The 72,089-nt window shown below is 40.9% G+C and overlaps 1 protein-coding gene and 1 long non-coding RNA gene across 2 annotated transcripts; one reads left to right on the forward strand and one right to left on the reverse strand.

Annotated features, from left to right (window-relative positions):
• Positions 1–18,443: 18,443 nt before the first annotated feature.
• Positions 18,444–33,684, reverse strand: LOC109044371 (cathepsin B-like cysteine proteinase 4). The gene is made up of 7 exons (XM_019062078.2): positions 33,527–33,684; positions 28,163–28,283; positions 22,137–22,403; positions 20,781–20,972; positions 19,967–20,168; positions 19,380–19,496; positions 18,444–18,850 (listed from the first exon to the last, which is right to left on the reverse strand). The coding sequence occupies exons 2-7, from the start codon at positions 28,259–28,261 to the stop codon at positions 18,627–18,629; spliced, it is 1,101 nt and encodes a 366-aa protein (XP_018917623.2). The 5' UTR covers positions 28,262–28,283; positions 33,527–33,684; the 3' UTR covers positions 18,444–18,626.
• LOC140224195 (uncharacterized) lies at positions 28,855–33,000 on the forward strand. The gene is made up of 2 exons (XR_011899446.1): positions 28,855–31,510; positions 32,184–33,000. It is a non-coding gene; the product is annotated as an uncharacterized lncRNA (long non-coding RNA).
• Positions 33,685–72,089: the final 38,405 nt, after the last annotated feature.

Below are 72,089 nucleotides of genomic sequence, written 5' to 3' on the forward strand. Positions count from 1 at the left end.
TTCTTCGATTACCACTCTCCCATTACGGTGACTTTGAATTTAGTTCAAAATCCCTGACGTACATATTGTCCTGGGCCCGGCCCATCTCACGAAGTGACCTTATCAAAATCTATGCCATTGTTGCTTATCGACTTTCATCAATCAGGCGGCTAAATCGTGCTTGATGATTGATAAAAAAGAAACGGACAAATTATTCGAGGGACTGCCTAATGTCTCTGTATTTTGCTTTGTATCAAACTAAGTCCTCTTTTTAAAAAGATCATTCACTATCCCTCTCGCCAATCGTCAATCAGCGAGAGCATTGATGATCCCCAAAAGTGTCACTTACACTACAGGAGATTTACAGGAGGTTATTAGAGAGGTCTTTCAAATAATTATAAATTTTAGGCATTGTATGCACCGCGTAAAGGAGAAAGGAACCAAGTCACGTCAGCTATTGCCAAATTTAATCGGACGATTTAATTTTTTACATGAAAACGGAAGTATGAATTTAGTGCAAATTTCAGGAATTTTCTGCACAGTGCAAAGCGAATTCCTTGAAAAATTTCAAAGGAATTCACACAAACTTTCTTTTGTAAAAAATCAAATTTCCCCGTTGAAAAGGTAATACTCAATGTAATTTGGTTCCTTTCCGTCAAATGCGGTCCATTTCCATGGCCGGATTTACCTACTTGCCGCCCATTGGCTGCCTGTATTTTGCCGCCCTCTTCTCATTCATTTTGAAACATCAATAAAAACCATCAAGTGAACGTGCCGCAGGGAGAAGGGTGCATAAGACGCGTTCACTCGTGTTGGACACACTTTTTGCATAAGCTCTGTCAACACTACTAGCAAAAGTTCACGGAACTTCGCGCGAAATGTCAGTTCCTTAAACCTATCTCTGTGGGGACAAGGCCTTTCATTTGTAAGAAATGAACTGAAAAATTAAGAAAGAATAAACATAAATGTGGTGTAATAATTTTAACTTCCGCCACCGTGGCCGTGTTGACCACACTGTGTTTGGCGCAATGCGTGAAGTATTCTTGCAGTATTGTAGGCGCTATGCGTTTCACGCCGCGCCGACAGCTGTTGACCGTACTGTGTTCGACGCAATGCGTGAAGTATTCATGCAGTCTCGTAGGCGCTAATATGTGTTACCTGTTACATGCCGACCGCCGCGTCAAGGGCTTCTCCTTTTCATCTCAAGTCCTCGTCATCATTTCTCTTTCCGCCGCGCCGCTCCAGGCCAAATTACGTGTTTGGTTTCTCTCTTAACTCAACCAATTAAAGGTGCGCAGTCTTTTGTACCACCGAAATACGACAAAATTAGAAATGAATGAACTCTCAGGAAATGAGAGATTTTGTCACCTTTTCTTGTTTGTAATTTTTGAATCCGATTTTTTGTACCTGCATTTAAAAAAATTGCAAAATTTGCCGCCCCCTAATTTTGCCGCCATGGGCCGCGGCCCATGTGACCACCCCCTTAATCCTGCCCTGTAATGCTGTAATGCCCTGCTGAATTTCTGTACCGATTGATACACTAAGGTATTTAAAGCTTGTATGCAAGGTAAGGCTAATCCGATTTTATATATTTTCATAATTTACACACTGGAAAAAAACACATTGGATCTAGAGTCCAGACTCTTAAAAACATCGACAAGAAAAAATACTCTTGATTCAATCGGATTTAAGCTTAAATTAAGAGCCCAGCCTCTTAATTTGAGCGGATTTCCTTTTAATTTAAGCTTAAATCTGATTGAATCAAGAGTATTTTTTCTTGACAATGTTTTCAAGAGTCTGGACTCTAGATCCAATGTGTTTTTTTCTCAAGTGTAGTTATAGTCCATCATTTTCTCCCTTCGTCTAAAGGAGCCAACCAATTTAAACAAATAGGATCGCTCCATACTCCCTTTGTCTTCTTGTCTATAGCTTTGTCTATAAATGTCAACAATCAGCCCGGTTGATCCGTCTATGGAGTTTTTCCGCTGCGTTTTCCATTTATCATAATTTAGGCCAACTGGAGTCGATGAGCCTCTCACCGGGATTTGCGCGCGTTCATTCGAAGAGCGGGTAAATAACTTGCAGGTTCACTCCTCGTACCTGTTTTCTGAGCGGTTGATTGTAACCAAGCGGCTGGATTACTCTTGGTTGTTGTAGTCGTTGCTGCTAATTAGCGGTTGGAAGTGACATGATGCACTTCGTCCGCTATCAGGAAGAGCTCCTTCGGGTAAAGAGGGGCAACGCAGCAACGATGAAGACAAGTCTCCGACGTTGGTAAATGATTTTTCGAATTGAGAGGAAAAGGAGTACACTCGCTGAAAGAGTGAACAACAAATTGAACTACATCCCGCCTTAAGGCACTACTATTTCTTAAACATTGTTGCAAACAGCAAGGTGTAAATTATGAAAATATATAAAATCGGATTACTCTTACCTTGCATACAAACTTTATAACAAAGCATGTAATCTCAATCATAGTATACCTTAGTGTATCAATCGGTACAGCAATTGGACTTCATTTTGCAATTTGGAACTATAACTTCCGACCCATCTGTAAAAGCACTTATCTGGATAGAGAAACTAATGGTACATACGATGGTTTTAAACTGATGCACAATCTAAAGTTCCTAATTGCAAAATGAAGTCCAATTCAAAGTCAGAAGCTGCTTTACTAGCAATCAATAATGACAAAAGTATGCAAGACAAAGCTAAGCCAATTTTATTTATTTTCGCTACTATTTCTGGCTCAATCACAAAAACACCTATTTTCGCATGGGAACTAATAGCACATATTTTGTTTCTAAAATGATCAAGAAATAGGAGTTCCTAATTGCAAAAATTTATTCTAATTGCGAACAGACAATTAGCATTTTTTAGAAGTCCCGGATTGCTTGTGGAGTGCCTGAACGGGAAAGCACGGGTATTTATGGAAATGTTAGGGTCCAAAGTGGTCAGGCAGCCTTCACACTCGCACGAAATATGTGAAACATCAGAGTTGTTGTCAACCGGCACATTCATGATTATACGGCAAGCAGGCTTTTGCTATGCTGAATACTTATTCCTACGAAACAATTTTGATACTTTTTGAAAACGATTCCCTACAAATCTATGAAGTCTCTCCGTTGGAAAAATCGAAAACTCTTTCATTCTATTTAAAAATTGATAATATTCTTTCGAACCGGAATTTGTTCGCTAGAAATCTGCATTTGAAGCTCATTTTTACTCAAATAGAATTTGTTTTCCGTGTACCGATGAAGAAACAATCGGATTCGTCATTTTGGAGGACGATTCCATATTCGATCGATCAGTTGCTAATTTCTGGACTTTAGGAGATCTCTTTAAAATCTACGAGCATCACATTATGTAGACCTTCAAGTATTTCTACCCAGAATTTAACCAAGAAACACATAGAAACACCTAACTCTGGAAGCACGGCTCAAGTGAATATTGCGATTTGTTAATTGCCTTTCGATTCGCGACAGGTATTTACCCGGGCCAACCTTTGGAAGCTATATTAAATTGTTCTTTGGTCAACATTGGTGCTTAAATACTCGACACACTACAGCGTGCATCACGCTAGGAGATTTTGAAGAAATGTGTTGAATGGGGACTTTGCAGGTGTCTGAAATTTGATAAATTTCGTGTTTAAGTGGAAACTACTGAGTATGAGTGAAATGAACACGGGATCATAAATTGAACAATTACTAGAGGAGATATGACAAAATGATCTAATTTGTTAAAATAACCGTGTAAAGATGGGGAAGGCTGCCAGATGACGGACGTCATTAGGCGGTGAATTTTCTCACTTTCAATTCTATTTTTTTACTAGTTTATTCCATAATAGAGAAATATTATGCAGAAATACTGTGCAATCAGCTCTTTGAGCACTCTCAGATGAAGCAATAGAAAATGTCCGTACGAATTCTCCATTCGGGGGATCGTCGGTTGATCGATCGACAACCGAATTGTTTTCTAAAATGCTGAAGATTCGCCTTAAAGAAGAGAGTTTTGAGGTACTTTTTTGCTGCACTGGATATAAAACACATTTGATCTAGAGTCCAGACTCTTAAAACATCGACAAGAAAATACTCTTGATTCAATTAGAATCTAGCTTAAATCAAGAACCAAGCCTCTTAATTTGAGCGGATTTTGTTTTGATTCAAGCAAAAATCCGATTGAATCAAGAGTATTTTTTCTTGTCAATGTTTTCAAGAGTCTGGACTCTAGATCCAATGTGTTTTTTTTCCAGTGTGATTTCTAGTACCATTCGGCAACTTTGATTCACTTTCAATGAGCGCGAGAGGACCGAGCTGTAAGATGAGTGACCAAGAGTGATCTCTTGAAAGCGAAAGGTGGGAAATAAGCGTGTCAGTGAGATGCGAGCCAACTTCTGTGATATCACAACACATCACGGAATTGGATGTTTTAGCTCGACACTTAAAGTCATCAAAGTCTGTTCATTAGTCGTCGAAGAAGCGCAAGGCTCGCGCTGGCTCTAGTGCCTGCGGGAGTTTTTTCCTCACAAAAGGCGGGACGTGTTTTAATTGTCGATCGAGAGGTCGGCGATTTCTACGTCAAGATGTTGTCAATCTTGACGCTTGTCAGGGTCCGGCCGGATTTTCACCTCAGGTGAATTTCTAGTTTTCCCCTCTGATGCTATGTCACCGAATTAGTAGTCTTCACTACAGTACCTACACAGGATGATCTAGGATTAAACGGCCAGACCTCAAGACCATGTTCTATGGGTCAAAATGAGACTTTAATTTTGCATAAAGTTTCTTCCAGAAGTGCCCCCAGTCGGAGCTACACCCCCCCCCCTCCAAAAAAAAAACAAAATTCGGAAAGCAAATCGTTTTTTCTGAACTTTGACAACGGTTATGTGAACCAAATCTCATAAAAATTTGAAATATCTTGTACGTTCATGCCCTGAATAATCGAAAAATAGAGAGAAAAAAATCAATATAAAGAGGGGGTTGGGGGTGTTTCGGCTCCTGCAGTCTGGCCGTTTAACCATGGATCACCCTGTATAGGAAGAGTACGGACATGTCGCTAATTTTGAGGTTAGATGGTGCAATTCTTAGGGCCCGAAAGGGTAGCCAATCTATAGAGTCAAGTATTATCCCCAGCGATTCATTATAACAATAATTGTTACGACCAATCGTTGGTAAAACACGTATTTAACTTAAGCCCCATTATTCGATGGCGCGAGAATTCTAACGTGAGTTCGAATAATAGCGCAAAACACACAGCGGTTGCCTTGAAACACATATTAGCGCCTACAAGACTGGAGGAATACTTCACGCATTGCGCCAAACACAGCGCAGTCAGTTAGTGGGCGTGAGGGGCATATAAGCGCCTACAAGACTGGCGAAATACTTCACGCATTGCGCGTAACAGCACAGCGCTCGCCATAATCGTTGAATATTTCGTAATTTCTTGGTGACAAACCTACTGCCCGTGGTGCGCACAATATCCGACCAGTGTACACCTCGAGCCCGCAATCCTGGGATCAAAGGATCGTGGAAATTTTCCCAGAGAATTTTTTCCTCCTTCCTGTTAACTTCTTCATCATTTAATATCCCCTTATGCACCTTGTCTACTGGTCCATTTGACGAATCAAACATCATAAGTCCGGTTGATTCTCGGACTTTCACACATGTCCATGCTCTTCCAATAAAAGTACTCTCGTTAGCAACAATTCGAGACTCCGCCATGAAGGCACGTGTTTCTTTGAACGTGGTCACGTGTCTCGGACCTTTTGGTTGCCGAATGACCCATATCTGGAGGCGTCCTTGAATTGTTCAGATGTTTCTTTGAACGTGGTCACGTGTCTCGGACCTTTTGGTTGCCGAATGACCCATATCTGGAGGCGTCCTTGAATTGTTCAGAGAATAACAAGAACCACGTTGACGGCTGCCTCCAAAAAATATTACTCGTCTCGATTCTCGCCAATGGTTTCATATACCGGAACAATATGAGAGGAACTTTTTTTTCGTGCGATTGGAGCATCAGGACAGCGTTTCGGGAGGTGTGTGACGCATCCTCGGGCCGGTAGCGCACCGGGTGTTGAGATGATGATTATGATGATTTCGATTCTCGTTCGTGTTCTCCGTGGGCACGTCACTGCCGATGACAGCTTCATTGATTTGGGCATCATCGCTGCTTTGCGCCACAATATGTTCCCCAAGTATATCACATGCTCTCCGGCATTTTATGTGGCTTCTTGATCCGTCTTTGGGGGCCGTTCATAAAAAACGTAACGCTGGAAATCGGGTTTCTTTGCCTTATACATCCGTAACACAGCACGGAAAAAAATTGATCGTTGATTTAGCATTTGTACCGTTAAAAATTTGCAACAAGTATCAAATGTTGATTTTACGTTTAAAAAAATGCCAACTTAACATTTAATTTGCTCATTTAACCGTAGACGTAGTTAACAGCATTTTTTTTTTCTTGTAAAAGTAGCATTTATACTTGTCGCACATTTTTTTAGCATTATAAATGCTGAAGCAACATACAATTTTTTTCGGGAATTTTGCATCCCTTTCTAGAGTACGCGACGCTTTTCTCGACCCTAACAGAAGCGTTCTGTGACGATTTGGATGAGAAATTTCCCCCTTGCGTTGAATTTTCATTACAGATTTTTGACCAATGGTTTCCGAGGTTACATCCCTCCCATACAGTGTTACAATTATTATGAACTAGCCCTTACGAGCACCGTGAATATTGGACATTAAGTTGATCCTGGAATAATTTAAGAGTCTCGTACAGAGACCTGTTAGGGTATAATTTTGAAAAAAGAAAAAAAAAAAAAAAAAAAAAAAAAAAAAACCAAGGCTGCCTGAAGAACCCTTATGAAATAATTTATGAGGGAAAAGCAAAGTTATGAGGGCCTAATAATACGTGAATGGCTGTTTAAAACAATTCAGAAATATCAGGAGCCTCCTCCCGTAAAAAAATATACAATATTTTATCCTTGTTCACGATTATATCGAAATCCTAGAAGATACATTTCACATTCTGGCGCATGCATTGGATCCTTCAATTAAACCATATATCAATGATAAAATCAACACCAAGTACTTCGTGGCATTCGTGAATGAGATTTTGTTCGATCAGGATGGGTTGTAAACCATGGCCGTAAACATATCGTCTTGTTTATAATGTTTTAAAATAAACGTAACCAACGCAATCATGTGTTATTTAATTACTTTAAGAATTTACATCTCATGGCAAAACTAAGTGATCGATCGATCATTATGAAATTTCCTAGTAATTTGTCATCCAAAGACAAAAGTAGCGATAAAACTAGAGGTTGTACTAAAACAAAAAAAAAAAAAAAATGATCTAAACTTATGCAAATCCATGTAGAAAACGGCTAAAAGGAGCATCGTGCGTTGTGCATGTCGCAGAAAAGTTGATTTACTAATTTTTATGTGTAAGGGATAATGGTTGTAACCATCTACCTTCACCTGGTAAAATAATCATGTTTTAAATTTCTTAGCGGAATCAACCTCTGGGGCACCCTGTGAACATTGAACAGTCTCCTTCGCTTCTAAATTCTTGCACGCACTTCAACATGAATTTTTTGCGTTTTCCACTTCTATGCCACGTATCGACAACAAATTAATGGGCACTCAAGCATAATATTCCTGGTTTTTTAGGCCAAACCCATAATTCATCCAATAATTTATAATGTCAAAATCAAATTGCTGTATTTGAATATTTTGGTCTGAGTTACAATCACTTTTTTGCGGGGCAAGAAAGGGCTAATTAGGTACTATTTGTGGGCCCCAAACCAGGTTTAAACAGGAGATTAAGCATCTAAGCAAACATTTTGAGTAGGAAAATCGCACTTTCAAAGGAAAAAGCTTGGTCAAAGTCAACTTCGTGGCGGCACGTGCGTCGAAATGACTCCACTCTTATAATATAATCATCAAATTCGTAGTCAAACTTTCTGGAAGTCATGAAGACTTACATATCTTGTAATTCATAATGAATCATGCATTTTAAATAGATTTATTTAACCTGGATGATGTGCTGATGGTTCTTTACAATATAATTTTTCCACGTGCGATGCCGAAATTTTGCGTCCACGCCAAGCCCAATGGGCCTGTTGCAAACTTTTGCTAGAGCAAAAATGAGAGTTGTTTCCTATATATGGTGTCTCACCTTGCCACCTTGAATATCTGCCGAGCGCGTCGGACTTTCGAAAAACGGCAAAAGACGTGTTCGTTTGTATCAAGAAGACCACCTTTTGGCGTATTTGACATTTTCCCAAACCGCGGGAGGGGCGGGGGCGGGGGGTGCCCCACCCGTAAGTCGAACTTTTCAAGTGGCCCACCCCTACTTTTTTATTTAAAAAATCAATTTTTTGCAAATAACAAGCCACCCTGTCCAAACCGAATGTAAATCGGACAATTTTTCAGTGGTTGGCAGAGGTTGAAACATTTTTTTGATGCTCTTTTCAAAAATTTCCCACGCCCAATGGAATTGCCGTATCAAACCAAACTCTCCGCCAAAAAAATTCTTAAACATTGCACTTTCGATAAAGAAAAGAAAAAAGTTTTAAACTTTTTTTCAAACATTTTTTTTTTATTTTCTGAAAATTTCACTCTCGGATCTCCTCGGCAACGAAACTGTGCATTCAGTCAGTTTCCAGTCAGCGAATTCTATGCATAGAAGTTGGCAGCACTGGAGCTACTTGAAATTACCATAAGCACATAGCTCACGAGACGGCCTGGTTGGTAGACTTGGGACGCGGAGCTGGATTGCGTGTTAGAGAACAACTATATCCAATCCTCTACGCTCCTGGCGCCGCAATGGTCCCAAACACAGGATTCTCTCTCTTGCTGCCGTGAAAAAGAAAAACGCCGTATAAATGACCAGACGTTGTTAGATCTCTGACGATATAAAACCGATTTATCTCATGGTTTATGCTAATTTTTCTTTGAAATTTTCAATATTATTTCTTTTACAGCTCAATCGACTGCATTGCAAAATTATTATACATTTTTCTCAGGAATACATATTTCATTTGTGGAAATCTGATTGCATTTGAATATTTATACGACTGCTGATATCCTGATCTTAGCATGATAGCTGAGGCGCCTAGAGCAGGCAAGGAGTCGGGGGGTTTGAGCCCCCCACAAGCGAAAACATTGTTTTCCAAAAGTTTCAGGAGGAGGACCCCACGACACCCCGAATCCTGAGTGGAGTGTACCCTCCTCACCTGGCCAAGCCGCCCTGGCTACGTTCTTTGCATAGAGTACCTAAATATGAAGAACAAGCAGTGAACTCCAACACAATATGTTGATAAGGCGCGTCATTAACTCACACATATCAACCCCTACCCAATGGAAACCCAATGGAATCACTTTTAGAACCTCAAAGCTTGATAATAACAGAGTTAAAAGCACAAGAAAAAAAAAACACATTGGATTTAGAGTCCAGACTCTTGAAAAATGTTAACGCTAGTTCGAATAATAGCGCCAAACTCATAGCGGTTGCCTCGTAACGCATATTAGCGCCTACAAGACTGAAGGAATACTTCACGCATTGCGCCAAACACAGCGCAGTCAGTAAGTGGGTGTGAGGGGCATATTAGCGCCTACAAGACTGGCGGAATACTTCACGCATTGCGCAACAGCACAGCGCTCGTTTAAATCGTTGAATATTCGTAATTTCTTGGTGTGAAACCTACCGTCCTACCGCCCGCCCGTGGTGCGCACAATATACTGGGAAAAAAAACACATTCGATCTAGAGTCCAGACTGTTGAAAACATTGACAAGAAGAAATACTCTTGATTCAATCGGATTTTTGCTTGAATCAAAACGAAATCCGCTTCAATTAAGAGGCTTGGTTCTTGATTTAAGCTTAAATATGATTGAATCAAGAGTACTTTTTCTTGTCGATGTTTTTAAGAGTCTGGATTCTAGATCCAATGTGTTTTTTTTTCCAGTGAATGTTTCAAGTTTCCAAATGTTTTCCGACCATTCCCATTGACTCGATCCGCTGTCGCTGTGCGCCGGCCGGCGCGCCGTAGACCCTCATACCTTCAAGAGGTTGATTGAGTTTCGGCTGGAATTCGGCTTCTGGCCCGTGTCGCGAATTGGACTCGTACGTGATCAGTTACGACTCTGCTACAGAAGACAACAGTAAGTATCTGGATTTCTTTTCGAGCCTCGGAGCTTTTAAAACTACGTAGTAGCCGTGACTCACGCCGCGATGCACTTGCATGATTCGCCGGCCGTGCGTCCGTCGAGCAGACTTCGTTTGACGCGGCCCCGATCAACCGACGCTCCACTAATTGTAACACACACACACCCTTCACTTTCATTATTTACAGTGCTTTCCTTTATTTTTTGCACAGTCATCGATACATACGTCCGGACGCGCCATCCCGGATTCGGTCGGCTATTCAACCGATCGCCGCACGGTGGATCGAGTCAATAGGAGGGGTTGGACATGAATTTTGTCACTAAAACCGCAAATGTAAAGGTTCATTTCGTCACTTTTAAATTTTGAGTGATGATTCTTCAGGACTGTATTACGAGAAAACCAATGGAACCATTTTTAAGACTTCAAAATTTTGTAAAAACGGAGCTATGGGCTTTTAAAGTTTTCAAAGTTTGTCCGACCTCTCCTATCGACTCGATTCACCGTGCCCCGCCGAGATTTCGCGCCGACTGCCGGCTGATGCGCGAGGTCAGTTAAAGTAGGAAGCGCATTTTCCGATTTCATCGTCTGCCAAGAGCCTTAAATGTAAGTCAGTCGGCTTTTTGAAAAGCTAGTCAACTATCTCATTTTCAAAGTTAGTTTTTTCTAATTGGTACTCACTTGATGATGGGTCGAAAACTGTGAGTAATAAGAGTCACTCTCTCACAGAATATCTTTAAAGACTAGTTTTCATGAGAAAACGTTTCAGGAGTTTAAACCACTACACGAGTCGTTAAATTGGTAAAATTCAAAAAATTTACAAACATTTTAAAAAACTTTTAAAAACAAAACTTAAAAGCTTTCACTCGCATAAAATTTACGAATACAACCGGTTCTCATAAAATAACCATGTAAAACTGCGATAAGCTTCGGTCATTTCCACGATGGAAGAACAGAATTCACCAAATTTTATGCAAGTAAGTGCTTTCCAGTTTTTTTAAAAAGTTTTTTAAAATGTTTGCAATTTTTTTAAAATTTTATAAATTTCACCAACTAGTTTTAATAATTGAACTTATTAATATCTCAATTTGTTTTCAAAAACTTCACTCATGCGTTTTGTCCTTCAAGCCCCTCAATTACGTTTCGTAAGGTGAAACTTAAAGATCTACAACAAGGGGGGGGGGGGAGACAAACATCCATCCTAACGTTAAGTTTCCACGTTTACGTTTGTAGCCAGCGCCATTGGTGCAATTCGAATCTGCAAAGACCCCTAAAATTGTTCAGAATTCAATCGTGTGCAGGAGCGTTAAAAGCGGTGTGAATTCAAGCAGCGATCCATTTTTCCTTCATTTCGGAGGGTAAGCAATTTGAGCTACGAAGAGGTCAAAATAATTGTATCATACTTTTCACACGCAGCACGAGCGTCTCAAGAAGACAAAGGCACAAACGCGAACCGCACACAATTACATATTTAAACATGGAAACGTGTCCAATTTTCAACTCGAATACAACCGGTTCTCATAAAATAACCATGTATAACTGCGATAAGCGTCGGTCATTTCCGCGATGAGAGAACAGCATTCACCACGGCGATTAAGAGGTATCAAAGTCGACATTTTCAGGGCGATGATTGAGGAGTGCCCCGTCTGTAGCCTTGACCAGTGCTGCCATGCTAAGGAAAAACGACGTATGAATCCTCAAGCATTGCCAAATTTCCTCGGGTAAATCACGAATTTTAAGGGGAAATTAGTAAATATTTCCTTCCAATTTTTAGATAATTTTGTTCGCAATTTCACCCATAATTCCCGAAAATTTTAAGGAAAAATGTTCATAATTTTCCTCAAAAATAATCTATTTATCGAAGGAAATTTGGCAACTCTACAATGTTCATACGGCGTTCTTCCTTATCACAGCAGGGTGGCGAGGCGTGAATGATCAAGTATCGATATTTCCCCATTTGAAACTATGGTGAAAAACCGATTATTAAGGTGTTCGTTGCGAGCACCTTGTTTATCGATCCTTATCTGTAGGTTTAAATGATAGATCAATCGATATATCGAAAAGCACGCCTCACCACTGACCTAGACCGTTGAACGATCACCGAGTCAGACAGTGTGGGTCCGTGTGTCGTGAAAATGAGTGTTTGCACGGTCGAGTGACGCATCCGAACATAATAACATCACTTTGCCACGGTAAGGAAAAACAGCTCAAGAGAAATCTTACTTTGCCAAAGTTTTTCCGATAACACACACATTTTATAGAGACCATATGAATCTCTTTGTTTGTATTTTTCAGAGGATTTTATCCAGAACTTTGCTTTTTGTGTTGGAAAGTACTAAGAAGAAAAAATCTATAAATTTTCCCGTGAAAAAATATTTGATCCAGTTGAATGAGGAAACGTTTGATGACTCATACGACGTTCTTGCTTAGCACTGCTGTGCTCCTCTGCCGGCTGAGAAACAATATGCGTCATCAGATCAAGTGGATTAACGGTCATCTTAACTGCACTTGGGCTGCAGAACATGCAGGCGGACAACTTGTCGACTAACTGCAAAAGTTATGACGGCAAAGTGTCAACAATTGGCTTCGGCAAAAAATCGCAAAACTGCTTTTGAAGATTAAGGTAAGGGTTCGTTTTGCATAATGAAAAACTGTGCAAGTAAGTAGAGAAAAGCTCATTTTGTGTGAAAAAGGACAGTTTTCCTACTGCAAAGTCTTCCACGCGGTTTAATTTGAAACGCATGGAACTAAATTTTAATCTGTTTTCCATCATGCCACAATTTTAGGAGATGACCACGGGAAAAATACCTTAACAGCAAAGAATCACCGATATGATTCTGATGTTTCCTCTTCGCGACGACATTCTTGTAATCATACATCGCAGCCCAGTTCACGGGTAAAAAAAAAATAAAAAAAAACAACGTATTTTCTGACCAACAGCTCACGGTTCAATTGGACGTAGAAAGCGCCAGGATTGAATGCTTTGCCAAAAATCTCCACCCTCAAAAAAAGTCATAATGTGACCGTGAGCCTTAACCTACAACTGTAGAGAGAAACTCGGTGTAATATGAGACCAAACGAGTAGAAATTGAGACTGTCAAAAATCGACTGATTCGGCCTAACTCCATTCCCCGTTGCCCAATTTCTTCTCAAATTTTATTTTTTAACAGTGTACCAAACAACATGACGCCGGGGAATTTTTTTCGAGTTTTTCTTAAATTATAAAAAGTAAACGGGGCGAGTTTCAAGCAAAAAGTTCGATTCGTTTCCCGTTGAAAAATGAAACACGAGATGAAATGAGGCAACGTCGGATATAGTTAGGCGGATTCGGGTTAAATCTGTCCAAATATTGTCGTTCCACTGTCGTGGGTGCTTATTTTGATTTCTTTGTGAGTCCCAGGAAACATAAAGTTATATGGGTAATAGGGCTCAGCTCGAAAAAGAGTTACGCGCTTATGTCGGAGGAACGACAATATTCGGCTCGGTGCTTGCCTCGATCATGCTCGGCTTATAGAAGAAAGTGATATGAACACCACTCGGTCACCGTGGTCAACAGGTCACCGAAAAAAAGAGGCTTAAGCGGGAAACCGTTAAAATTCGACGGATAATCTGCTCTAATGATAGCTTAATCAAACAGTGTTCATGATATGGCTTAACCGCTCACAATGTCGCGTCGAATACGCACCATTGAAAAAACGGACCCACCCGAGCGAGAAAGTAAGTGGTGACAAAACTAATGGGGCTTTGCTTACTGACCAACGACGTTGTAGTTTTTGCTGCTCATTCTAGTTTTGTCTGTTGAAAGCAATTTTAAGTGGAGCAGATCAAGGGAAACTGGGTCTGTTCCACACAAAAGATACGATGAACGAACAAATTACCTAAATGTTAAACCAATCAAAAATTATGAAGTGCTCGTCAGAAAATCTAAGCGCGGTTAAAAATTTCCGTCTTCATGATTACCTATCGGGTTACTTTGAGTTATTTAACTCCGTTATAAACTCCGGCCGTGGAAGGCGTACTTACGTCGACGCCGACATGCCGTCCGCGTTCCGGACTCAGAGGCCGAAAGTTCCGGGCCCAGCACCCGGAACAATCGAAGCCATGGCCGCAGCACCCGAAACTCTCGGCCTCTGAGCCCGGAACGGACGGTATGTTTATATGTATAGCCCGTAACTTTTTTTTTCAGTGCGGGTCAAAAATACTCTCTTTTTACTCTAGTTTCGATCGGAGATATGATTTCTTCCGTCCCTTCCACACCACGTGGGGCGAAATGGTTACAAGACAGTGTAAACTGGAATGGAATTAAACTGGAATTAAACTGGATCCCTACGCAATGCAACTTGCTAGCGCCAAAAAGGAACAAGCTACACGGTCCAAGTCGAAAGCGGGGTCTCCTCCCGGAATGACAACAATGGGAGAGGGCGACGGTTCCCACTTCCCGGGGCGGGGGAGTGGTCAGGGAGCCCCGGCCCCGGTCCGGCCGTTGGGATGTTATGCACAATGAGCTACTTGAGATGAGCTTTACTCGACTTGCTTATCGCGGCTTATCACAGGCGGCGGCGGCGTTCAACCTACTTACGTCTGTGTTCTATGAGCTTTTTATGACGAGCCGTATCGGCCGCCGCATCTGAGACGCCCGCGCTGACGGCCCAACCGCACCCCCTCCCCCTCCCGCTCCAGACCCATTCCATGTCCACGTCTACTGCACTTAACCGTGTTTTCAACAGTTTCCAGCTGCAGCCATGCACCCGCCGCACAAGCGCCCGCAAAGGCTCTCCTTCGAAGTCAACCCGGTCTGCCGGATGCTGGGCTCCCAGACCCGTACAGTGTATATGTCGCAGGCAAATAGTGAAATGAGGCATTTTGTCAAATGCCTAGGCAGATAGTCAAATTTTGACGGTCTACAAAATTTTGTGAATTTATGGCGAAGAGCTCACGATTTTTCACTATTTTTGGACAAATGACTCATTAAACTTAAGAACTCTTTTTGTCGCTTCCTCTTCAATTGCTTCGCATATTTTTAAATGTTGAAATTCCGAAAATTCTGTATTTTATGACATGCTGGACATTTCAAGAACAGTGTCTCCTCAGGAGCTAAAAATTGTCTAAAATACTATTGTGTGTGAAAATTTTTACTGAGAGTTTTTTCTTGCTGGAGCAATGAATTATTTTGTCTGAAATTAGGAAAAGAAGCAGAATTTCAATCTAAGTTAGAATATTTGACTATTTGCCTAGCAATTTGACAAAATGCCTGATTTTACTATTTGCCTGCGACGTATACAATAAGAGAAATTAACCGAGACTCTGTGTAAGTATGGCATGTAGAATAAAACGGGAGGCGAATCATGCGGTTAATATTTTATGTTAAGTTTTTCTTTGGGTAGCATTTACATAATCATTCACGGAAAAAAACAACTTAGTGCTGAGCCCTGACTGTTAAGATCGAATGTAGTCAGCTAATAAGGTAGTAGTGCTGAGCCCTACAACTTTAGGGTCCAGCTCTAAAAACTTTAGGTCTCATCATTACGGCCTTACTAGCTGGCTCCATTTGATCTAAACAGTTAGGGCTCAGCACTAAGTTGTTTTCCCGGGGTTGTTTTACATTGACCATATCATTGGGTTGAGAATTTGCAACTGCGCCAGTATCAGGCGCAAACCGCCAGAATCTACCCTGGATCGCACTGATGGTAGTCTAATGCGCTAGACACCTGCGAGTCGCAACCTCTGCCGAGTGATAACGAGAGAAACAAGTGAACAGGAAGCGTGAAATTAGTTCCGCAGAACACTCTCTTCATCCCCATATGTCTCAGAATAACTTGCGGTTTCGGTTGATTTAACCATAAATTTGGTCGATCGATCAAGTCCTTTTGGTTGATCCAATCGAAGAATCATACGAGAGCACTATTAATTGTCTGCAGCGTGTTTTGCAAATATAAAATCCCTGTATATTGAACCTTGTGTTTGGTATCATAACCAATTTTTTACACCCATGAATCCCTTACTAAGTATGTCGAGCATGCATAATGTTCGATGTTCCAAATTGTCAGTTAGGTTTTTTTGGCTCTTAGAAGTATAAAAGTCGCTTCTACAGCGCACTTCGGCTCTCTACGACACTCAAACGTAACAGTTGTCCAAAGATCATCGGGAAACTTCGGGCCGACCTTGAAAGTTTCATCGAAATGCCACATCTATATTGCATGGTAAACGTAGGGATATGTCTTGTCTTGTTGTGTTGACAAAGTCTCTATAATCGACCCACTAACATCTTAGAATCTCTTTGTCGACGCCCTTTCCGCCACCTTTTCCATTCTCTTTTCATTAAAGTCATGGAAATATTCACTGAAAAAAAAAAAAAAAAAAAAAAACTCCGGCCGTGGAAGCCGAACATGCGGGGTATATTGACATACCGTCCGGGCTCAGAGGCCTAAAGTTCCGGTTTTAGCACCCGAATCAGCTGAAACTACGGTTCTAGCACCTGGAACTTTCAGCTTCTGAGCCCGGTGCGGGCGGTATGTCTATGAAGCCCGTAACTTTTTCCAGTGTTCCGGAAGGTTGCAATCGGAGTCCAGTGTGCGGCATGGCGCCACGATGAATCGCTTTATCGCCCATCTCCCGACCTGAGGTAACTTTATCCGTAGTTGCCGTTACAAGTCGCACGGTTGTACCCGCGGTCAACAGGCCGCAGCCGTGGTTTCGACCGGGAGGGACGGAGGAGGAGAGGGCAATACAGCATGAGTAAAGCAGACAGGAGAAATTAGGGGGAAATTAGAGCAAATCATTAGGGCAATCGACTTGAGTATTGCACGAGTTTTGTTCGGATGGCTGAGGCGTGTACTTTCCTGGTGATCCCGACGAACAATACGCCATGCTCTGCATTAATTAAAGGATCTTACCCACGAGATCTCATCGATTCTTTCCGAAATTCAGAGCAGCGGGCTGATCGTTGAAATTGATAGACAAAGCGATAGATAAAGAGGACATAGGAAGTATGGTGCGATCCTATTGGTTGAAATGGGTGATTCTTATAGACTAAAAGGGTAAATAATGGAGTAACTAAAGGGTGCTAACTAAACTTTGCTTGATTGGGTTCCTTCTGGGAGGAGACGAAGGGGACGCCCAGTGAAAGGGTGGCGACAGGGGGTTTTAGAAGAAATGAGGGTTTGTCAACTCCTGAAGGGCTTTGGGAGGATAGAGGACTTTGGCGGCTATGGGTCGCAGAGCGCCCAAGAGCGCTATACAAGCGACTTTATACATACATACACACATACACCCTTACATACATACATACATACATACATACATACATACAACTAAAGGGTCTATCGTGGGTTGCCGTTAGTTAGTCTATTACCTACCTTTTTTGTCCATTGATTGCAATCATCCGCTTCCACCAATGGGGTCCGTCTATATTCCTTTTGTCTTCTTTGCCTATGGCTTTGTCTATCAATTTCAAAAATCAGCCCGCAGGATAGCCTCGACGTTCTTCAAGAGCAATAAACTTATGGCAGGAGAAAGTTAAAATCGGATATGCTACTAAAATTCGTCGTTTTCCTTACGAATGAGCGTAACTACACTCAAATGTTTGCTAATTTTCCGGCCGGGAATCACATTTTTACCAGGAGAATCTTATACATTTTTGACTGAAAATTTCACCGATTTTTCCTACAATCTTGTCCAAAAATCAGCAAAATTTTGGACAAAAAATGCACAGGTACATTCTCATACGCAGTTGAATTTTCTAAGTCGATTTAGCAACCTTGGAATGGAGTTGCGTTTCTTTGTCCGGTAAACGATGAATTCTTTGTATTTTGAGCAAAGGATGATTCGAGAGGACCTTTTTTCAAAGATATTTTCATTGAGTTTTACCACAGCAGAAGCTGATTTGCAATGTCTGACACCGCCGATCAGCAAATTAAGGTGCTTCCAAAAGGTGCATTTTACAAAATACAGGGCGTTCCAGAGGTAAAAGCATATCTTAAGGACGGATTCTTCAGGTTCATCGAAGTATGATCCACGATTCCGTTATTCATAAGTTTATTTTGTGCCCTTGAGTGAGGGTGAAACTTTCAAGGTTTATTAAGTAAACTATTGCTTTATTTACGGAATGATACGAAATTGGGTTCACTTAGGGTGTTTTTATCCTTTATCTCAGTTTACGGCTGTGGAATAGCAAGAATATATAAGGGAATGTGACTCATCCTAGCCCCACCCCCCTCCAACAAAAGTAAAAATACCACCCCACAAAATTGTCTTTTTTAGATGTCGGTATACCCTTCGGAGAGAATCAAAATGAGAACAAAAAAAGTATTTTGAAATTGTGTAATCCTGAATGAATTTATTGTCAAGAACAGGAATATAAACATTCAATCACCTTTAATATTTGTTCTCATCGAGAATACTATACCGATGACAAGGTTACCTTGCCACATTTCTGAAGGAAACAGTTGATGTAAAATTCCTGCTACGTTTTGATCGTTTAAAAAGTAAATTAGAGAGGATCGTATGTTCCGGCTGTCACAACCCATTCCGACCATATGTAGTTGACACCACGTAGAATTTTGAAGATTTTTCCGTCGGCCCAGTTGTCCCACGAGTTGACCGCCAGCCAGTAGGGCAACGTTTGGTTCCCTACCTCTTCTTTACCCCAACCGATGATTTTGAAGTACTTATCCCATGCCACAACAGTTGTGTTGCCTCCCTTCCAGTACCACCCTGAAACAGCGGAATGTCAAGTTGTATCTGTCGCAGGCAATTAGTCAGATCAGTTTGCAGTTTGATTCATCAGTTGATAGGTACTTGAATCGAATTTCGGGTCCTATATGACTGAATACTTCAATGACCTGGCTCGAAAATTTTGGTGTGTAAATTGACCGAAGTTTTTTTTCTCTCCGTGTATTTTCCAAACGGAAAGTTTTTTTTAAATGTGATTTAAAGCAAAAATGGGTTGAATCCATAATATATATTTGTTAAAACTGTCATTTTCTCGAGAGAAAGTGCATACGTGTTACTTTAGTTAGACTCTAATCTCACTAGCAAACGCGCGTAGTATTTTCGAGGGCTGTGAGCATCATGATATTTTGTTTCTCTGAATGTTCAATTGATTTTTCTTAATAATGATCAGTTCTTTGACCACAAGATATATGTGTTAGAGAATATTTGAGTCTATGCACTTTCGATGCGGTGATTGAGGATTACCCTAAAACTGAAAATCTTGAAATAAAATATGAGTCCCATGTTTTACCTCTTTTGTGATCGAACAAGTCGCTGTACATAATTATACTTGAAACAACGGGTCCGTTAGCGAAAATTTCACTCCTAATCTGATACTCATTCGTAGATGTAAAGTAATAAGTCGTGACTGGAAAACAAATCGAGAAGAAATAATTAGAAAATAGTCATTCTTCAAGAACGAAATCGCTCGACAATCTGCTGATTGTAAGTGCAAAAATGCAGATGAATGAAACGGACGCAGAGGATAGGAAAGATTGCGACCGATACTCCTTGGGATAAGGATTTTCTGGTGCGATATTTTTCAGTTTTAAACAAGACGAGTTTTTGGTGACTTTGAAATTTAATTAAATAAAACATGAAAAAATACAGATTTTCTAATTTTTTACATACTTTAAAAAATTAACTTTAAAAACACGCAACAGCTCCATTCCTTCATATTCAAAGCAAAATAAAATTGCGAGCACGAGAAAGCGTGATTTCATGCTAAAGTGTTGAGTTGAGAAAAAATGAACAATAAATCTTCATGGTTGTTGAATGCATCTACTCCAATGAAAGAAGCTTACAATTAGTCAAGAATAAGACAAAAGCATAACTTACATTTTTTGAAATCTTTTTCAAGAGGCGTCTTGTATTTTTTATTCGTGCATTTAGTCGCACAATCATGATCGTATGGCATCTCTTGGTCGCATGGCTTCACTTTATCCTTTTTGCTTAGCTTCATTTCGTGCTTGTGTTTTGGTGAACTTATGTACTGAGTGATCGTATGCTTGCATGGGGCGTGTTCATATGGTAAACATCCCTGTTATGGACAAAACAAGTAAACTAGTTCAATATTCATTAGTCCACCTGGCACGGTCGATACGAAATATAAAGTTTGCGGCGCGATCTTAGGTCGACGGTAGGATGCAACTATTCAAGCTCCATGGACGTGCGTGTTGCATACTTAAAAACTGAAGGCGCTTTGGTCCTGTTTGCCCTTTAAGTGATGCACAAAGACACGGCTGCATATATGTTATTCTTAATATTCCTAAAATTTCTCTGATTCTTTTCGGGAGAGCGCGTGTTGGGTGAATGTCACGCGGCGACCCGAGATACGTTATTTTGGAATTAGATCCAAGGTACATGTTTTAAACTGTTTGGTCATTGATATTTATGATTTTTAACATCACCACCAAAATTTGTGATTAGAGTTCGCTCTTAAGATTGTAAGTTTTTGTAAAAAGCTAATAAGTATTTAATAAGAGAGAGGAATGTCTCAAAAGGGGGCAAAAAAAGAAAAAGAAAATAATCCATCGCAAAATAAATCCATTTAAGAACTTCGGTAAATACGCATTTCTCTCAAATTCTCTTCTCAAAAAGTGCTTTCGCTCTCATTTAACCAAGTCTTTAAACTATTGCAGAATTTACTCACTGAGTTAGATTGGTGTTTACCACCGGTCGGTGTGCCAACTCGGACAGCGTTTTTCCAGGCAGGCCAGATATTCGGGCTCTTGGTGCAGAAGACGGAACAGCCAGCATGGTACTCAGAGGAAAGTTTTTCCTTGTGGGTGCCGTTCGTGAAAATACAATATCTGTCCGTTGCGATCGCTGACACAACGACATGCTGTTTTCAAACCAAAAAAGGGAAAACAATTTAATCAAGAATATTGTGCTGCATTGAAAGCTCAAAAAAAGGAAAAAAGAAAAGGAAGAGACTATGGGGATTTGAAAAATGTTAATTTGTAATTGTTCTGGAGGATTTTAGTCAGGAGTCCCCTCGTTGTTTTTTGCTAGTAAAACTTACCTTTAGGATTTCGTTAATCAATCATTTACCTAAGTGGACTACATTTAATTGCAACCAGGAGCTACAATTTCCTTCGCAGTTTCGTAGTAACGTAAATGCCATTAGTTTCTTCACGCTTATAAGTGTTTTTACGGATGAGCCAGGAATTGTAGTTCATATTTGCAAATGTGGCCCAAAGCATACTCTGATTTACTGTTTACGCGTTTCAATGATGGGTCCAATGTCTTAGACCCTAAACCTGCCTACGGTTGCTTTCTCATTAGACTTTGCTGTAGGCGGATCCACCCACTTCGAACAGGAGCACAAAGTGGGGTCGGTGGGCTTCATCCACAAAATTTTCGAAATTTCAAAACGCATCGAATATTTGGTTTCAGTCAATTTTGTCATGAATCTGAGAATCCCTCCTTCTTCTTTTCTCCGTCCCTTCCTTCTTTCTTTCTTACCATTTTTTGCTTTTTTTTTCGGACAAATGGGGGTGACGCACGCCCCCTCCCTGGACCCACCCATGGACGCAACAAGTGTTGCACCGAACAGCTGAACTTCATGAGAGAACTTCATATCAGATATTTCCCGCACTAGCGAGGAAACTCTACGCAATGCATACGACAACTTCGCTCTGATCTTATGATCACCAACTCGCGTTTATACTCGAAACTATTCACCGCGGATTCATCTTCACAAACTTCATGCGTGGGACCCGAAGTTGAGGTCGCATGGATCTCTGAAGTTTTCGGATCGCGCATCCGAAAACTTGAGGTCCAGCTGCCGAAGTTCGGGTCGAACATCTGAAGCACTTCAGTACGTACCGAAGTACTTCCGACGTGTGAACCGAACCCTTCGGTAAGTACCGGAGTGCTTCAGATGCTCGACCCGAACTTCGTCAGCTAGACCTCAAGTTTTCGGATGCGCGATCCGAGAACTTCAGAGATCCGCACGACCTCAACTTCGGGTCTCAAGCACGAAGTTTTTTCTCCGTGTACATACCGCGTCCGTGAAGCAAGCTCCTTCGTCGTCGATGTCGCTGAACAAGTGTGCGCACTCCTTGTACTTATCCCTGATGTCGAACGTCTGCGGGACGACTGTTGGCCAGCGCGTGTCGCCCGTTTTGCGGATGATGTGCGTGGCGCCCGGCTCGATGTGATTCCTCAACTTCTCCCGCACCATCTCCTCCGTGACCTCCATCTCCGGGTGCATCTTCCGCAGGGATGCCGTTCCCTTCTTCACCATTGACTCCACGCTCTCCAGCTCGAACTGAAACCAGGCACGAAAAAGTAGAAACACACAAATCATTGGCGGATCTACACGGAGAACAAAACTTCGTGCGTGGGACCCGAAGTTGAGGTCATATGGATCTCTGAAGTTTTCTGATCACGCATCCGAAAACTTGAGGTCCAGCTGCCGAAGTTCGGGTCAGACATCGAGGCACTTCGGTTTGTACCGGAGTACTTCAGATGTGTGACCCGAACCCTTCGGTATATATCGAAGTACTTCAGATGTCTGACCGGAACTTCGGCAGCTGAACCTCAAGTTTTTAGATACGTGATCCGGAAACTTCAGAGATCCATATGACCTCAACTTCGGGTCCCACGCACGAAGTTTTTTTCTCCGTATAGTAAATTGGCAACATTTTCTTTTCTCCATTTATACCTATTTTTTTTTTTATTTTTTTTATTTTTTTTATTATTTGTACAAAAGTTATAATATGTACAGAATGTTTTTAGATGTAAGATACATCTTTAAAAAACTTGGGTTTAACTTATAAGATAAACTTATACTAGGTTACACACATTTTTATATGGAGAGAAATACAACCTCTGAAAAATGAGGAGGGAAAAATAAAACAATTTTGCTTCAAAGTAAAAATGTCTTTTTGCTTTGACATGGAATGCGGGTGACCGAACCCGGTCAAATGCCCAAGAGCCCCTGATTGCGTTCGAAGAGCACAAGGAGGCCCGTCAGTTTAAAAGAAGGATAATTTTGAGAACCCCTGAATTCCAAGCTCGTGGGGTTTGCGACGTTTTAATCTTCGGGTGCATTGGTCCTTTTCCAGAAGCGCAAGCGCTTCTGGGTTGGGATGCCTATGCAGCCTAGTTTCGTAAGAGTTGTACATTTTTGTTATGTAGTCCTCTACAGAATCAATGTTGAGGTCGGCGCGAATATCCGCGTTCCTCTCATACCATCTGGCTTTTGAAATGCTTCGTAATATTTTCATTTGTATGACTTCTATCTTTTTTAAATTTGACTTGGCTGCACAGCCCCACAACTGGCAGCCATAACTCCAAACCGGCCTCAACATTGACTTGTAGAGGAGCAGTTTGGTTTCTAGAGATAACTTGGATTTGCGGCCAATCAGCCACTGCATATCATGAAATTTAAGTCTTAATTGCTCGACTTTTTTCTTTATGTGTGCACCCCACTTGAGCCTGGAATCCAGGTGGAGGCCGAGATATCGGGCGACTGTGTCGCGAGGGATTTCAGAGTTTCCTAAGTGAAGAGGAATATGAGTAAATGGCCTGTTGGTAAATACAATTTCTACCGATTTAGACGCATTTAATTTGGTCTTATCTTTGTTTGTCCATTTATTAATCCTGTTTAGGTGGGATTGAGCGTTAAAACGTGCCTCCCTGTAGCTTTTCGACGCTGCTAGCACAAGCGTATCATCGGCATAAACTCCCAGTTTCCCCCCTCTCCCAGACTGCGGGATGTCTGTGGTGAAAAGGGAATAGAGAAGGGGGGAAAGACAGGAACCCTGCGGAACTCCTGCCCTTATTGGTCTGAAACTTGAGGTGGTATTTTCATATCGCACTCTAAATTGTCTACCTGATAAAAATGAAGACAGGAGTTCAACATGGTTACATGGGAGCATTTTGTAGAGTTTTCCGATGAGGCGCTCGTGCCAGACGCGATCAAATGCCTGCGCTACATCAAGAAAAACCGCCACACAGTATTCTCCCTTTTCCAGGGAGTCTTCTATAAATTTAGTTATTCTATGAAGTTGATCAATTGTAGAATGTTTCGCTCGGAAACCAAATTGGGCGTCGATTATTAGATTTTGCTTGCCAACTATCTCGTTCAATCTCTTAATGTACAGTTTTTCAAAGAGTTTGCCGATAACAGGCAACAACGAAATTGGCCTGTAAGATGCAGCCTCTGTAGGAGGTTTGTCTGGTTTTAAGAGGACGAAGATTTCCGCTATCTTCCATTGAGAGGGAATATATTTGCATCTAATGACAGCATTAAAGATTGAGACCAATTTCATTATTGCCCTGTTAGGCAAGTTCTTCAAAATCAGTCCTGAGATTTTATCAAATCCAGGTGCTTTGTTTGCCTTAATTTTACCTTTTATCTCTTTAATGATTTCTGAGGGAGATATGGTTTTTATTTTTATTGGTGGGATTTTTTTGATTTTTCGGGGTTTCAATGTGGACACTTCCCCTTCATTCTGCAAATCTGAGTCAGAACTGCCGGTGGAAACATCAGAGTCAGATAGTGTTTCCAGGTCTTCGTGCGGTTGAAAAGCGGCTTCAAAGTGATCAGCTAAAACCTCTGCTTTTTCAGCATCTGTATTTGCCCATGTATTGTCAGGTTTGCTGATTGGGAATTTTAACTGTTTTGGCCTTTTTAAATATTTTGTGGCTGCCCATAAAGAGTAGTTTTTATCTGCTGACGGAGACAAGGAGTTAATAAATTTTTTAAATTTGTAATTTAAAAATTCTTGTGTTCTTTTCTTTACTATTGCATTTAATCTGTTAAATTTTGAATTGTCTTCAGGAAAATGGGTGAAATTTGCTTTTCTTTTGGTTTTTCTTTTTAAACGAATAAGCTTTAGAAGTTCCTTTGGGATAGCGTAAGGTTTTATGTTATTTACAGCTACAGGTGTATTGGCTGCTGCACAGGATCTGATATTTTCCACCAGCAGCTCCGACTCCCTGTCAATATCTTCTGGAGTGAGGACTGGAACGCTGTTGTCAATTAAATTTTCTAGATCTAACCTGAAATTTTTCCAATCTGTTCTTTTAGAGCAAATTGAGGGGGGACGATTATCAAGGATTGGAGTAGTAAAAATCTCCAGAATGATTTTTGCATGACCTTTTTCCATAGACATTAAGGTATCACATGAGACGTGGTCAATAAGATTTATGTTTTTAAAAACAAAAAAGTCTATTAGATCAGGTTGGTGGCCTGGATTAGTGGGAAAATTTGTCGGTTTTCCGGGGGATATAAAATTCCCGCCAACCAAATTAACTGCTTCTAGGAGTGATACGCCTTTAGGGTTATCTCTCCTGGATCCCCATCGAGGATTTTTAGCGTTCCAATCCCCACCGATCAGATACTTTGGGCCTAATTCCTCCAAAAACTCAGTGTAATCCTCAGTTGAGAGGATGTTACGGGGTGGAGTGTATATTGAGGCTATGTTGAAAGAGTCTAATTCAGTTTGCACGTTTACGATTACAACTTGAAAAGCATTTGTCTCTATCATCTTGATAAGATTGTGAGTAATGTTTTCTTTAATTAAAATGGAAGACCCACCTCTGTGCTTATTTGCTGGATGAAATGAGTTAAACATTTTATATCCAGCAAAATACCTTAAATACCCGAAGTTGAGGTCATATGGATCTCTGAAGTTTTCTGATCACGCATCCGAAAACTTGAGGTCCAGCTGCCGAAGTTCGGGTCAGACATCGAGGCACTTCGGTTTGTACCGGAGTACTTCAGATGTGTGACCCGAACCCTTCGGTATATATCGAAGTACTTCAGATGTCTGACCGGAACTTCGGCAGCTGAACCTCAAGTTTTTAGATACGTGATCCGGAAACTTCAGAGATCCATATGACCTCAACTTCGGGTCCCACGCACGAAGTTTTTTTCTCCGTATAGTAAATTGGCAACATTTTCTTTTCTCCATTTATACCTATGGGAATGTATCGATTCTTGGAAAGGCCAGGTGCTCCAACAAGAATCGATTATTTAGCATAGGTTTAAATTGAGGAAATCCGGTGTTGCCAAACTGCTGAATCCGCCTCTGACGCATAGAAAATGAGGAGAGCACAACCAGAAACAAGGAGAGACACTCATTTAGTATCCTGTTGGCGACAGGTTGAAACTTTTACGTACAAGGACTCACCACTCCCTTATGGACAACTGAACGTATTTATGACAAAAGAAAGCAGAAATGGTTGGATAGATGGAGTGTGCTTGTTAGTTGACGGCCGTAAGAATGAATGGGAACTTATAAGGCGCCAGTGACGTCACTAGCGACGACGGGGACGAGGGGATTCGAGTTGACGTCATTTAACTCCTGAGCCCTGTCCAGTGGATGCTTTGGTTCAACTGTAGCAAGCTGTGCACACTTTGAACAACACAGGGCGAGAATGAAACAATGCTTGATAGAGCAGTCTGCTGAAGCCGTTCTAGTGCGCGACTTGACCCACGCAGGGTATTACCTTTCTTGTGGCCAAGCAGTTCAAACCCATTACTAATTTACAATAAAAACGTCAATTTCTTAGCTGGAAGTTGATTTCAATAGTTTTTTTTGCGCGAATCGTGTTTTACGTGAAATTCTGGTGAGGAATCGTGTACGAGAGTGCTTAAAGTACCTTGTTTAATAGTACATTCAGTCTAAAAAAGCGAACGTAGAGAACTTCCCTAACTTTTCTCGGAAAAAATATTTTATCGGGAGAAACGAGGCAACAACGTTGGAATGTCCATACGACGTAAAAAGGCAACATAGGTCTTTTAAGCCCCATTATTCGAAGCTGTGATTTATCCAACGCGAGTTCGAATAATCTCGCCAAACACAGTGTGGCCCACGTTAAACGCATATTAGCGCCTGCAAAACTGCATGAATACTTCTCGCATTGCGCCAAACGCACTGCGATGGGTCAGATGGCGTGGAACGCTGGAACGCATATTAGTGCCTAAAAGACTGCAGGAATACTTCACGCATTGCGCACACAGCACGGGGTGCTCGGTTTAATTGTTGTTATTTCTCGGTGCCAGACCCACCATCCGCGGTGCGGTGGATACAATATTAAACGGAGATATAACGCAAGCCTGGAATCCTTGAGAGATCGTGGAGACTTTCCTGCTTTCTGTTAATTTTCCCATAATTAAATATTCCTCATTGCACCCCATCCACAACGCTGTTAGCATATTTTGGTACTTAGTTCCTTTTGATTTAATTGAAAATCCCACATTTCCATTGTGTTAAAGGGAACCACCTTTTTTACATTGTGTCTTATGCAGCTTCCTAGAGCACACTCTATCTTTCTCACCCGTCTCTAGTTCCTTTTAGCATAAATACGTCCAAGTATCCAAGTATATTGAAATCATAATCATCTTACCCATTACATGAATGATGAGCTTCGGGTAACATAATAAGCCTTGCAAAATGAAATACTCAACTCGTTGTTAAGCATCCACCTAGAAGATAGGTCAAAAGTTGAATTTTGGAGTGTCAAAAGTAAAAGCTTTCACCACTGATAAGGTACCCATCATTTGTCTATATTTGTCTCTGAGTATAACGAAGCTAGATTCATCAATTTTTTTCAAATGTATCTTCCTGTAAGAATTTTTGACTCAAGATTAAATTATCGACATCAACAGAGACAAAGAGAGAACGTTATTTAACCTCTTGGCGAGAGGTGGACACTTCTAATTTCGCGTATTCAACACCTCCTCACGGACAATGATAAGGCGGCCTACAGTCATCTCTCTTTTTTCAGCTGCTGTCCCAGCCACTAGGTGGATGAAAAGCTTCGGGTAACGTGATGAGCGAATTCCCCCCTTCCTTCAGGCAAAAATTCTGGTTACGCCACTGTCACATGTCGTGAGTGCTGGTGGTTTAAAGTTTTTCGATAAACAAATGCGTTCCCAGCAAATTATGGTATATCTTTAGTGTAACTTTTTAAAATTCATCTCTCCATCTCTCCCCACCCCCTTGTTCCCTTATTCCCCGCAAAATAATAAAAATACATGCGGACCACGAGGTTTAGGATTGTTCTACTTACGGACCAAGTTGGATGCTTTTTCATTAATTCTGATATGCTTTCCATGCTAGTAACATCCTGAAGGACCATCAAAAGCAGAAACGGAACCGCCCTCAACATTTTTGAAACTTTTATACTTCCTCTGCAACAAACAATTGTAACTTTCAACCACAGTTAAATCATAGCGAAAGCCGCTTGGGTATAAAATTAAGTGACTTTGAGTAACAGAAAAAGCTTACAGTTCAAAAATTATAATTTATTCCCTCGTAAAAATTGTAAACACATTACGGTAAATATCGGAAATTTCCATGAGCTTATCCTTGATAAGAGGCCTGCGTTTTTGTTTACGTTTAAATCAAACTTTCCACCTGCAATGAAACCCAAAATTGAAGTAGGTCCAATCAGCCGCTTCACACAAACGCATCGGCAAGCATATACAACTTAACCTTCTTTGAAATTACGTGTTCGTAACAACGCATATTTTGGTTTTTAAATATGTAACTACTTTCCTGTGTCATAATGTTGCAAATTTTTATGAAAATTTTCGGTTTTTGAAAAATTTATAATCTTATTTTGAAATTTTGGGACTCTATGTATTTACGAAAACCACGGCATGGATCTGCGTCCCAAAAAATCCGACATCGGAAATGAATTCATGCAATAGAGAACTAAATTAAAAAGTTCAAAACGACGAGAAAATTATTTTATCCTTAAGCATAAAGAAAATCGTTTTGACAAACTTTTGCCTAAACAACATGACTCAAGCTGAGTTAAGCTGAATGTCGAGCGAAAGTTTGAACCAACGAACATAAATGAAAATCCTTAATTTTTCTTTGACGTGCAACGTTCCGACATTGTTAATGTGTTCCTGTACACAGAATTTTCCGAAAAGTTTTGACAAGAGGGTACGTAATTTTCGCTGATAAGTTTTTCCTGGTGGTTTATTACGTACATGTTATTTTTTTATTTTTGAAAACCTTCCAGGAATTTTTGACTTTACTACCTCTTTTCTAAATTTAAAAGTCCCGCCATCAGCGTTGATGTGCCATTCATTTTATTTCATTTGCTCTGAATCATTTTGAAATGTTTGCATGAAGCCCTCAAAAAAATAACCTCGGCTTTTGTTAAAATGATGACATAATTCTCTAGTTTTTGGCTATCACCATCGCGAATATTCAAGGAAAGTGAGTTTTTGACAAGAGGCTCATTCGAGGAAAAATCCTCAAGTTATCGATTTCCAACGCACTGCTATGGTGACGTCGATAGAGATTAAACTGGATTAATCTCTTCAGATATTTCAGCACGTTTCATAACCGGCTGTTCGGATTGTCAATTCATTCTTGACTTCTGTATGTGATTCAAGCGTTAGCTGAAACTGTTGATTATCTAAATTTCTTAAGCTATACAGCTTAAGCTTAGCTTAGCTTATGTGTTGTGGACTTCTTAATGAACTATCAGGTGTAATCTGTGTGCGCTTTTAAGCTAAAGCCAATCATACTCCAGAAAATCCACGAGAAAAGCGTCCAAGAGGAAAATTGCCAACAACTGAATCATTAAAAAACAGTATTAATCACGCTTTAGTTGATAATTCAATCCCAAAGCGCAAAGCAATTTTTCGTTTATAATCAGCAAATTACTCTCAACGATGCGCTCTCGTTGCAACGTAGTAAAAAATTCTTAAAGATATTGATACATTGAAAGGGAAAATCGGGGACTAATGGCTTCATTTGGACAATCTAAAACTATAAAGGAGAGGCCCCAATTTTGTACCCAATGTTTCAGCGACTTCCCGAAGGCGGATTTCCTTGAAACTTTGTACGCATGTGCGGTTCGTGCTGAAGGGGTGCAATTCGTCGTCCGATTTTCGAAATTTTGATTCTAAGGGTTGAAAACACGCTAAAAAAGGGTGACCCGTGTGTTAGAGTGGTGTTCCGCGATCGATCGTCGTCGTCTGGTCGTCGTGGTTTCCCTTCTTTTATTGCGTCTCGATCAGCTGTTTTTTCTGTCTAATTTTGGAGATTCCCAACCGGAGCAGTGTTGCCGAAATCACAAAATCTGTAATTTCACGTTATATTTTCATATGCGTTAAGAATGTTCTGCGTTCATTCTTGAAAGTTGATGTAATTAGAGGATTGTAAATTGTTCGTTCTCGGTCACCTGATGACTCGGCTGCCCGAGGCGTTCGTCGTCATGGATATTCGTCGTTTATGAAGAATTCCGATTTTTTCGTACAGTGCGCGTCGTCTTTTGAATTTTGTTAATATTTGTCGTGTATGAAGAATCCCGAATTTTTAGTAAAGTGCGCGTATTCGTAATATTGAGAATGGATCGGAGTCGAAAACGTGGGCGTCCGGCGAAGCGTGGCAATGTTTCTCGCAATTTATCCGCGCGACGCAAAGTGCGGCATGATGGCTATCTCAGTGAGATAGATAATGTACGACGTAGGGGTGAACAGGGAAATAACCTCAATTCATTTCGGCAGAGCACTGATAATATTATCGAAAATGATTATCCGGAAAATAATTTCGGACTTTTAAATGTGAAGTGCCAGTATTGTGATGGGAAAATTATTGAAATTTTATTTTTCCATCGAGAAGCTGGTCATCATAAAACTTAAATTCTCCATGATTTTCCGTATTCGATTGTAGAAGATTTGGTTCAAAATTTATAGTCGTAAATGTGGATTGTTTCTCATGGAAGAAATGAATTAAGAACGGGAAATTTTGAAACACCGCAATGGAGATACGTGGTTTCGCACTTCAGTCGTGCGATACGGACATCCATGAAGTTTAAAAAATGCATCAAGTCCCCGTCACCGCCGACCAACGCGTTTGTCGATCGAATCAACTACAGGTAGTAATGAACAGGGGGTCAAAACGCCTTCAATTTTTTGAACGCAATACGGACATCCGTCGAAGTTATATAGTTGTATCAAGGCGCCGTAGCAAACGCGTCCCATTGTTTATCGTTACATACGAATATAAGATGAGAGAGGCCAGTCATGATGCCATCAATTGTATACATACATATTTTTGGGCAAAATGAGAGACGACGTTTCTCCTTTTGCGACGTTGCAGACTTCCTTTGAAATTTTATTTTTCTTCCGAGAAGCTGGTTAACAAAAAACTTAAATTCTCCATGATTTTTCGTATGCGATTGCAAAAGATTTGGTTCAAAATTAATAGGCTTAAATGTGGATTGTTTCTCATGGAAGAGATGAATTAAGAACGGGAAATTTTGAAACACCGCAATGGAGATACGTGGTTTCGCACTACAGTCGGTGCGATACGGACATCCATCAAGTTTAAAAAAATGCATCAAGTCCCCGTCACCGCCGACCAACGCGTTTGTCGATCGAATCAACTACAGGTAGTATGAGCAGGGGGTCAAATTGCCTTCAATGGGCCTGTTGCAAACTTTTGCTAGAGAAAAAGCAGCAGAATGAGAATTTTTTTTAGAGCAGAATGAAGAGTTGTTTCCGATAGATAATGCCTCTAAAATCACGATGAGCGCATCGGCAAAGTCTGAAATGCACTCATAAATTCACAATCTGCGTAAGAAATTTGCGTTATTTTGAGCTTCCCGCTTCAAAAACGATACTACTGCACAGGTGAACATTTTGTTAGAGGAGTCGCTCCATCGTCGGCAATATTTATCATGGCCGACGCTTGCGCAGTTCCTCGCGTAATTCGAGGAGAGTTCAAGGTCAATTAAGGCGGGCGAGGAAAATATGAACGTAAACACGCCGATTGTTACATGGTTTAATCCTGTTCAGGTGTTATCTCGTCCCATCACACGTGTTTTGGCGGACTGGCGTCGGCCATGATGAGTATTGTCGCCAATGGAACGACTCCTCTAACAAAATGTTCACCTGTACCGTAGTATCATTTTCGAAACGGGAAGCTCAAAAACCGCAAAAATCTTACGCAGATTGTGAAGTTATGAGTGCATTTCAGACTTTGCCGATGCGCTCATCGTGATTTTTGAGGCATTATCTGCAGGAAACAACTCTTAGTTTTGCTCTAGCAAAAGTTTGCAACAGGCCCATTTTTTGAACGCAATACGGACATCCGTCGAGGTTATATAAGTTGCGAGAGGCCAGTCATAATGCCTTCAATTTTATACATACATAATTTTGGGCAAAATGAGAGACGACGTTTCTTCTTTTGCGACGTTGCAGACTTCCTAAGAAATTTTATTTTTCTTTCGAGAAGCTGGTCAACATAAAACTTAAATTCTCCATGATTTTTCGTATTCAATAACAGAAGATTTCGTTCAAAATTATATGAGCTTTGGAAGCAGACAGAGATGCAAAAGCCATACAACTGTTGTACCTCAAAATGTTGGTCATGAAAATAGGTTTGGAGAAGAGGTCGCGAAGTTGGTCTTCGATTCCAGGCTCGGCAAGTCTGAGAAGACCATTATGACAGCATCTGTTAAAATGGCCGTTCACCTCCTCTTTTTTGAAATGCAAGGCATCACAATACTGGTACTTCACATTTTAAAGTCCGAAATTATTTTCATGAATAATTTAATTTTTCCAGATTATAAATTTAAATTGTTATTAAATGATGATAAATTCAAAATTCCAATTCCAATTTCCAAAATTTCAGAGCATGTTATATCTTCTTTCAAAATTTATTGTCAATTCAAGTTGCTATTCAATTAAAATAAATAACTTAGGTAACTACTTTTTTAGGTCTAGCGCAAGATCTCAAAATGTCTGTCACACTCATGATTTTATATTTTTTAAGTTTATTCTTTGTATGATTTTTCATTTAATGTTTTTAGTGTAGAGTAACATCTCAAAATTTGCCTTTTTTATTTCTTGAAATTAATAAATACATCTTCTTACAACAGTTATTTATTTTTTAATTTCAAGACTGCTGGGTCTATAAATTACTACCATATTTACAAAATTGATACTCGCAAACATGTTTTTTGTTTTTGCTGATGGGTACAACAACAGCCCCCATATGTAAAAATATTTTGTAGCTTCTGAATAATTATATTAAAAAAATATAAATATGGGCATAATAGGTATAGTAAAATATATTAATACAAAAGTTGTTGTTATAACATAGTGTAATTTCATTAATGACGGTTTATCACCGTGCGAAGCACGGGTTGGTTGCTAGTTTTAATTATAAACTCATGTTTCCACTAAGTTTCCTATGAGGTTCACCATTGGGGCAACATGGTTAGACTTAATTTTATCGACTTTTCTTTTGACAGTTCAAATCTGAATATGTTAGAATTCACTGCCGAAAACCTCACGGAGACTAAGTATTTTTAACATGAGTCACATTCTTGACTTTTAAACAGTCAATGCAAAAAACAAACACAAAAAAGAATAAAAAAATATGAAAAATATTTAAAACTTACTTCTCTGCGTTTTTCAGAGGAAAACTTTGATCTAGAACGTCACCACCACTAATGATCTGGTATTTTCCGTAGGGCAAAAAAACAAGCGTGCCCTACGATTTGATACTACTGAATTTTCAGTATTTTTTATTGTGAATCATTTGGTTGTTATCTAAACCCGGATTTAGATAAAACTGAATCGTTCATACTGCCGTTTTACGTAAAAACATCAAGAGACACTTGAGAGTAGTTCTCTCTTCAACCTACTTTCCTCTTTTTATTTTAAGTGATGTATAAGTTGCACTAAAACATAGTTCTTTTCGTGAGGGTCCTACACTGCACCTTACCTAATTTGCGTAACTTTCATAAAGAAGAAAATATCTGTGAAACATCATAGACAAAGCGATAGAAAAAGAGAATAAAGACGGTGTAAGTCTGCAGCCACGTTTCTCGTTTGCGGTGTTTGAAAATCTCCGCCTCTATATAATTTTTTTAAAGGAGAACAAATTGGCAACATTGCTTGAAGTTTTTGCAGAATTTTTTTCCCACAGAGAAGAAAAATCACGGCAGTTTTAAAGAATTGCCGTTGAGTAGTTTTCCGTATAAAAAATAAAGTATGACAAGAAGTCTGCAACCTGAGATAAGTGGTTGCAGACTTACACCGTCGATTTGGAGCGATCCTATCGGTGAAAGCGATTAGTTGCTATGGACAAAAGAGGTAAGTAATAAACTAACAAACAGCAACGGGAGACCCTATAGGCCCACGAAGACCCTTTTGTCCTCTTTTTCTATTGCTTTGTCTATCGATTTCAATAATCAGCCCGCCGGGCGATCTGTGACGAGTGACGGACGCAGCGTGTGTGTTCTTAATCAAGTTATCAAAACCGATCATAATGATGGTTATTAGGGGAGCAATCAGGCCTGGCTCCCGGCTAACGGGATCTCCATCGCGGCTTCAGCGGCCGGGGCCCCATCGATCGGGTTAGAAATGTGACAAGTGGCCACCGCTGATCAATGACGGATTGTTGCGCCCCCCGGCAACGCTCGCCACTAACGCTTAACGCCAGGCGCCTCCGACTAGGCCACTCGCGCTCGTGCGCCCATCTACAGGCTCGTTCATTCATCCTCGTTCACTCGTGGAGTCAAGTTTAAAAAAATAGTTTATGCCGCAGGACGTACGCTCCTTGGCCGCTAAGTGGAGAGATCTTGCAGCTATGATTACGTGTTTTCCCAATGGAAAAAGTGTCCACCCATAAGGGAGATGTTGCATGTGTGAAGGATTTGCGATTTGACCATTGAATATCATGTAAAAGTTTGCGAAAAACACGATGGTGCCACTGGTTTTTCCTGAAATCAACTCCCAAGCTCAAAAAAAGCTCTCAAGTTGAGGCCAAAATGGAGGGGATATCCCACGCTATCCTGAGAGTCCACCTCTACATCAAGACAAACTCTCCATGCAAAGGTAGGGAGCAAGTACATTGACAGGGCTGCCACTTTATTTGGGGACTGAAAACTAAACTAAACTAAAACTGAAAACACGGCAACCCTGCTAATTTATTTGCTCCCTATTTTTGCATGGAGAGTTCGTCTTGATGTAGATGGACTCTCAGGATAGCGTGGGATATCCCCTCCATTTTGGCCTCAACTTGAGAGCTTTTTTTGAGCTTGGGTGTTGATTTCAGAGAAAACCAGTGGCACCATCGTGTTCCTCGCGAACTTTTACATAAGAATCAATAGTCAAATCGCAAATTCCTCACACATGCAACATCTCCATACTCACAGTCTGCGGAAATATTATCGTCGACGGTAAAGCGGGGAGTCAGGAAAGGGTCAATATCTCGCTTTGTAAGGGCGTGATTTAAGCACAAGTTGAGGGAAGAAGCTGCCATAAAGAGTAATTTATCGAGGGAAAAGATGTGAATTTCCAAAAAATCTAACAGGGTTATAAACTTTGCAACTATAATCAGTTGCGTGAAAATGAACCGAGTTCGAATGCGCCAAGTTTGAACCGAGAAAGGGAGTTTTGAATTATTGTTTCTCCACGAGACTCCATGTTAAGGGACATGTTCAATGACTATTTTTACGTTCAATATATTTTATTCTGACGTCGAATTTTGAACAGGAGAGAATGTGTGTTTAGATGGATTACATACCATTTCCGACTCATTTGTTTTTCTAAGATGGGACTTGGTGCGTTTCTGTTTAACCAGGCCAAATCTAGAGTTACTTAAATTAATACAAAAATTAAAGAATAATTCCAATCCAATTCTACCCCAAAAATCATTTTAAGTTTTGAAGATGTCCAAAAATTACTTTTCACGGAATCTCAATCAATTAGTTATCAAATTCGTCCTCCCCAGTTGTTTTTCTCAAAATTGTTCGGTAGTATGTGATTGTAATTGTTGCCCGCACTTCTCATTATAATACAAAAATAAACGAATATCCATCCGGCTGTTCTTTTTCATTTAATAAAAACCCAAACGTTGGTACCAGGGTCACGTGCAACGTATTAAAAGCTCCAAAACTAGGTGAACATGAATCTGAAGTTACTGAAAGTATTAATACAATTCTACACGACGAATCTACACAATTTCTTTCAGTTTTACGGGATGTACCCAGATGCTGCATCACCCTGTGTATCCTGCCAGGGGGAGCGAGTAGCGATCGGGAATGGGAAAGCGCCTTCAATTGACGCCTCCGAAACCCGTAATTCATGAAATTGATCCACTCATAAATGGATTACCACCTCCATTAAAAGCACGCATACGCCTTGTCTTCCGCTAATTGCGTCCATGATACGCACTTGCATCCTTCAACTATCAATCCAAGTTCTGTTTACCGTCAAATTGCTAATAACCTTAACTTGCGCACGGCATATTTGGTTGTGACTCTTACTACCTGTCTACAGATCTCTTGGAAATATTTGAATTTCAACGTCACCGAAAAGAGGGCATTTATCTACCCAAAAAGTTTTAAACGAAAAATAATAAGGTAAATTAGATGAAGCATTGTGATGGACATAAAGCGTGATTTTTCAATCGACTCAATTCCTCAATTACGTCAATTTTATCTCTACCGATTATATGCTACTAAGTTAAATAAATGTAGCTGCATAGAATTTTTTTTAAATTTTTTATTTATTTTATTAATTATTTTAATAATTTTTTTTTTTAAAAAAATGTAATGTGTAAAAATTTATAAGCTTATTTGTTGAGGAATAAAATCAAAATTAAGACTCTCCTTCCATTTTAAAATTCTATCATTAAGTCGGAAATCGTTTCGACTTCCTCTTTTTCTCAATCCTCTTTTTTTTTTGGAGGAAATGTTCTTCTCCTCCTACACATATATTCAAGGGTGTTGACCCTATGGAGGGTTCCAAGTGTTTAAACCTAGGGCTAAAACGGTTGAATTCTAGTGTGATCCAAACGCTTCCAGGACTTTATGTCCACCTACCTTTCGTCCATTAAATAAATGTCCACCGCTATTTATGTCCACTAAACGTTAAGTCCAGTCTTTATTAAGTCCACATGATTTAATGTCCAACCATGAATATGTCCAAAATTGTCCAAATTGTGGACATGTTATGTCCACATTTTTTTCTTCTCATTTAAATGACAGGAACCACCTCAAAAATAAATGCATACTACTACTAGTTAGTTAGTTAGTATATTTTAAGACGTTCAACGTCACAGGCTATTAACGTCTTTACAGAGAATTTTGAAAATGGGAGTATATACGAAAATTTAGATTTTTAAATTAAGAGAGGTGAAGAGTTCCTTCATTCTTAAAAACATTTCATTCATGAATCAAGTCATGAAAGAGAACAGACTCTAAGAGCAGATAAAAACATATGTTCATGTGTACACTGTACGGATATGATAAGATGAAAACCAAAGCGGGAGCCTAGGAAACGCTCCAATGCCAAATTAAACATTTTTCAGTAACAGATGCAGTCAAAATTGAAAGTCCTCTTTAACTAGTTATTTCGTGCGCCTTCAATCTTGTAGGATACTGTGCAACGCCTCTGACGCGAAATAGTTGCTTAAAGCGTTGCGGCGCGGCAGGCAACCAGCGTGACACGCGCATAGGCGCCTACAAACCTAACGGGATACTTCACGCGTTGCGCAATGCGTGAAGTATCCCGTTAGGTTTGTAGGCGCCAGTGCGCGTTCTGCGCTGCTATCACGCCGCTCCGCTCTGTGTTAGGCTCTAATATTTAAACTCGCGGAGTCAGCGTTTTTCAACTCATGATTTTGAAATGTTTGCACTCTCTGCATTGATTATTCCCTTTTAAACTGATGCAAAAGAAATATGTACTACTGGAAAATATAATGTGTTTTTGTTAAATATAATAGTCGTTCCGTGTCAAATTTAATGATTTCCAAAGCATTCAAATTTATTCTTTTATGTTTTGGGCTTTTACTGTGCTGCAGCGTGGTGTAAGCGCAACTAAACGCTCAAAATTGGACGTATTTGACTCAAGAAGGTCGATGTACAAATAAGTTAAAAACAAAAAATTGCGTGCTTCTTAGTTTTTTTCCTCTTTTATTAATTTTTGTATAGTTTCTTTCATCACAACTACGGCTCATTGAGATTCATATCGATGCCATTGCTTGGAAAAAGTTTTACAAATATTTACCACGTTTTAAAAATGTAAATGTTTTTAAAATGAAGTAATCAATTTCATTAAAAAAAAGAATGTGCATTTAAGGCATATTTTATATCGGAAATTTCAAGGATAGAAATGAAACCAAGTATTTACCAAAGACAATTTGAAAAGATGAATCAAAAGAAGAAATTAACATTTCATTTAAAATATGAGTTACGATAACAACACCTCATTCTCTCTTAATTTTCTCATTTCGATATTGTCAATATAATTTTACACACGGACTAAAATATGACGCTTGAATTTGATTTTAGTGGACTTATTACAATATATGTGTGGGCTTTAGAACTGTGGACGTAAAATTGTGGACGAAAGTCTGTGGACGTAAAAAAAGTGGACATAAAGTCGTGTACCATCCGAACATGTTATTATTTTATTTTCTTCGCCTGGTGCATTTAAAATAAGGTTCATTATCGTCCAAAGCTTATAAAGATTTTGACATTTAAAGAATTGTTTTATCAGCCGAGTGTTTGATGGTCATTGTTGATCGAAAGGATACATCACAATTATGTTGGAATACATGCTAGATTGCTCTTCATTTTATCGTTTTATTTGTTTTTTGTTTTTAGAAAGTGACACGCGGAGACTGAAACAAAATATTACATACCAATACACGATAAATCCAAATTAGCAGACAGTAGAAAGCTATTCTGAGGATGCACTCCACAAACCGCATCAATGCACCCCAATTTATGGTTTTCCATCCGTCAAATCCAGTTATTGAGCATGCACCAACACTCAAATTGTATTAATTTTCATTCACTCAGCGAAAATCTTAATTTTGGTCATTCATGCCACCACAGTAGAGCGAAAATCACAGTGTTTACAGTGGCGTCTCAACGTGACGGGGTAAATATTGTTGGAGTTGAGGGCTGTCAAAATCACAGCACTGTACGACACAATGTAAATGATTGCACTGAAAACATAAAAGAACCAAATCAATTCCAACATCATCCTCAAAATTTTAAGCACCCGATCAGCGATCGACCGCGACGCGAATCCACCCACAGCCGTTTTTTATGAAACGAATGCTTCTGTATTTTTCATAAGACACGTGAATGAAGTAAACAATCTAAACATTCATGTATCGCTTTCCTCGTAAATATGCGAATCAATTTTAATGAAATAGGAGTTATGTACACGCGCATTGAATATCGTAAGTTGGAAGTTTTCACGAGCAGGGGAAATAATGCACTTTCGGATCGCCCTATCGGAGAGCAGGAAGAAGCCTTAGCACGAATGTGAAACCCCACCGCCTTGAGCTATGGAAAAACAACGTGAAAGAATTTTGACGACACCAAATTTTTTTTGGCAAAGTATAACATTTCCAAAAAAATCTTGTGAGTTTTTTCTCGGAGTTTTCAGCTGATTTTACAAGCAATTCTAACTAGCGTGTATAAAAATTTCATGGTAGAATATACCCGACTTTTTCTCAAATTAGATATTTATGGGGGAATTTGGCAACGTTCACATTTTTCCTCAGCGCGGTAGCGATGTAAAAGAATTCAATGAAAGTGGAAGGGTTTTTCATGTGCGAAACGAATTTTCAGTTCCAAGAAAGTTTTCTTCCTATTTGCTCAGAATTCTCTGAATCTACGTTCCTGTCTCGTTGTCGTTCAATTTAAATCCCTGAATTGAAAAGGAAGTAGAGGGAGAAAAAGAGGAGGTATATTCGTAGTTCATCCGATCAAATAACAAGCTGCAGGGCAATGCAAAGCGTGTAGGAGGTGGTTTTCATAATCTTCCACCCCAGGGGTCGAATTTTTTTGGTCCGTTCAACTTAGGATGAGTCTCGACTGTACTCAAGTCCGGCTTAGCGCTTGTGAATGGCCGGTGCGGTGAGGTATGGACCCATCGATGGATGCTGCACGTCCGCGTGAAAGAGCAGACAAAATGGAGGTGTTGCATGTGTGAGGAATTTGCGATTTGACTAGGAATTCTTATGTGAATGTTCGCGAGAAACACGACGGTGTCACTGGTCTTCTCTGAAATCAACTCCCAAGCTCAAAAAAGCTCTCAAGTTGAGGCCAAAATGGAGGAGATATCCCACGCTATCCTGAGAGTCCACGTCTACGTCAAGGCAAACTCTCCATGCAAAGATAGGGTGCAAATATATTAGCAGGGTTGCTGTGTTTTCAGTTTTGGAGTCCCCAATTAAAGGGGCAGCCCTGTCGATATATTTGCTCTCTGTCTTTGCATGGAGAGATTGTCTTGACGCAGACGTGGACTCTCAGGATAGCGTAGGATATTCCCTCCATTTTGGTTTCAACTTGAGAGCTTTTTTTGAGCTTGGGAGTTGATTTCAGAGAAAACCAGTGGCACTTTCGTGTTTCTCGCGGACTTTTACATAAGAATCATTAGTCAAATCGCAAATTCCTCACACATGCAACATCTCCATTCCATAAACCAGAAGTTAAAAGACACTCTAGTTTTTTTCTAAGCATGGCAGTGTCTAGGATCGGGATACTATGCGCTCTCACGTTCTGATGTCGCCAGTGTGTGCAAATGTCCGTGGAGATGAAGGTCATCCTCTGGAAGTTGACCATTGCGCCGAGGGTGAGGCATGTCCGAGTGGGACGAAGAAAAACCCGGGTCGGCTCGGCGTGCTCCGGATTAGCGGTTTCGATGCCGATTGTCGATGTCGATTACCGATCGGCAATCGATGAGAGAATCGGTTTCGGGTCCGGACGATGCTCTGAGCCCCCGTTTCCGGTATGATTTATGCCCGTTCCACCGGTTTCGCCGCTCCGGCTCCAGTTCGACTCGCCTGGAAATTACTCGACTCCGCGAAAATACCGCACCGCCCTCTATTGTTGCCCTCACCCGATCCGCCATCCAGATCCAGATCCAACGGGAACGCTCCGCTTATTGTTACATCCCTTCTTCCTGTCGTCCCCGTTTGAAAAACGCAGCGTGTCTTCTGGTGGATTCTAGGTTAGGGTTATGGGCCTTTCTAGTATTATTATGTGCTCTTACCCAGCGACGATACCCCGTCGAGACCCACGATGGTCTAAGGAATGTAATTGGCTGAGGCAGAAGTTGAGTTCGGAGGTCAACGCTAATTCGTGCATAGTGATATTAATGAGCAGCTTGTTGTGTAAGCGCTTTTTCCACGGTCAAAATACGACATTGATGCAATTGCTGAAAATTATCCATCAAAATTCGTCGTCTCCCGGCCGGACGAAGTAACGTAACTCCATTCCGAAGTTGACAAATTAACTCAAACAATTAATTAATTCTACAAAAATAGGCCAGTGCAATTTGTATGCAAAATTTGTCGAATTTTTGCATGGATTCTGGGGAAAAATCAGTGAAATTACCAATGAGATATTTCCGAGATTCTACTGGTTCATATTCAATTTGCGAGGGGAAATTAGACAACATTGGAATGCGCTTACGTTCTTTCGTGCGAGAGACGACGAATTGTGAGGCCCCTGTACTTTTGGATCAACAGAAATCGCAAACTGAGTATTAAGAGATAGGTACCGGATACTCTGATACTACACTGATGGACCACTCAATTTGATACTCTTGTATAGCGATTATCTTAGTTACAAATGAAACACAAATCGTGATGAACAAATGGATTACATTTTATAAAAAGGAGCCAAGAGCATTCCAATGTCGCTAAAATTGCGCAACTTGTTTTACGTTGCAAATATAAGCTGATCATTTAGACAAGTTTCATCTTTACTCAAAATAAACGATGGATTCAAGACGAAAATGACCCTCGTAAATTTAATTTTTTTGCATCATTTCAGTAATTTTTTAAGTTGCACAATGCTCTTGGTTCCTTTTTGCACAATATAATCCGAATGGTCCCCTTCTATGATCATCAAGATAGTGTTGCTGGATTCCGATACGACCTGTCACACGACCCCTTGTTTCTAGGTAAAGGCACGAGAATCTCTGATGGTCTAGTGAACTAATGTCCTCTCTCCAGTAGGTTCAATTAAAATGGCCAATAAAAATATGCCAACATTTCCGAATAATCACTTCCTTTTTTTTTTACATTTTTTGAGTCTTGGCCTTTTCCGTTCAGTCAAAGTTTCTTCTTGACCCGGAATTCGCACCATGTCAAAGAGCAACGTAATTTGCCCAGTCTATTTTTGAACCAATAACGTATCCGTATTGAGGAAGGAGTCAGAGGCTTTTAATAATATGATTATTGTGGTCCATAGTTGTGCTTTGTTTAAAGAAACATCCAGCAAATTGGAACTTGAAGCCATTATACTCGTGCAACTTTAACTTTATGCGATTCCGAATAGACTGATAAAGGTTATCATGACTGCTGAACTGGAATGCGCAAGACCGGAGGGGCTAACGGCTTTTGAGCAATCACCAATGAAGAGGTTCAACCAAAGGCTGAAAAACGAAACCGAACCAAGTACCATAAGAAGATAGTTCCAGTGTTATGCGGGGATGCCAAGTATGTGGTCAACTCGAAAAAGTCATGCGGGAATGGTCCACCAGGCAGGGTGAATATGAATGCGCCATAAAATATATCGACGAAAACTCCCGGACCGCGTATCTCGGTTGAGGTGCTCAAAAATCTCCGCGCCTGTTTTATTTTTTAAAAGGAAAACAAATTAACACTAACCTGTAAATTTTCCACGGAAAGTTTTGAAAAAATGACGTTGAGTAGTTTTGTATTTTACAAATAAAGTATGTCAGGAAGTCTAAAACGTCGCAAACCGAGGTACGTGGTTCGGGAGTTTCATCGTCGATATTCCCTCTGACAAAACGAACGCATGGACAAATGAAATACCATACAATTCGAGTGCGTAAAATTACTGAAGTTAAGTTTTAATGCAGATTAGCGAGTATTATTTCATTAAAATAAATTTATTCGTAAATCGCGCTCGTAGAAAGAAAAACAAACCGCACAGTTAACTATCAACGGTATTCAGGTAAGTTTATTAAAACTTTATCCCAGGGACTTATGCCAGAAGGTCAATTACCTGTTGTCATACTTGCATTTTATACTTACTATGAGGGCACGTTTGGTCCATTTTCATTAATTTTAGGGTTTTTGAAGATTTGCTGCAGTTTTGATCTCCCGGCAAATTTAAACTTTTAACAACTTCTCTCCCCAATAAAAATACGCTGAAATGACGCGTGATGTCTCTGATTTACTGTTCCGCAGAAATTTCGGGTTGAATCCTAGAAAAAAAATTACCCCTTCTCCTCCGATAAAGCACTCCTATGAACATGTAAAGAGAAATTCAGCTCACTAATTTTTTTTTTTTGCTATGAAGCATGTTGGACACATTGGTCAATTGTTCAAATTCACCCAATCAAATGTTTTCTTGCGGTAAAGCGAACAGTCCGACGTTAAAAACTCGAAAACCCACCAGTATGTACGTATTAATGTAATTAGTAAGTTTTCCTTGCAATATAATAAAGAACATTTGTTGTGCCCGATTTATGACCCTTCGTAGTGGTTCAGCATCTTGATTTCCATAAAATTCTGTCGAAATGCTACACGCTATTTCTGGTCCCCATTCAAAAAACGAGAGCATAAATTTGGCCGACTGATCTAAGTGAAAGGTACCTCTCAAGAAAGACATGAACAAATTAAGTTTCCGAAAGAGATGGAGATAGACTTTCGGGACGCATTGAGACATAAAGGCTTGAGAATCTCAAAAAAATATCTTGATGGACTGCTCTTGCGAGAGTGCACTGTGAATGGAAAGATCCAACCCATTAAAACCTCGTTCAGAGGAAAAGAAACCTGTGGTGCTGTTGTTTAAAGACACTTAATGCAAAAAGTAACTACCCACGCACCGTCAAGGTAGGCCGAATAACCACACAGTAAATCACTTTGCGGACTCATGAAGATCACTCTTCCTCGCAACGTGCCTCACTTGAGCTAAAATGATAACAATTTTGACGGTTGCTCGAAAGGTCAGTGTTCAATAAAAACCGAAAAAGAACGTCTTAGTCCAAATTTCGCTTACATCGATGTCACTGGTCCTCTCAAATTGTCTCTAAGTGATTTAAAACCTTTTTTAATTTTAACTCTCCAAGAGAAAATATTTTCATTTTACACAAAAAGAATGTGCTTTCATTGATGTATTTTTTTTGTTGAAATATATCATAAATCTACTCGATATTTGCACCGTTGTAACAGTTTTGTTATCATTTTCCTCTTAGTTGAAATCATTTTCCTCTTCCTCACATCCAGTCGAGTGTTTTGATACATTCGAGTTTGGGTCCGCGTTTTCTGAATATTATTCTTATCCCGCCCCCTCAAGCACTTGATTACATTGATATTCTCCGTTTGACATTTTATCTTTCTCCTGGGGTAAAACATGTTTAAAACTCTGCCAGTTTCTTACTCTGGCATTCCTGAAGTTATTGTTTTTTATCCGAATGAAGAAAATATCGTCATTGAAGATTGTATCTCAAATGGCGGCAAAAATGTGAAAACGTGTTTTAAATCAAGAAAAGGAGATTTGAGGGAACACAATTTGTCGTTCCTCTGACGTATGAACGTATCTCAATGTCCACATGAGACTTGGAAAGCTTGGAACTATATGGAGTACAGGGTTCACGTGGAAATTGAGATACGCCCTTACGTCAGAGGAGCGACAAATTATTCTTTACTCATACCTACTGACACAATTTAATCTAAAATTAATCGTTACCTGAAAAAAAACGGTGGCAAGTCATTTTTCTAGAAACATTGTATCCTGCTACTTTCTAATACTTTTTCCCTTAACGTTTTTTGTACCTTTGTAGATAGTCCTGAAAGTGCATTTTAAAAGGTACAGACTTTTTTCAAACAAGAGTTTATCCTAATATCAATTAAAAAAATAACATTCCCCACAAGTTCATATGTAGGTTGAAATAATAGGATATTGTCTCCCAGAAACAAATATCAGCTACGAGGTTTGCTCGAAAAATTATCCCTCAACTCTGCTTATGCTTAAGTTTCAATAATTACAAATTAGGACAATTACCCTTAGGGTAAAAGCCAGTTGGACATCTCATTTGCAGGACTTATTATATTATAACGGTATAAAAAACTTTTAGGAAAAAAGAATTAGGAAAACGTGTGGTAGGAGGAAAAAATTTAGGAAAAATGACCTCGAACCGCAGAGAAATTGCTGCAGCATTTGAGCAACATCTGATGGCGTTTACCAGGTTTTGAATCTCGAACCCTCGAGCAAACGTAAGTTGTTTTGTACTACACAAGTGCGCATGTAAGAATAGACAACAAGGGCGTTAATACGAAAAGAATGTGTGTGTGCATAAAAAGGAGGAAGCCGTGTGCGCCTCGGCCGCGGCCAGCGAGCCACCCTCGGAAATAATAGGTAATTAAACGGTTAATTCTTGAAATAGCGCGTCCGCGGCGGGTCTATCAAATTTCCGGGCGCATTGCTCTTGTGCGATCGTAAAAAGTATGTAATATGTATTTCAATAATAGCCACCGTGCTCCGCGGACGCGAATGCTCGTATGCTCACTCAGGGTTGCCGTTCTCCATCGGCAAAATCACAATTTTTTTTTTATTATTCACTGAGAAAAAAAACACTTTGGATCTAGAGTCCAGACTCTTAGAAACATCGATAAGAAAAAGTACTCTTGATTCAATCAGAATCCAGCTTAAATCAAGAACCAAGTCTCTTAATTTAAGCGGATTTCGCTCTGATTCAAGCAAAAATCCGATTGAATCAAGGGTATTTTTTCTTGTCAATGTCTTCAAGCGTCTGGACTCTAGATCCAATGTGTTTTTTTTTTCCAGTGTTGATATTATTTTTTTTTACTTCAAATTTCCCTAAAGGGATAATCTTACGCTTACAGTCTCTAATGTCCCATCCATTTGCAGTCCCTAATCAAGTCAGCCTCAGGTAACCGTCGTTTGAGACCATCAAACTGGGGTCACCTGCAGGCCGGGAATCGAACCTAGGATCTACCGATCAGAGCGTAAGCGCTAAGACCACTACTCCACAGTAGGCCGACGCGTCTTAGATCTAAGATCAAAATCCTGAATTTCCAGCGAAATTCTCTCCAGCTCCTACCAAAGTTCATCATTCCTTCAAGCTTGCCCGAGTCCATTCTCAGTGCCTGCAGCGAAATCCATCATTACTTCAGGCTTGCCTATGCTTTAAGGCCTGCGGAAGTTTTTAATGGATATTTATTAGACTTTAAAGACGATTCCTATAGAAGGTGATCCAAGGTCAAATCGACGCATACTGCAGGAGCATGTTCAATGGGTCGAAATAAGACTTTCTTCTTGTATGAAATTTTTCTCCAAAACGGATTGTTTCGGGTGCTACAGGCCCTCTCCCCTCCACCCAAATTCTAGGAAATAAATCGTTTTTCTTGCGTTTTGGCGACGATATTGCACCGAATCTCATGCAAATTGGTGTGCACACATGAACTAATTCGTTTAATTCATTAGTCACGATGAAAAAATTCAAAATCTCAGGTAAAAGTGAGGTTTTGGGGGCTCGCAAAATACTACTTTTGCCTATACGCTAAAACACCAAGTTACTGGTCTTTTGTTAATTTACGGCCTCCCTCGAATCCTCCAAAACCCCACTTTTCATAATTTTTATTTAGACCACAAAAAATCAGTAACAGTTATCAGTAAAAAATCAGTTATCGCATTATCAGTAATTATTTTTGAAAAGCTCATCATGAACTCCTCTCGTTACCTAGCTTTTCAAAGCTGTTTCCTTGGAATTTAGAGTCGGAGTCCGTCCTGCCGCACGGATCATCACGAGAATGTCTTGAGGGTATGAAAAATAAATTCCAATAAACCTCAAAAATTTCAAATGTGTTTAAGATTGTAGTGCATACATATTAGACGCGAGATGAGGAGTAAGAGAGTGGGTAAAAACGATGTGCACAAAGATTCATCAGTCTACTGTATGAGTGGTTGACAGTGCGTTGCTGTAGCAATAATGAAGGACGTATTTTCGAGAGTAATTTCAGGACTTAGGACTCAATAAGTAAATTGTGTACGAGTGCAGATGAAGAGCCAATGAGCGCCTTCATATCAACGAGTCTGCAAAAATACGCGCACGTGTCGGTGTGTCGGATTGATTGGTCATTAAATTAGAACTCTGAGAATTCAGTCTCGTCCGTACTTTACAAAGGAAGCAACCTACAAAATTACAAAATTACTTGTTATTTTCAATCAGAAATTTTCTCTTCACAAAATAAATAAAAATAACGCATGCATTCATTAAATGTTAAATGTTGACGCAAACAGATTTCTGTCTACGAATGGATAAAACCGTTCACTGAAAAGGAGCTGCAGTACATAACAAAACACTTTTTCAGAGGACATTATTGTCCGATTGGTTATGAAAATCGGAATTGGACTGCATTTTGCAATTTAGAACTATAAATTCTGGCTCATCTTGAAAAACACATTATGTGCATAGGGAAACTAATGGCACACACGTTGTTTTCAAACCGGGCCAGAATTTATAGTTTCAAATTAGAAAATGCAGTCCAATTGAGGGTTCTCGATGGGAAATATCCTTCACACCCCAAAATTCATATTACGAGCACCGAGCGTTTTATTACTTTTTCCGTCAGCGGAGGATTTAATTAAAGTTACAATGATATCCGTCAATTTTGATCTTTTAGTGTTGCAGACAAAAACTTTAAATATCTTTATTCTCAAAAGTACGCCTATCCCTGCAATTTTCGCACTGGTAAAGCTGTGCTTTGGTTTGGCATTTTCAAGCTCCATTTTACATCCCATTCCGTGAAAATTATCTATTTTTCTATTAGTGTTCACATATCAAAATGGCAACAGGGCCGTTCGACCAGCCCTCGAATGTAGATCGACCGCGGTACAGCGCGTATTACAGGACAAAAGAATGCGTAAGGGTAATTCAATTGCAGAAGCCTTGGGCTTAAATCGCGGGCTCGAAGCGAAGATCCTATGCGTTGATCCATTAACGCTGTAAGTAAACTCGATAAACAGATCTAATTAGCGGGTCTTTAACTTTGTCCAGCTACGAAGCACCTGTCACACTCTTAATAGGTCCGCTTCTCTCATCGTTTTGCGACCGTCGCATCTCCCAGGGCAGGCGATAACCCCGTGTCATAGACCTTGAACTCGCCTTATGGCAATATTATCATACGAAGTTCATGAGCTTGCAATGAGATCATGAATGAACGGTTGAGTCAAGCGAAAGGAACTTACAGTGAAAGTTCAATTCTTTAGAATACCAACGAAAGTAAGGCCCATCTATATTCTTCTTAATGTATTTCCTGAGTGCAAATACACTACGTTACACCTCAGATCAGTTCGGCCCGAAAGAATAAGCTGACCAAGGGCCGTGATAATAGTTGTTTCTTGAGCAGCTTCTTTCCTCGGGAAGTTCCATAAGGATTATACACTAAAAGGCTCAGATAAACCTGCGAGTTACAAGCGCTCGTTGAAAGTGAAACACCAATAGGCAAGGAAAATTTCGATAGCTCGACGACGAGCGATCGAAATCCTGGTTTCCCATTGGTGTATCACTTTCAACAAACGCTTGTAACTCGCAGACGTATCTGCCGCTTAAGACTAAGGGAAAACTAAGGAAATCCTTTATGCAGTATCACGAACAGTAAAATTCATAGTAACAAATATCTGTTAAAATTCTTAGGTTACTTTGGAAATAGACCCTTGCAAGGGATAACAAGCTGGTGTCTGCAATCGCAGCGCGATAGCAATACTGGTCATGATGAGAACTTGAGAAATGTTTGATAAATCACTTAGCATTGCCCTGGTAAAAATTGGCGATAAGAGCTGCGTTTCAAAATACCATAGGAATTCTTATAGCCGGCTAAAGAAGGCTACAGAAAATCATACAGCTGGCTGTAGAATGCGGAGAAAATCATACGGCCGGGCTATACGAAGCGATAAAAAATTATGCAGCCGGGCTGTAGTTCCTATCGCCGGGCTTTAAACTTCATCGCCTGGCTGTTGCTTTTTCGCCATCGATTATAAAAGGCTATAAGAAATTGTGTAGAAATTCGTGTGCTTCGGAAATGATTGAGCTTGATACGGAACCACCATAATATTTACAAAACACACATTATATTTTCCTTTAATACATATTTTTTTTCATCAATTAAAATGAGAATAATCCATACAGGATGTGCAAACATTTCAAAATCATGAGTTGAATAACGCTGACTCCGCCAGATTAAATATTAGAGCCCAACACAAAGCGGAGCGGCGACGCACTGGCGCCTACAAACCTAACAGGGATACTTCACGCATTGCGCAACGCGTGAAGTATCCCTGTTAGGTTTGTAGGCGCCAATGCGTGTTTCGCGCTGGCTGCCCGCCTGCCACGGCGCTTGAAGCAACTATTTCACACCAGAGGTATTGCACAGTATCATACGAAACTGAAGGCGCTCTAATATATTAGTAATGGCAGGCATCCATCAAAAGTACGGAGCTTTCCTCGCAAAATAAATCAAGATACTACGGCCCAAAAAGAGAGCAGTATTCCAAAAACTCACTAAGTCCTAGCATCCGTAATTAGTAACGTTTAGCATACACTTTATCGCCTGGCTGTTGCTTAATCGCCATCGGCTATAAAAGGCTATGAGAAATTGTGTAGCCGGCTATAGAAGCTATTGGAAATCTTACAGCCGGCTGTAGATCTATGGTATTTTGGAACACAGATTCTACTGCCAATTTTTACCAGGGTGGGTATACCATTTTTAAGATAGGTACCAACTGGGATCTGCTTTTGATTTAGCAGAAGTCAAAACATTTACCTACAGCTGATACAATTGCAGAAGTTCTTCCTTTTCTGCGGCATGACGGCGATTTTTTTTATTTTCTTCTGTTTCTTATTTTTTCCTATTTTTCCAAGCTTCATTGATTTGCTGTTCCGATCTGATGATATCACTTTATTTGACACATTGATTGACACATTTGAGACACCGCAAAGTAAAGAAAAAAAAGAAATAAGAAAACAAGGAGGAAAAAAATACTACAGCCCACGCCAAATATGTATAATACATTTTTCGACTGCGATGGAATACTCGCCATCTTGATTCTTCCATTTACTTCACATACAAAGGTGCCGTCAGACGATCTTCTGTCGCCGTCTGGAGGTGCGTAAACGTATTTGGCATGGGCTCTATGAGTTCGAAAATTTTCAAGGTAGGCACAAACCTACCCTAAGACTTCCAACCTACAATTTTTACTCTCCATTTTTCAATTTTTTTCAGCGGCAAACCCTCCCAAGGTCTATTTCCAAAGCTTATCGTTGAATTGCACTTGAGACTTTTTCAAATTTTCCTTTTCATGAGTATTTATGTGTCAAGGATCTCCGCGAGTCCTCCCTAATCACAGTGTAAACTTTATGGGGCCTCTCGGGGGGGGGGGGGGGGGTGAAGGGGGCTGCTCAAGGAACAACTTGGCCGCTTTTAGCAGAGAGGAACCAAGTCACATCAGCTATATTGTCAAATTTAACTGCGGGTGATTTAATTTTGTACGTTCGTGCGGATTCCTTTGAAAATGCAACGGAATTTACTTCGTGTCATGCAGAAAATTCACTAAAATTTGCACAAAAATCCGTTTCCTGTAAAAAAATTAAATTGGACGTATTTCAGCCAAACTTAATCACAGACCGGTGGGAAAGAAGGGGTGTGCTCGATAGTCGAGGTTCATAAGGATGAATGGGAATTATAAAGCACCGGTGACGTCAGCGGCAACGAAGCCGTCTCCGTTATCCTTCTTGGTCGCCATTAACTCATGAGCCCTGTCCATACCGCTCTTTTACCATTCACACGGTTCACGAGTGCCGCATTCAGTTGGCCCATAGTTCCGTTTGACAGAATGTAAAATCCCGCTTTTCCATTTTTCCAAAGTCACGCCCACTTCAACGTTGTTTCTTATGCAGCTTTTCCACAGCTCACCTCATCTTTCCCACTCGTCTTATAGTTCCGTTTGGCAGAAATACGTCCAATTGTCCAATTAAATTTGGCAATGGCTGATGTGGCTTGGTTCCTTCCTGCTTAACGCGGTCCAACTATGAGTGCCATAAAGGTCTTATTCCCCTCGCGGTCGAAAGAAAGTCCTAGAAAGCACATTCCGACCCGCATCAGATATACAAGCAAGCAGTCGGAAGGCGTGAATGATCGATTATCGATATTTTTCCATTTGAAGCTATGGTAAAAAATCGATTATTAAGGTGTTCGTTGCGAACACCCTGTATATCGATCCTTTTCCATAGGTTTAAATGGCAGCTTTATCGATGTATCGCAAAGCACGCCACGCCGCTGAGAGTAAGCGATGATGGGCGATATTAGTAAGCATTTCCAATGCCCTTTCCGTCTTCTCCGCATGAGTCGTTTCCGAATCTGCACACAGGCGGTTGGCGGCGGCGGGCCGTCGGTGTAGGAGTAGTGCTCAAGTTGTGGGCGGAATTTGAGGAATTAGCCGAGCGGACCGCTGCGCAGCGCTCGTAACGGAACTCGGATCTTGGGGCCGAACCGTCGACGGGAAACACTGGAACATCGAACCGTCATCAATGTTATCATTATGATTTGCTCGTATTGCCTACTCAGCCGGAACAGATGCGAGGCCCGTGCAACAATCCACCTTTGCAACATTTCGCCCAGCCTCCGACATTTAAGTCCATCGCAGTAGAGCTGTACTCATATTCGCTTCAGTAAACGAGGCGTGCTTTGCGATATATCGATTGATCTGCCATTTAAGCCGATGGAAAATAATCGATAAACAAGGTGTTCGCAACGAACACCTGGACGTATTTCTACCATTAAGAACTATGTGCGAATGGGGGATATGGGGTGTGCTCCATAGTTCTTGGGCCGTAAGAGTGAAGGGGGATTATAAAGTGCCAGTGACGTCAGCGGCCGACGTTCCGCGGATTCGCGTCTTTAACTCATGAGCCCTGTCTACAAGGAGCTTGTCCCATGTCCACGGCTTATGAGCCTCGCATACAATTGGCACATAGTTCCGTTCGGTGAATTTAAAATCCCGCTTTTCCAATTCTTCAAAAGGAATCAAGCCCACGTTTACATTTTTTCTTATCCAGCTCAAACGAGCACACCCCCATCTTTCCCGTCGCACATAGTTCTGTTTGGTAGAAATACGTCCGCCTTCATAATCGATTCTTTACCATAGCTTCAAACGAGGAATTATCCACAATCGATCATTCACGCCTCGCCACTGATTCGTTCCTGAAACAAATCCTTTCCTTAGGTGGCCCCATGTCGGTGGTGAACCTGCAGAAATGCGTATCTCGGTTTGCGCCTTAGCAGACTTTCTGCAATACTGTACTTTCAACGTTAAAAACTAAACTTCATTCGTTGAAAATTTCGGTGATTTTTACTCTCTATGTGAACACTATTCTGTGAAAATCGTGCTCAGAATGTATTACATCAAAGCTATTGTCTTATACGACTTGTATTAAGTGCAGTACAATCTCTCTATAACGGTCATCTGTACAGCGGGAATTTCTCTGTAGCGGCGAAGTCGGCCGGTCCCTTGAACTTCTTATGTTAAATACCCGTATTTTCCGTTTTGTATACGGCAGCGGCTTTCTCTATAGCGGCGGTCTGGCAGCGGAGATCAAGCCATTTTCTTGGTTCAGCCAAAAAAGAGCCCAGAATATTCCATTAACGGCGTCATACTTAAAACAAAAGCCTACTTAAAGTTACCAAGCGAAGGACGTATTCAGTGCTGATGAATTTGGCATTTTTTCCAAAGCTTTGCCTGATAAAACCTCAGGTTCAAGGGTGAAAATGTGTGATTGATTTCTGTGCTTTCTGTCAGTTCGGGTCATACTTTCACTATAGCGGACCTCTCTCTATCGCGGCAAAGGTGGTTGGTCCCTTGAAATCGCTATAGAGAGATTGTACTGTAATAGATTATAATGAGAACAAGTCGGCAACCATGTGAAGCTTACAGTCAGACGGGTGTTTATCCTACTCGCGGCTAATGCGCATTCGTAGCCGCCAATTTTGTCGTTCCTCTGACGTAAAGGCGTATCTCTATTTTTACATGAGCCCTGGAGAGTGTAGAGTTATGTGGGGAACAGGGATAACGTGGAAATTAAGACACGCCCTATCGTTTGATGAGCGACGATTTGTGACCTAGAGTGTAATCCCAGTTTAAGCTTTTTTCAACCGCATATCCCACTGCTGTTTCTCGCTGCCCACAATGCATGTGCAATATTATCCGCCCCTTAACATTCATGCTCTGTTAGCCGAAGTGCATTTCCAATGGATCCTACACCACCTACTGAATCTAAGATCGACTGAAGTTCTTCAAAATATTTCTAGTCTTAAGATTCTGGACACTCTATTTTGTTTCTCCTTATATGAGTAAAAATAAAGTGTGTATCAAAGAACCGCCTTGGAGACCCTTGCAACCAAATCATATGCAACATGCATAATAAGTTATTAGATTAGAAAAAGAGGTGCTAAACTTTCGGGATGGCGGTAATCTCTCAATGAAGAGCCAATAAACTTTGGATTCTATCGCTGACGCTTAATTATCATTTCTTTTCAAGTATCGAACGTAAAAAAATCTAAGGCAAACACTATGTTCTTATTCAAATGTTCTGGGGGAGAAATGAAACCTGTATAATTCTCCTGCAAGATCTGTATCACAAAAGAGTACCTGGTCAACACGTCCCACGAAGAAATAAATTTAGATTCCTCCCAATTTTCGATGAAGATTGTTTACTTTAAGTTCACACTCAGGTTACCCGGGAAAGCTATGAATCTACCGGGGAGCATGAATGGTAAATTATTTGAAAAATATGTACAAGCATTCCACTTCATGCTTTGGTTGAACCAAAGAATGATGTGTGATTATGTTTGTGAATATATTTCACCTGAAATTCATCTTCAATCTCGCTGTAAAGGCAATAAATATACCAAATATGTTTCTATCCGAAAAATACACTCAACTATATCGCCACATGTATATATGAGCTTTAATTAACCCAATAAACGAGATTGTGAACGTAAGAAGTAGACTTTGTCAATTTTTCCGCCTTCAATTCTGGCGCATAGGCAACAAACATACCGAAATGCGCGAATAGTTACCCTTCCGAATGACACTTAACGTCGCTCCTTAGGCGTTTAATGCTTTGATGGAGCAGGGCAATCTTTTCATTTCCTAAGCAGCTGCTTAGGGAATCGCCGTTCCATAAATTTCGTCTTATTTAAGGAATAATACCTCCAACTATGAGACTGTAATTTCGAGTAAATCATTCGTACTTGAGCTGCAGACTCGTTGTTCAAAATTTTCTCATCCTGAACCACACGAGAGATCACCAAGACGGCAAAATGCAGAAATCACTTCAGAGACTTTAACGCAAGGCGAGAAAAGTAGGCGTACAGCCAAATGCGAGTTGTTTGATGCATGGGGACATTTTTAGACAATTTACAATTCAGTGAGTTGGAGATGTAGCCAACGTGCGTTAAAATCCAGAATACTGGACATCTCAATACAGAGGGAAAAAACTCATTCGAGCGCAATTTTCTCTCGAAGAGATACGCTGTTTGGTGCAGCAGTAGTTACGACTCTCTGTTTTTTCCCTCTGTATTGAGATTTCGAGTTTTTTTTGTTTTAAACGCACGTTGACTACATCTCCAACTTACCGTCTATGCGACTTGTGCGTCTACTCGCAGTCAGTTTGTAAATTTACAGTTCACTTTCCTAGACGATTGCTGGGTGATCTACTTATGAATCTCTCCTCTTATCTAGAGTACACTGAAAAAAAAACACATTGGATCTAGAGTCCAGACTCTTAAAAACATCGACAAGAAAAAATACTCTTGATTCAATCAGATTTAAGCTTAAATCAACACCGAAAAAAAAATGAAGTTGATTTAACATTCTGTATGTAAAAAAAGTGTGCGAGAACTTAAAACAAGCAGTTCCAACGCCAAAGCGTTGGAGGGCGCTTCTTTAACACTGCGCATGCGAGGAACGTTTTCATACGGCCAAGCGAGAGTATTGCGGACGGACGATGTATAACAAATTGCCTACGTGAAGGTGGTCCGGCAGCAACATACCCGCCGCTAGTCTCTGGAAAACAATAGAAAATAGTAGTTGCGTACGTTGCCAGCGAGCGCGCTGCGAGCGCATCTGTTTCAATTACCTAGCATCGAATCGGGCCTCTAACATTCTATTCTCTCTGACATAACCTTAAACCTTCAACCCAGAGCCGCAAACAGCTGACGCTTGACGATGCTGCGCCGAGAAAATGAACCAATCACAAAATAGCACAGTAATACGTCACTAAAATGAAGAGATCACGTGACTGTTCGTGATTTTTTTCGAATCAATCTGAAACTACAACCTCGAATATGAGGCATTTAAGCATAACGAAGCCCCAAAATAGTTTAACCAGGTAATACGTCCGTGCGAGATTGTTATGCTTAAAAGCAAAACATTTCACGAAAACTTTTACGAATACCAGATGCAGAAAAAAATCAAATTTTCCCGGGTGTACCAGAATGGCGTCATTACCCATAAGGCAAAACGGTATGTAGTATAGTACATGTTACATCGGGGGAGTCGAACGGTTGGAAAGGGCGCATCTGGTACCCAGAAGCGCCCAAAATGATAAATTACCCACTACGGCAGTTACTTTAGCAATGCCAAGATGTAACACTAACTGCTGTGGCGGGTAATTCAGCATTTTAAAAGTTCTCGCACACTTTCTTTTACATCCAGAATGTAAAATCAACTTCACTTTTTTTTCGGTGAAGAACCAAGCCTCTTAATTTGAGCGGATTTCCTTTTGATTTAAGCTTAAATCTGATTGAATCAAGAGTACTTTTTCTTGTCAATGTTTTCAAGAGTCTGGACTCTAGATCCGATGTGTTTTTTTCTCCGGTGTATACCTGTATAGCGAGAGTATGGAAGATGTTAACCTCCGAAAATCCGTCAGGCCTTCACCGATACTTCTGCGAATAAAGTTAGCGCCCAGAAATGCAGCCAACCTATGAATTTAAATTATTCAGAACGATTTACTAATACTGTTGTCACAATCCGTCGTTTATAAAGCACGTATTTGATTCAGTTTTTGCATAAATTTACTCATTTTTGCATAAAAACGCTCATTTATGCACAATCTGAGCCATCTTGGTTAGAATTGGACGTATTTCTACCAAACAGACCTATGTGTAAGTGAGAAATGTGGGGTGTGCTCGTTAGTTCTCTTTGGGTAAGAGTGAATGGGAATAATTGTGCGCCAGTGACGTCAGCGGCAATGAGTGCGCACTCTAACGACGGGGAGATGGTCGTCGGGGCGCTGTAACTCGTGAGCCCTGTGCACAAGGCTCTCTTGCCATGCCCGCGGCTCATGAGTTCCGCATTCAGTTGCACATAGGTCTCTTTGATAGAATGTAAAATCCCGCTTTGCCAATTCTTCAAAAGGAACCACACCCACTTTTACATTGCTTCTTATGCAGCTTCCTAGAGCACACCCCATATTTCTCACCTCCACATAGGTCTGTTTCGTAGAAATACGTTCAATTGGAATCTGCAGACTGGCAGTGAAATTGTGTGCGTTAGAAGTTGGTTAGAGGGATGGCTGCACTTTTGGGCCCTAAGACCTCCATGAAGCAATCTGCCCATACCCTCGCTATACAGGTACTCTACTCTTATCCCACATGAGTTTTAAGTATGCCCAGCTCAAAAATGACAGCAGTATCACACTGGTAAAAAAAACCTCTTGGACCAATGCCGCGGTGCATTGACTTAAGAGTGCAGTTTCTTATCTCCGGATTTAAGAGTCTTGAACTCTTGTTTCAAGCGGATTTTGCATTGTTCAGCGGATTTTGCATTGAAACAAGAGTCCAGACTCTTAAATCCGGCGACAAGAAACTGCACTCTTGAACCAAGGGTTTTTTTTTACCAGTGCACTTTATCATGTTCGGACTTTTTATTGATCACATTTCTCCCCTTGAAAGTCGTGCTTTTCCCAGAAAAGTTCAATTTTCCGGAAAACAGGCACATTCTGGGTTAAAATAAATGAGAATCCAGCCTGGACCGTTTCCGTGGAAAAATCGCGGACACAGCTGAGTCGCGGAACGGCGGGGCTGGCGCAAAGGCCTCCAGTCAGTGGGTAACCGTGCCCGCGCTGAAACAAGAAGTTTACTTTCTCCGGGAGTCCAGGCGCGGCATTGTACTGGATCCGCGAGTTCTGCATAGCCACTCGGACTCCGGATCATTAAGATCGCCGGACAATGGAACATGTTTTCACTGGTCACTCCGACACTTGCAACACGCCACGGCGAGCCAATAAACCTCCCCGCCCCGCCGCGATGTATCGCGCGGCGAGTTCGATGTTCCGCCCGCGTTGCATGCGCCCTCTCCCGGCGAGATCTCGAAGCGGGGCCTCGAGAGCTCATTTGAGCGGAAATTGCCCGCTTCTCCTCCAACATCCAGCTCAAGTGGACCTAAATGAGTCAATTAAAACTTAAATTCCTCATTTGGCTCGTAGCGTGTGTGTTAAGCCACACGAACGCTACTTCGGATTCGGCTTGTTTCGCCGAAACGACGCACAGGGGAGCGAACCTTCAGGAGAGTTCGGACTTGAAACGTTTGATGTTAATTTGACTATTTCTATCAAACAGATTTATGTGCAGGTAAAAAATATGGGGTGTGCTCGTTAGTTCTCTAGCCGTAAGAGTGAATGAGAATGGAGATGTTGCATGTGTGAGGGATTTGCGATTTAACCATTGATTCTTATGTAAAAGTTCGCGAAAAACACGATGGTGCCACTGGTTTACTCTGAAATCATCTCCCAAGCTCAAAAAAGCTCTCAAAGTGAGGCCAAAATGGAGGGGATATCCCACCCTACCCTGAGAGTCCACCTCTACGTCAAAACAAACTCTCCATGCAAAGATAGGGAGCAAATACAATTAGCAGGGATGCCGTGTTTTCAGTTTTAGACCCCAAATAAAGTGGCAGCCCTGTCAATGTATTTGCTCCCCATCTTTGCATGGCGAGTTTGTTTTGATGTAGAGGTGGACTCTCAGGGTAGGGTGGGCTTTCCCCTCCATTTTGGCCTCACTTCGAGAGCTTTTTTTGAGCTTGATAGATGATTTCAGAGAAAACCAGTGGCACCATCGTGTTTCTCGCGAACTTTTACTAGATGTATACGATATACGATACTTAGAATCAATGGTCAAATCGCAAATCCCTCACACATGCAACATCTCCATTATAAAGCGCCGGTGACGTCAGCGGCAATGGTCGAGGGTGAGCGCGAGGTGGAGATCGTCGTCGGAGCGCTTTAACTCATGAGCCCTGTCCACAATGCTCTCGTGCCATGCCCGCGGCTCATAAATCCCGGATTCAGTTGGCACATATTTCTGTTTGCTGAATTTAAAATCCAGCTTTTCCAACTCTTCAAAAGGAATCACGCCCACTTTTACATTGTTTCTTATGCAGCTTTCTAGAGCACACCCCATATTTCTCACCTGCACATAGTTCTGTTTGATAGAAAAACGTCCAGTTGACAATCTTGTTGTTATTTTCGTTATATTATAAATAATGAGGAGTACTATTTGAAATAAAGTTTATGAGAAAATCAATGGAACAAATTTTAATCTTCTGAATTTTGTATTAACAAAGATATAAACGCTTAAAGTTTCCACATTATGTCCAACCCTCCCTATATCTTGTTCCAGTGTGCGACGCTGTGCGGCGGTGCACTGAGCGTGAGATTCAGTGGTGCCTTACTGAACTCCACGTGGGGGCAGGGAATTTAACTCCGGGAAACACTGAGAATGAATTTGTGTTTGTCCCAGAGAGAATATCTTTTAGAGACGTCGCTCTGAGAGTATACGCAATGTAACCGGGCGATGCAAAATCCAAGTTCGGAGGTCAAGGCTATATTCCTTGAGCAAAAAGTCAAATAAAATTCGCTATATGATTACTAATGAAAGTCGCACTGGGCAATTTACCAGGCGAGTTTTTTGCGAATTCAGTTCCGACTACGAAACCAATTGTTCGAATGTTAAAATTCAAAAATTTAAAACTCACAAATACCAATTTTTTTGGTCCCTCTCTAAATTTGATTCGGTCTGAGGAGTCTTCCTGTGCATCTTCAGAAAAAATATTTTTTGATGATATTCGACTCAAATCCGTGTGGATCTTTTTTTAAAGCTGAAAATGCGGAGCGCAGGATTCCGTAAAACTCCCTGACTTTCAGAAATGTCAACGTGCGTGGGACTTTTACATTTTCATTGTTAACATCCCCTCATTCAAAGATTAATGACACGACAAAGTGGAACTTAGAGCCACGCAGTTGAGCAGAAAACCACACGCAACTCAATTTTTTCCCGAGATGAGTGTTTACTCCTTTCTCCTTAACTTATTGTCAGTGCGTTTTACATCGGGCTTCGAGACACGAACCGGTTTCCTAGTCCCATTCTTTCAACTGGAAGATCAGTAACTAGCAATGGCAGTCCAAGAGTATTCCTACGAGAAATTTTTCCTTCTCCTTCTTCTTCTCCTTCTTCTTCTTCTTCTTCTTCTTCTTCTTCTTCTTCTCTCTGTTTTGGCAGATTTCGCGAACGCTGAAGCCAAAAGCGCGAGTGGGTCAGGCAGAAAAGAGGGATGCGCGGTCAGTACGGCTGGACTTGGATGTACTTCTGCCAAACGGAACTATGTGCTCTAAGACATGAGCCCTGAGACCCATAAGGATAGGTGCATAACAGGACTCACGTCACAATGCACATAGTTCCGTTTGATAGAAATACGTCCACTTCAATGAGAGCGAGCGAGCTTGAAGTAGAAGAGACCTCACTTTTCATCCGGTGTAAATAACTATCCAACTTGTTATCAGCCGTCATACTCTCTTTAATTACGCCCATCGCTCTCGTGCCGTCGCACTGTGGATTGAGCCAATGGGACATAGGTCGGACAAAATTGGGAACCCTTAAAAGCCCATAACTCTGTTCATACAAAACTTTGGGATTCTGAAAGTGGTTTCATTGGTTTCCTCGTGAAATTTTCTTTTAGGAGCACCCCTTAAAGTTGAAAATATGACGAAATAAACATCAAAATTTGCAGTTGTATAATAGAAAATTTCATGTCCGACATCTGATCGACTCAATCCACTGTGCGTCGACGTCGCCGACAACTCAACGTTGACAAGTATTTTATCTTTGTGCGTTGCAAACGCAATGACTAATGCCTGACTAGTCTGACCATAATAATGACTAAGTCTGTTGGACACGAGGTAGGTACAGTCAAATAAGAGGAATTTTTAAGGTGAGTTCCGCACGAAAATAACGTTGAAGTAATCTGAAGTGTCTATAATACCTTCTAGAATGCATAATAGGCCACTCAATACGGTAAACATTGAGCATATCCAGTGGCGTGGCGTGAATTGCGATGTATCGATTGATATGCCATTTGAACCTATGGTAAAGAATCGATTATTAAGGTGTTCGCTGCGAACACCCTGTTTATCGATTTTTTTCCTTAGGTTTAAATGGCATATCAATCGATACATCGCAAAGCACGCCACGCCACTGGGCATATCAACGGTGAAACTGCCAGACCATGTATCTCGTTTGCGGTCTTTAAAAAGCTCCGCTCCCATTTTATTTTTGTAAAGGAGAGCAAATCAATATCATTCTTTGAAGTTCTCACAAAGTTATTTTTGCTCGGAAAAGATATGTCACGGAAGTTTACAAGGATTGACGTTAAGTAGTTTCCCATTAATAAAAGATGAAGCATGACAGGAAGTCCGCAACGTCGCACACCGAGATACGTGGTCTGGTAGTTGCATCGTCGATATGTTATCTCAGCAAAATTTCACGTAGAACACGTTGAACATGTTGAAAATGGCCAAAAAATCACTAAGATAAGTCTTTGAAGTTTAACGTAATACGCGGACCCTCTCTCAGTATAGCTCAAAAGAGCTAATGTATTTAAGTCGAACGTTCTCATTGTGGCATATTGATGCAGCGCATGTGTGTTGAATTTGCGAACTTGCTAAATAATTGATTAAATGACATGATTTTTGACTGATTGTTTAAATATGGGTTTTATTTTTATTGAAAGAAAAACTGAACTCAACAGAGGAAGAAATTGTGCGAAACTTTAAAGGCTTCCCTGGTTAAAATTGGCAGTAGAATCTGTGTTCCAAAATACCATGGACCTACAGCCGGCTGTAAGATTTCCAATGGCTTCTATAGCCGGCAACACAATTTCTTATGGTCATTTATAGCCGATGGCGACTAAGCAACAGCCTGGCGATAAAATGTTTGCTAAACGTTACTAATTACGGATGCTAGGACTTGGTGAGTTTTTGGACTACTGCTCTCTTTTTGGGCCGTAGTATCTTGATTTATTTTGCGAGGAGAGCTCCGTACTTTTGATGGATGCCTGCCATTCCTAACATGTTGGAGCGCCTGCAATTTTGTATGATACTGTGCAATACCTCTGGTGTGAAATAGTTGCTTCAAGCGCCGTGGTACGCTGCGGCGCGGCGCGGCGGGCGGGCAGCCAGCGCGAACGCGCATTGGCGCCTTCAAACCTAACAGGGATACTTCACGCATTGCGCAATGCGTGAAGTATCCCTGTTAGGTTTGTAGGCGCCAGTGCGCCGCCGCTCCGCTTTGTGTTAGGCTCTAATATTTAATCTCGTGGAGTCAGCGTTTTTCAACTCATGACTTTGAAATGTTTGCACACTCTGTATGGATTATTCTCATTTTAATTGATGAAAAAAAATATGCAGTAAAGGAAAATATAATGTGCGTTTTGTAAATATTAAGGTGATTCCGTACAAACTTAAGGATTTACAAAGCACACGAATTTCTACACAATTTCTTACAGCCTTTTACAACCGATGGCGAAAAAGCAACAGCCAGGCGATGAAGTGTTAAGACCGGCGATAGGAACTATAGCCCGGCTGTATAATTTTTTATCGCTTCGTGTAGCCCGGCCGTATGATTTTTTCCACTTTCTACAGCCAGCTATATGATTTCTCTATCGCCTTCTTCAGTCGGCTATCTATCTATCTATCCATCTATCTATCTATCTATCTATCAATATATCTTTCTATCTATTATTTTTAGCTGATCTACAAGAATTAACCATCAAAACACAATTCTGTGACCAGCGCAACTGACCTACATCAAGTGGGACATGAGTTACCACCATGTCCATTCCTTTTTCCCCCTACTGCACAGGGCACAAGGTACACACGAAACATCGGACACGCCGTTTTCTGCCCATAGCCGTTGCATCCGCCCGTTTTCGAATTCCTCCAAGAAGCCGGTTCCTTTTTGAAGAATGTCATCCGCTTGTTCCTCCGCGTGTAAACTCGCGTCTCCGGGGAGGCGCCGGCGGTGGCGACTTGTCAACCGGGTGCGGAGATGTCACTCATTTGCGAGTGCCACGGCTCGTGTCCGTGTTCCAGCGTGTTCGGTCGTAATGGAGTAATGGCCGCAGACGTCTTCATTGAAACCAGTCCCAATTACTCGTGCGTAATTGCCCGCGCTCGCCGCCGCCACCGCCACCGCCCGTCCCATTCAAGTATCCAGCAAGAGCTACGACCAATACGACTACGCGCGCCCGCCGCACGGTGGATCGAGTCAATAGGAGAGGGCGGACAAAATTTGGACATTTTAAACGCTTAAAACTCCGTTTATACAAAACTTTGAGGCTCTAAAAGTGGTTCCATTGGTTTCTTCGTGAAATTTACCCTCCGAGGCACCCGTTAAAATTTGAAATTTGGCGGAATAAACATCAAAATTTGGAGTTTCAGTCGAAAATTTTATGTCCGACCTCTGATATTGACTCGGTCCACTGTGCGCCGTGCCGCGAGTGTGGCCCACTGCTCGGGCGCAGCTCAAACCTAGAAAGCGCCGCGCCGGCCGTGCTTCCACGTCCGCTGGGATCCGGAAAATCAGGATCTGCATTGCCGTCGTAGTGAAGAGACCCAAGATTCTCAAATTTTCCAAGTCCAGTTTCCTTCAGAACTTGACTAATCTCTTCTACACTGGAGAAAAAAAAAAAAGAAGAAGAAGAAGAAGAAGAAGAAAAAAAAAACACATTGAATCTAGAGTCCAGACTCAGGGCCGGATTCACCTACTTGCCGCCCATGGGCAACCTATATTTTGCCACCCCCTTCTCATTCGTTTTGAAACATCGATTCAAACCATCAAATGAATGTGCCAGCGATGGAGGGGTGCATAAGACGCATTTACTCGTGTTGAACACATTATTTGGGAAAGCCCTGTCAACACTACTAGCGAAAGTTCACGAAACTTTGCGCGAAAGTTAAGTTCCGTAAACCTATCTCTGTGTGGACAATGCCTTCCATTCATAAGAAATAAACGAAAAAATTATGAAAGAACAAACATAAATGTGGTTCAATGATTTTAACTTCCGCCGCCGCGCCGCGCAGACCGCATCGTGTTGGACGCAATGCGTGAAGTATTCACGCAGTCTTGTAGGCGCTATGTGTTTCACGCTGACCGCACTGGGTTTGGCGCAATGCGTGAAGTATTCATGCATTCTTGTAGGCGCTATCCGTTTCACGCTGACCGCAATGACCGCACTGTGTTTGATGCAATGCGTGAAGTATTCGTGCAGTCTTGTAGGCGCTAATATGTGTTACATGCCGATCGCCACGCCGAGGGCTTCTACTTCTCATCTCAAGTCCTCGTTATCATTTCTCTCTAAGTCGCGCCGTTCTAGGCCAAATTGCGTGTTAGGTTTCTCTTGTAACTCGACTTATTGAGGGTGCTGTCTCTTGTATCACTAAGAGACGACAAAATTAGAAATTACTATACTCTCAGGAAATGAGAGATTTTGTCGCCTTTTCTCGTTTGTAATTCTGTTTTTATAAATCCGATTTTTTTTATACCTACACTTTAAAGAATTTCAAATTTTTGCCGCCCATTCGATTTGCCGCCATGGGCCGCGGCTCATGTGGCCACCCCCTTAATCCGGCCCTGTCCAGACTCTTGAAAACATTGACAAGAAAAAATACTCTCGGATTTTTGCTTGAATCAAAACGAAATCCGCTCAAATTCAGAGGCTTGGTTCTTCATTTTAGCTAGATTCTGATTGTATCAAGAGTACTTTTTCTTGTCGATGTTTTTAAGAACCTGGACTCTAGATCCATGCAATGTGTTTTTTTTCCCGTGTAGTATGAAATCACTGAAATATCTAAAACAAAAAAAATCGTCTTACTTATATGAAAACACGGAGAGGAAAAAAAAAAAAAAAAAAAAAAAAACACAGTTATTTGACGGTTACCACGGTAATAATGTCACACGTGATTCCACGGTAGTGGAACCGTGTATTTTGGTAATATTATTGATGAGCACAGTAGCATAACCATGCTCATTATAGTATGTCTGTGCCCACAGTAATATTACGGTGAACACGGTCATATCACCGTGCTCATCGTTATACAAGAATCAAAATCCACGGTTCTACTACCGTGGAATCCCGTGTGACATTACTACCGATGTAACGGTAGAATGACTGTGTTTTTTTTCTCTGTGAAAGAGACACGTGAGGAAGCCGTAAGTGCACAAAAAATGAGGTATTTTTAGACAAAAGAGCCGTAAGGAGCACGATTTCTCCAGGAAGCCAATGAAAACAGTTCTTTCAATTAAAATGCCGCCCATCCTGCAAATTTCAAACCTGCAATGTGTTTGCTGTGTGTCCAAAACGCAACAACGATAGCATGCGGAAGATAGCACTCACGGCTGTCTTGCCGAACACTAGCCTAACATGAAAATAAATAAAACCTACCCTTTTTACATGTATACTTCAAATCAATCGGTCGCTTCTTAATCGTCCAAACGATTTCAAAGAGTCTTTTGTGGCAATTTGATAAAGAACGGAGGCTTCTGTCAATAAATTTTTGGTGGTGGCCCATTTTCTCAAAACTTCATTTTTGCCCTCACGGTTTTCTTCACTATCACGGCAGGTCAGTATTTCACTCTACCTTTTCAAAGAAAAACGCCGTATGGACATCCAAGAGTTGCTACATTTCCTGCTATTACATGTTTATTATAGAAGAGAGTTTTGCATATTCGTCTTTGATTTTCAGATATTGTAGATTCAATGTTGTATAAATTCTTCTGAAAATTGGAGGAAAAATATCGACAACTTCTCTTTCTTTATCAGAGGACATTTCTCAACACCTGAAGGTTCATACGGCGTTTTTTCTCAGCTCGGTGGCATTCTACCGTGATCCCGATCAGATTCGAAAGTGCAGAAATGAAGTTTTGAGGAAATGGATCATAAGTTTCGAGGAGGTTTGGTCATTATTGCGCCGATGACAGGCGTACAAGTGGTATTTTTTCATCTCGTGCCTTGACTAGTAGTAGACCATTATAATTTTAAAGGGCCTCTTTTCGAAACCACGACCACTGCGTTTTCTGAACTTCTAAGACTAATTTATAAGTTCAACTTGAAAATGGCCCGAAAGAGGAAAGGAGCTTATTATTCAAAAATTAAGGCTCATGCTTTTCGATAAATTCACCTTCATAAATGTAGAAGCACCAACTAGGCTATTAACCGGTTACGAGTCTCCACCCGGGTAATACAACATTTTGACTACATTTTGAAAGTAGGAATTGCAATTTCTAGCTCATCTGTGAAAACACTTATATGCATTGAAACAGTAATTGTACACACGTTACGTTGTTTCTAACCTTAGCTGGAAATTTTAATTCCTAATTGCAAGATGTATTCCATGTAACAACTCACTCGGTTTGAATATCGGAGTGATATCTGGAGTGCACTCCAGACCGCAGCAAAGATAGCAGCCGAAAAATCCAAATAATATAAATTAGCCAGTGGCGTGGCGTGCTTTGCTGATGTATCGATTCATTTGCCATTTAAACCTATGGAAAAGGATCGATGAACAGAATGTTCACAACGAACACGTTAATGACCGATTCTTGACCACAGCTTCAAATGGGGACATATCGATAATCGATCATTCACGCCTCGCCTCTAGAACTTCGGAGTGAAATTCGGCCCGTAAGAATCGAGCCCACCGTCGCATTAGGCATAGAATCCGCTCCAAAATAGTGATTCTCACTCCGGTGCAAAAAGTGTGAATTCCGTTCCACATCACAAATCACTGTATGATCGTAGCCTTGAGCTCAAGGAGCGTTTACATGCAACCAAATTATTTTGGAAAAAGTGGATTTTGTCGAATTTCTTCAAAAAAAAAAAAAAAAAAAAAGCTCAAGAATAAATTGCTTTCTCACGCGTTCTGCGATGGTGCGGTGATTTTCTGAGTGACAGCGTTTTCCCACGAAACGGTAAAGCGTTCGCGAGTTCACGAAAGGGATTTTCCGGTGTTGTTGCTCATCTCGTAAAACCAAGCAACGGTGCTCCGGACACGCCGCTCCGGTTGCGTTTAGAAATTCTAATTTGTCCGTTTCCTCATTTTTAACCGGCCGTAAAAAGAGGAAAATTAATAATTTTCTCCGTCTGTCCGTGCGTCCGTCTGTTTGTTTCTTTATTTGTTCATCGAGCTTTTTCGCGCAAGAGTGCTCTGTGCGTGTGGTTTAAATCTAATTGCATGTTCTGCGTTAGTTGATCCTGCATGTTGCCGGACCGTGCATGTTCCTCAATGAGCTGCGATGATTTCCGCCGGGTAATAGAAAAGTAACCGGTTTTCCGACGAGGTTCAATGCTTGTGGGAGTTGCTCGTTTCCAGAGCGGTCAACGCGTTTTGACCTCCCGTTTTCTTTTATGTATTCACACCCAGCGTTGCCATGTATCTGAGGATTTCTTTGATTTAATCGCTGCAGCTTGCAGATTGAATACTTAAACATCACATGCCCAGATAGTACGCTCGGTGCACATGATTATCGCATGGCGCCTACGATCTTGATTATTCTTGACGTTTCCATCCGCAGTTAGAGATTGATCCAATTTGCTTTTCCGGCTTGGCAATGGAAGAAGACAACTATGTCAAGGCTATTCTTGTTACTTTGAAATATGTTAATTAATTTCTTCGTTGGTTGTTTGTTTGGAGGAATGGTGCATATTAATGAAATTGAAGCCTCATTTATGATGAGAGTAATGAGATTATAGACTGTGAGAGTTGTATGTACCCTGACCAATTTTTAGATTTGACTTCATCGGAGAGTTTCGGTAAAACATCATTGATGAAATTTTTTTTAACCACTCCAATAAGTTTGCTGCAAAATTTGATGAAATTACTGAAACTTTACAAAATTATGTTTGTGCAACAAAGAAAATACCATAAATCTTCATTTTCAGTGCATGACTTGGCCTCTTCAAAGTTTGATATCCCCAGAATCGCTGTGTACGCTGGTGTTTGTGACACGCGGTGTACACTGGTCAGAAATTGTGCTCACCACGGGTGGTAGGTCTGACACCGATAAATTACAAATATTTAACGATGAAACTTGCACCTTGGTGTAGGCGCACTGCGTAAAGTACGCATACAGTTTTGTGAGTGCCACAATACGTTTTACGCCGACCGCACTGTGCTTGGCGCAATGCGAGAGGTATTCCTTGAGTCTTGTAGGCGCTAATTTGCTTTTCAAGTCGACCGAGCCGACCGTACTATATTTGGCGCAATGCGTGAAGTATTCACACGGTCTTGTAGGCGTTAATATGCCTCCCACCCCGACCGAGCCTACCGTGCCGTGTTTAGCGCAATGCGTGAAGTGTTCCCATAGTTTTGTAGGCGCTAATATGCGTTTCGCGCCGACCGCTCTGTGATGTGTTTTGAGCTATTATTCAAACGAGCTCGGGCGGAGTTGAATAGTTCTCATCTTGCTTGGTTGTTCATGCGATGCACGAAGGCCAAAGCCCCAACACCACGTAAAAAATCAAAAATAAAAAAAAATAAAAAGCACTTATTACTAAGGTGGAGTTTTTGCGCACGCTGATTGGATTATTGTCGTTTAAAACGTGGTACGTAAATACCAACTAATTTTCTTCTCTTGATTTACGTAAGTATCGATAGTCTTAAACAGAGAGCATTAAAAGTGCATTGCCTCGCTGGACGATGTTTCAGTCGTTATGTCCGATACGTTGTTATATCAAATGTCGTTATATTTGATTTCCACTGTAATAGCTTATTTGGAGGAGATGTTGTGAGTATGTCCTGGAGTGTGCATTTCTTTAGCTGGATTCAGAGTTTCGAAGATAAATCTGTGATTAAAACTATACTAGATTATGCAAAATGTAACAGTGGCCATGCAAGTGAATCCGCAATCACCCTATGGAGTCTCTTTACAGGAAGGGTTGCTCTATCTCTAATCCTGAATGACAAAAACGGATAGAAAGATATAGTTATAGCTATAGAAGTTGGTAATATTTGGTCAGCTCGTTCCGAAATGTATTCCCTCCTTCATTCCGTTTGTTCCTCGTTGTTTCCTTAGTTTACTCGTTCATTCTAGTTTAAAATATTTCCAATCAGTAAAAAAGACATCACTCTGCCAGTTCGGGACATTCATGAAGCCCCAAATCGAGAGTCTATCAGGAAAGGATTCCAAAAGGTGCTGCTCTCAATAAACGGACTCTATATCACCTTTTGTTTTCACTAAATAGATTCAAATGGCATAATCAAACAGGAACCTCATGAGCAGGTTGCTTATGAAAATTGATGGACAAAGCAATAGACAAAGAAGACAGCGGAAAAATGGAGCGATCCCATTGGTGGGAGCGGTTCATTGCGATAGACAATTGCGGTAAATAATAGACTAACTAACAGCAACCCACAAGAGACACTATTGGAAGTCATCATTTTCCGCCTTAGTTTCTAAGAACCACCCGCTTCAACCAATAGGATCGCTCCATACTCCCTAAGTCTTCTCTGTCTAACGCTTCGTCGATCAATGGAGATGTTGCATGTGTGAGGAATTTGCGATTTGACTGTTGTGATTCTTATGTAAAAGTTCGCGAGAAACACGATGGTACCACTGGTTTTTCCTGAAATCAACTCCCAAGCTCAAAAAAAGCTCTCAAGTTGAGGCCAAAATGGACGGGATATCCCACGCTTTCCTGAGAGTCACACCTCTACATCAAGACAAACTCTCCATGCAAAGATAGGGAGCAAATACATTGACATGGCTGCCACTTTATTTGGGGACTCTAAAACTGAAAGCACGGCTTCCTTGCTAATGTATTTGCTCCCTATCTTTGCATGGAGAGTTAGTCTTGATGTAGAGGTGGCTCTCAGGATAGCGTGGGATATTCCCTCCATTTTGGCCTCGACTTGAGAGCTTTTTTGAGCTTGGGAGTTGATTTCAGGGAAAACCAGTGGCTTCATTTCGCGAACTTTTACATAAGATTCAATAGTCAAACCGCAAATTCCTCACACATGCAACATCTCCATTGCCAGCGACTAGCAACATTGTCATAAGCGCGAGCAAAATCAAAACGCCTTCATTTTCCGTGTATGCAACACGGACAGCCTAAGAGCACGTATAGTTGTATTCGTCTTCTTAACGCTAACGACGCGGCGCGACGTGACACGTTCCCTCGCAGTAATCGCTGATCGCAATTTCTTCCGCCCATTTCAAGCATAAGTGAAGGGCCATTTCGAAAGAGGCACAAGTCACAAGTCCCCTTTTTTCCAAATTAATTTTCTGACGGATTTCAACTCTAACTGCAGGGACATGTACCATTAAGTTCAATAGCTGAAGTAAAATATGCCAATCTTCCATTATGACTTTACAGACCGTCGTTCATGGCTTATGTTTCTAGAGAGATCGAAGCAACAATTTTGAATCGAACCGCAAATCCCTCACACATGCAACATCTCCATTTCAATAATCGACCTGCTGCCCGGGTGAAAGGCAACAGCGAGTGAGGATGTTCGGACACGGGGCCGAAGACAAACAACACTCAACACTCAACAACAACGGGACGTTCATCCCTTGAATAAATAGCGGGTCCGGAGGCTCCGCCCCCTCGTAAAAATAAACGGAGGTTTTTCGAGTCGCTGCTGGCGTTCGGAGCAGCGGCACCGGGGAGCCGTGAGTTGCGAGCCGGCCATTGTTCCCCGCGCGCGGAATAGGTGTCACTTTTTACGAGTGCCGCCGAAGCACGCGTGAACTTCGCAACAAAGGCCGAACAGGGCTTTTACGACGCCCAGGCCCGATACGCATCTCCTCGCCCGCGGACACGGATTCGCCCATCACCGCCGACCCAGGGATGCCGCGCACCGCTTTCTCAGCCCGGTGGATTTTGAGCTGCTTCACCGAAAGCAACTAACCAAAATTTACACCTAGAACCACAAATTTAGTGCACTAAAGACAAAGACCTATAAAATAAGAGGCACCTTTATACCGTGCATTACATTTATTTTAGTTACACTGAAAAAAAATTCTCGGCGTTTTTAGTAAGGTCCGTTGCCGTTGGTACCTTTACCATCTCACTTTTTTACCAATTATTGGTAATTTCACCAAGACAGACTGGTAAGCTTACCTAAAAACCGGTATTTTTACTGTTTTTTCAGGTAAGAATACCACTTTTATTGGTAATCAATTCCCGGTAACTTTGCCATTTTATCTCGGTAATTCTACCACAGTCGATAAAGAATATTGGCGTTTTAACCAAGGTCCAGTAAAATTACCGAGAAAGTTCAATAATTTTACCAAGATTTCTCGGTAAAATTACCATTCCATAAATGGTAATTTTACCAAGAAAAAACTGGGATCAAATAGAGCCCTGAATTCTTGGTAATTTTACCCTTTTCTTAGTAAATACACGTAGATTTTTTTTCAGTGGAGATCAAATGAGGGAAGTCACCTTCATCTACTGTTGCGCGCGGGCAACAGACACGACGCACCGTTTATGGTAATTCCGGGCCTAAGAAAGCGCGAAGCGCCCTGTGGAGGTTGAGTCGCGTAGCGATAAGGGGGCGCAGCCCCTAGTTTAATCATACTCATAACTAAAGTTACGTTTCCACTCAAACTGCTGATACTATCATGTATCAAGGATCAGAGCAACAGAGAGACTTTAACGCCTGGTTAGAAAAGTAAACCTATATGTAAGGGTAGTAAGAATAATATTAATTACAATATTCTAAAAGACTATCGGTACTCATTACTTTACTCACAATATAACTCCGACATCAGCAGTTCGGAGGGCGGCGTACCCCTCCCATTCGCCCGAAAAAAACCCAGGAAGAAAAGGGAAAGAAAGAGAGAAGGAAGGAACGCGGAGGAAAAAAGAGGGTAAGATACTTTTATTTGGTAATCATTCAAGACGAAATTGACGCAAACTGCATATTAGATGCTTTAAAATTTCGAAAATTTTCTGATGGAAGCCGCCCGGATCCATTTCCATTTGAAGTGTCTGGATCTGCCCATGCATTCTTGGTTTTTTTTTTTCGAGCTGTCAAGATAAAGCGGATGATGTGTATGTATGAGCCGCTTTTACGGCGCGCTAGGGCGCTCTGCGACGCCTTATGCCACAGGAATCTGTCATGGTAGAGATCCTCCGGAAGCTGGCATCTCTCCATCTCTTCACGGATGCCCTCTACCCACCGTTTGGCTGTACGCCCTCTCCGTCGCCTACCTGGGGGGACCCACTCCAACACCTTCTTCGGCAACCTAGTATCAGCCATTCTCTGCACATGCCCATACCATACCAATTGCTTACCATAGTAAAAAAGCAAACTTCAAACAAAAGAATTAACTTTTTCATGAGTTGAAGGGATGGGGGAAAGGGTATCCCCTTGAGTACTGCCGTGCTAAGGAAAAACGCCGTAAGGAACCTTCAGGCGTTGCCAAATTTCCTTTGGTAAATCACGACTTTTCGGGGATATTTGTAAATATTTTTCCTCCAATTTTTCAGATAATTTTGTTCGCAATTACACCCGAAGTTCCTGAAAATTTCAAGGAAAAATATTCATAACTTTCTTCAAAAATAACTATTTTCTGTGAGGAAATTTGGCAAC

Source organism: Bemisia tabaci, chromosome 3 (genome assembly GCF_918797505.1).
Source record: "Bemisia tabaci chromosome 3, PGI_BMITA_v3".
Classification (NCBI taxonomy): domain Eukaryota; kingdom Metazoa; phylum Arthropoda; class Insecta; order Hemiptera; family Aleyrodidae; genus Bemisia; species Bemisia tabaci.

What these genes read in the sequence shown, in the direction of transcription:
- LOC109044371 (XM_019062078.2), bottom strand. Translation starts at nt 28,261, where the DNA reads ATGTTGAGGGCGGTTCCGTTTCTGCTTTTGATGGTCCTTCAGGATGTT. An exon ending in GTAAACACCAATCTAACTCA is followed by an intron (nt 20,169 to 20,780) that starts GTGAGTAAATTC and finishes TGTCCATAACAG; the next exon opens with GGATGTTTACCATATGAACA. An exon ending in TGAAAAAGATTTCAAAAAAT is followed by an intron (nt 19,497 to 19,966) that starts GTAAGTTATGCT and finishes TTTGTTTTCCAG; the next exon opens with TCACGACTTATTACTTTACA.